At 37.9% G+C, this 72,089-nt stretch overlaps 1 protein-coding gene and 2 pseudogenes across 1 annotated transcript; 1 reads left to right on the forward strand and 2 right to left on the reverse strand.

Moving 5' to 3' along the window:
• Positions 1–4,376: 4,376 nt before the first annotated feature.
• On the reverse strand, positions 4,377–7,022 carry LOC149243646 (subtilisin-like protease SBT1.7 pseudogene; annotated as a pseudogene).
• A 27,324-nt stretch (positions 7,023–34,346) lies between these two features.
• LOC149243647 (uncharacterized) lies at positions 34,347–34,928 on the forward strand. The gene has a single exon (XM_089371268.1). It carries the CDS (start codon positions 34,347–34,349, stop codon positions 34,926–34,928), a length of 582 nt encoding a protein of 193 aa, XP_089227394.1.
• Positions 34,929–43,343: 8,415 nt separating this feature from the next.
• LOC149243648 (subtilisin-like protease SBT1.7 pseudogene) lies at positions 43,344–45,831 on the reverse strand (annotated as a pseudogene).
• Positions 45,832–72,089: the final 26,258 nt, after the last annotated feature.

Consider the following 72,089-nt stretch of genomic DNA (forward strand, 5'->3'; position numbering starts at 1 on the left):
TTTAATCCATTGGGTTTTTAGTATTAATCCCTTGGGTTTTTAGTATTAATCCCTTGGGTTTATAATATCAATCCCTTTAGGTTTTATATACATTGAATTTATGATATTAATCCCTTGGGTTTATAATACCTTCAAGTTCAATCATGGTCAACCGTGTTTAACCATGGTCACATTGTGAGAAAGAATATATCTCGATCCAACGTCACATTATCACAACTATGGTCATCCACGGTCCAACATCGCATTGTGAAAAAGATTGTATCAATATGGAGATCAACCATGGTCAACGATGATCACCCATTGTCCAACGCCACATTGTGAAAAATGTTGTCTCAATATGAAAAACAATCACAATCAACCATATTCCAATGTCACATTGTGGAAAATATTCATCTTTGGGTTTATAATATTGATCGTAGGGTTTATATTCCTTGAGTTTACAATATTTATCCCTTGGGTTTAATAGTGTTCCCTTGGGTTTATAATCCCTTGGTTTTATTATTTCCTTGGGTTTATAATACCTTTGCTTTTTAAAATTAATCCCTTAGGTTTATTATTCCCTTCGGTTTATATTATCAATCCCTTGGGTTTATTTCATTCATATTCCTAGGATATAATAGTATTCATAGGGTTTATAATATAAATTATAGGGTTTAATATCAATCTCTTCGGTTTACGGTTATGGTTATCCATGGTCAACGATGGTGCAATGTTATAATGTGCCAAAGATTGTCTCAATATGGAAATCAACCATGGTCAACCATGGGCCAACATCGCATCATGAAACACATCGTATCAATATGAAAATCAATGATTGTAAATCATGGTCAAGCATGTTTATTTTACGGTTTATAATATTTATCTTAGGGTTTTTATACCCTGGGTTTATAATATTTATCCTTTGGGTTTAATATTATTCCCCTGCAACAAGCCGCTATAGATATTGGAGAGAGAGAGGGAGAGGTAGGGTTTGATTTTTACAGCTATATCAAGAATGAAATCAATAGTTGGTTTACATATTTCACCACCTTTTTCTTTTCAATGCTATGAAAAAATTCAAGACAATAAGATAATGGATATTGGCCTATCAACTTCATCAACCACATTTATTAACGTGGTTGTGCTAGTTTAAATTATGATGAGAAGTAACTAATGAGTATGAGCTATTTTCAAGTATTTATTGCAACCATATCCATAAATTATGGCATAAATATGAGAGGAAGTTATCCATATGGAATTTTATTATGCAAATGCTACAATAAAACCTTCAAGTAATTCTCTAATCAAATATTTGAAAATAAGTTTTTTTAATAATATTGAAAAAATATATTTATTTTTCAAAGTTAACAATTATAAGCTGCTTTGGTTAATGCTAAACAAATAGTGTTCAATTGAATTCTTAGGGACTAGTAACATCTTGGAAAGGCTCATCTCAATATCAATAATATAATTAAGTTCAATTGAGTATTTCCATATTTTAAGAGTTTACAATCATCAAGTGGATCACACAACTATAAATGCTATATTTTAGAGGTCGGAAGACTTAATATATAAGAGGTGATTAATTTTTCAAGTATTTTTTTAATTATTATGGAGTAGTTTAACTTATAGATGAAATAATGATCCGGATTTAAATAGGAACACGACAAATTACATATAATCATAAATACACAGATGCGACAGAAATAACACTTCATTTCATTGATATCAAATACTAAAATATGCTTACATTTCTATGAAGATACACATTTCTATTTTAGAATAGGGCATCCAAATTTTTATCAAATACTAAAATATGATTACATTTCTATGAAGATAGACATTTCTATTTTAGAATAGGGCATCCAAATTTTTTATCTAATTATGAATAATTACGATATGCATGTCTTTTTGGAACAAATTTTCGAGAATTTTAATTTAATTATTGATAATTATTAGGTGAATGGTAAAGATTTAACCTTCATACAACATTCTAAAATACTCTTAGTATACACAAATTAAAATTCTCTTAGTATACACAAATTAGTCTCGTCCTTTTTACTCTTTTATTTAAATTGATTAAACAATAAAAGGACATACAAATAGATGTCATATAAATTGAGTTATGTTTTTTTGGGCGTGTGGTATTGATAAGCTATGGTATTGGCCCATGGTATTGTAACAAATCCTATTAACAAATTAAGAATCTCCATATTAATGTGTGGTTATATCTCCATGGTTAGGAATCTTATTACATGTTATTTTAAATTCTCGAAATAAAGTTATAATTTATTTAATTTTTATGACTTTTTTAATTTTAGAGAAATGATATGTAACATGGAGGTGTGGATACTTATAGTGGATTTTGGTGGATGATAGAGATTTAAGCTTCATGGAATATTCTAGAATAGTTTTAACTGATTTTCAAAGTAGTTATGTTCTTTTTTTTTTCCATTTTAATTTAATTAATTAATTAAAAAAATATCATATGAACAAATATCATATGAAGTGAGTTTCGGGTTTTTGGCCATGTGGTATTGATAAGCCATGGTATTCGCTATAACAAAGCCTATTTACAAATTAAGAATCTCCATGGTAAATTCGAGATAAATGTCTATGGTTAAAATTCTTGTTCCATGTTTTTTAAATATACAAGTTTGACTTATATATTGATTCTTTTTATAATTATTTTTTGCTCATGTCTCCATATTCTTGTTCCCTAATTTTTTTTTAATATATATATATATATATATATATTTAACTTATCATAGAAATAAATTATGAAACAAAGACATTCTCAAAGGCAAGTGCCCTTATGGAACCGGGTTATTGGAAGATAGGTAATGAAATCATTCAATTTCCTCTTAAAACTTCCTTTCCAGCACAACGAGATGCTCAACAAAAACATTTACAAGAGATCTACACTATTTTTGATGTTTTTTTAATAAACAATAGCTTTTATTTGCAACTATAATTTCTCCTTTTATAAAACCATGATGGATAAATTATCTAGCTTTTTATTCTAGCTTTTGTTTAGAATTATCCGGTGTAAACTATAAAAAGAAATTTTGTATAAAATAAAATTTGTGCGATTTTGATAAACTTAATAATAAAGTTATAATTTACACAATTTTTTTATTTTTAAATTTTAGCAATATGTGAGGTAGCATTAAGCATTTTGATTGGTGTGATTATTAGAGTGTTAATGCATAAGATTTTATGAGATCCTCGTATCTCTCTTTTAACTAGAGTACTTAGATGGGTGACTTTCTAAGAGGTCATAGTGTTGCACTATTTCCTTTTTGTCAATTAAGATTATATTAGATGGTTGGGAAGAATGGTTGTATTATGGATTGATGTTATATTAACAATGAACCATATAACATGATTCAATCATGTTGTATTCATTACCAAATAACCTTTCACATGCAAAAACAAGAATGAGTTTTAATGCGTTATTAGTTTTATGTCACATATTGGTAATATGTCACATTTTAGTGGCATTTTGATGGTTGTTGTGTGGTTTCCTTCCTTGTCAATTAAAATTATGCTCGGAGATGAATCAATTTTTTTAAAGATATTGTTGTAATAATAAGGAATTAGTTCTCTTAATTCTCGAGAAAAATTGTTTTCCACCTTGTTTTTAGGATTTGGTGCACCCAATGCCAATAAACTTTTGAAGTGTGGAAATTTATTAAATCTTGTATCGGCTCTAAATTTATTAAAGGTTTATGTGTTTATAGTGATCATAGGCATCTTGTGTATTGTCTTTTTTATAAAGTGTTGGATGTTAGCAGGGTTTTGAAGAGATGACAGATTCTTCTATCTAATAATTAAATTTTCACTTTCTTAATAACTTTTAAAGTACTCTCCCAAAAAATCATTTTCATAATAACTTTTAAAATACTCTCTCAAAAAGAAATAATCAATTGTAATGTGTTAAAATTATATACACTGTGAGTAAATGTTAAATTGAAAGGATTAAGACATGATACAAATTATTACACCAAATAATATGTCTAACTAAAGAGTTTTTCATTAAAAATGCAGCAAATTTCTCAACAAAGTTACATGAATAAGTATGTGGGGTGAATTTAAAAAAGAAAACAAAAAACTAAACCTCTAGTAAAAAAAATTGAAATACACATTTATTATTATTTTTTGCCATTTATATTAAAAACATGATAAAATTTATATCAAAAATTGTGTTTTTTTTTTTTAATTTTTAATTTTCCTATTTTAATAATATTATATTAATAATTACAAGTAAAAGAAAATAATATCACTTTGTTGACCTTACAAATCACTTTTACTATTCTGGTACTTTGGTTTCTAATTTGCTTATATATAATGGAAGAGAGTGAAATGTAAAAGTTCAAGCCAATTACCACATAGCCAAAAGACTCCATTATGGGTAGTCCAATTTGTTGAAGTCCCAACAAAGTCATTGACCCTCTGTAGCACTGTCCGGTAGAGTCTAAAAGCGTAGAGTCTAAAAAACATTACGAGGAAAAAAAAAGATGACTTAAAAACCCTTATAAACTAATGGCAAGGACTAGGCACAAGAAGAAAACTTGCAGGCCAGAAGTACATGACATAATCAGCAGAATATGGCTACCAGTGGACTGTTCACCTCATGGCCCCTTCCATCGACCCAATTCAAGTACCCTGAACTTGAGCATCAAGAAGAAAACTTGCAGGCCAGAAGTACATGACATAATCAGCAGAATATGGCTACCAGTGGACTGTTCACCTCATGGCCCCTTCCATCGACCCAACTCAAGTACCCTGAACTTGAGCATCCTTTCTTCACATTTACAGGTGTGATACTGACAGAGAATTCCATCTTTTCATTCTTTTCTTTGAACACCAAAAGGTCGGGTTCCACCTGCACTGAAATTTCTGGAGGAGTCTTAACTATTGCTGTGTACACAGATGACGTCTTATTTTCATTTTCGGCCACATTGGTGACAATTCTCTTGAATTTCTGTGAGACTGACCTCGTGTCGTTCCTGAAATCTGCGAAGAAGGAAGGATAGTTGAGGTCACCAATGGCCCCATGGGCGGCACAGGAGTAATTCTTCCGGCTCAGTAACCTAATTTCTTGGTTCGTATAATTGAGAGCACAGAGATAATCCAGATATTCATTCACCCCAGCATCATAAAGCAGCCCAGGATCTGCTGCTTTATTGGCATTCAGGTGCCCGGAACCGAAATCCATGGGATTTGCGGGACCAAAACGAGGGTCGGCCTGATCTGTTATAGCCCGGCCGGTATTATCCACTCTGTAGGCCGTGGTCATGAGAGCTGACCTAATAGCAGCGGGGCTCCAATCCGGGTGCACGGCTTTCACCAGTGCCGCCACAGCCGCAGCATGAGGACACGACATAGAGGTGCCGGAAAGCAAAGAGTAGTTGGCCTTTAATGGAACAGATCCGACGAATGTTGCATTTTCATAAGGCAATACGGCCGCCACAATGTCGACGCCCGGCGCAATCACGTCCGGTTTCACAATTCCCGGGGTGAGAAAATAGGGCCCTCGCGATGAGAAACGTGCCACGACAGGCGCAGGCTTAAATCCCAGCCGGGTTACCACGAATCTCAATGCTACAGTGGTGTTTGCATAATCTGCTATTAGACGACCTTGACCGGAAGAAACCGACACGGCGGGCATCGAGTAACCGGAAGGCGGCATCGAGTAAGTGTGGTCGTCGTAGGCCATTATAATACCGGCAGCTCCGGTTCGGTCGGCTTCTTTAATCTGGAAGTCGAGATCCTCAGAACTGTTACTCATGCACAGCAAAATTTTACTGGCAAGAGATTTTGGATCAAGCGACCGGAAGTGGCATGTTGGAGAACTCTCGTTGAAAACCAGGATGCCGGAAACAACTTTTTTCTCGACAAGGTAAGAAGTTCCCTCCATGAATTTCCCGTTACCGAGATTTATTTCGGCTGCGAATGCCCGATCAATGGTGCTAGCTCCTACCGTCAAAATCCACGGCGCGCCGTTTGCGACGGTTGATCCCTTCGGCCCGTCGTTGCCGGCGGAACAAGAAACGAGCACGCCTTTCTCCGTGGCTGCAAAGGCTCCCACAGCTACGGGGTTCTGGATGAGATCCCGGGCCGAGATGTGAAATGACAGCGACAAGACGTCGACCCCATCGGCTATAGCTGTCTCTATCGCGGCAAGAACGTCAGAACCCACGATGGCATCTTCGGAGTACCAGCCAACCTTGTACATGGCTACCCGTGCCCGAGGGGCCATGCCTCTGGCCGTGCCCGTTGCGTAGCCAAAATAATCAACATCCGGCACAAAGTTTCCTGCGGCCGTGGACGAGGTGTGGGAACCGTGGCCATAATAATCTCGGGCGGAATTGTAATCGTGGATCGGATCTATGTGCCCACCACTTGCCAGGAATCCTTTGTTGAAGTAACGAGCTCCGATGAGTTTTCTGTTGCAGAGCGAGCTATTAAAGGCAGTTCCCTCCTGGCATTGGCCTTTCCAACGGGCCGGTACCTCGCCCATTCCGGTGTCTCTGAAGCTTTGGCTCTCGGCCCAGATGCCACTGTCTAGAAGTCCGATGATAACATCTGAGCTGTTGCCGAAGTGTGATTGGGGCCATATGCCAGATTTTTCGTTGAGGCCCAAGATGTTGTAAGAATATGTGGTAAGCAACTTTCCCGTGGTGTCCGGGTAGCTTGCTAGGTGACCTTGCGTTTTTGTCAGAGCGTCCAGCTCCGATTGGGTTAGCTTGGCGCTGAACCCGTGCATGACTGTGTCATAGATATACAGTAAGGCTTCTTGTTTCTTGTTTGTTGTGAGAGATGTAACGATGGAATTATACCAGTGCTCGTGAGAGGAAAACACAGTGGGCATCTGAGATTTATCCATGTGGACTATGTGAATCTTCCCATCATCCCCTGCTGCATCAGCAATGACCGCTGATATGAAACATATGAACATTAATACAGCTTTCATTGTGCAGGATTTTAAGCTGTCACACAAATAATTGATACTTGCGGATTCGCAAGGACACCACCAAGTCACCCTGACAATCCTGCACAGTATTCGTCGTTATTTCCTGATAAGAAGACGAAGCAGACTATTAATAAACGTGGGGATTGAAGAATGAAATCTGTTGTTGCTGTCGCACAACAAATAATGCTAACCCTAACTGGATACTGACACCTTCACATTAATTTTATTTGCTCACTTCTGCCTCATCTAACCTTCCACCCTTACGACACTTCTACCTTACCCCACTTCTACCTCAGCTTTTATATTTCACATTTTCAACTCATTCCTATCCACCACAACTTTTTATAACTTTTTATATTGAAGAACGAAATCTGTATCGTTGAACAACGAATAATGCTAACCCTTTAAAGTGCATGCTCACATTCATATTTATTTTATTTGCTCACTTCTGCCTGTTCTAAACTTCCACCGTTACCCTCACTTCTACCTGGGTTTTTATTTTTCACATTTTCAATTCGCTACCCACTTTAACTTTTTATAACATTGTTAACTTTTATCCCACTTCCACCTCAATTTTCATATTTTACATTTTCAATGGTCTCTATCTTATTAACATTTTGTGGCATTTATACAATAATCATGCACTTTCACCCTAGAGTCTTTTCAGCTGCATCCACTTTAAAATGCACATTTTCAGTTGAGATTCTATTCCACTTCACTTACATACACTACAAAATGCATTTGAATCGTTTCCTCTTTACCTAAATTCTTTTTAAAATATATATTTTCATTCTCCAACCTGGTTCCTCTTTACCTACATTCATTTTAAAATATAATTTTCACTCTCCAATCTAATTCCTCATTAAAATACATTATTATTAAATTCAAGTTAGAAATTTTCATTTACATCCACTTCCGAATGCACTTCATCTCATACCTTTTTACTTATATCCATTTTAAAATGCATAATGTCACTCTCTAACCTAATTTCTAGTTTTTTTAAAACATATACTTTATTATTAATTCAAGTTACAAATTTGAATTTACATCCACTTCCCAATGCACCTCATCCCATTCCTTTTTACTTGTATCCATTTTAAAATGCTTAATGTCACTCTCCAACCTCATTTCTCGTTTTTTTAAAACATATACTTTATTATTAAATTCAAGTTACAAATTTGAATTTACATCCACTTCTCAATGCACCTCATCCAGTTCCTCTTTACTTATATCCATTATAAAATGCATATTTTCATTCTCCAACCTAATTTCTGGTTTTTTTTAAAACATATACATTATTATTAAATTCAAGTTACAAATTTGTATTTACATCCACTTCAAAACTTACTTGATCTAGTTACTTTTCACTTGTATCTATTTTAAAATGCATTATTTCACCCTCCAAACTAATTCCTCATTCTTTTAAAATAGATATTTTATGATTAAATCAAGGTACAAATTGGAATTTATATCGACTTCAAAATATACCTCATCTAGTGCCTCTTTACCTATACCCATTTTAAAATGTATACTTTTGCTCTCCAACCTAATTCCTCATTCTTTAAAAACACATGCTTTATGATTAAATTCAAGTTAAATTTTTCAAGAATTCAAGTGAGGATGGTGCATACGTTAACTAACAATAATCAACAAATATTTATCTCAACCTTTAAGATGTACATTTTCAATGTAGAAATGAAAATGAATATGTGCATACTTCACTTTGGGGTGAAGGTGAAAGTGCTTCTAAAATAGAACTCACATTTTCACTTTTACTTTAGTTACACTTTATTTATATATTAATGTTTAACAAATTTTTTCATTAATAAACTTGGTTATTGCTCGAATGGAGCTATAGTGAGAGTGGTCATGTCCTAGCTGTTTGAAGCAAATTCTACAATATAACATACCTATGAAATATTCCATGCATTGAGATCCACATATATCCTTGTGAGCAATTAAATTGATGGTTCACTATGCACTCTTCAATCTCTTCCTTAATCAAACTTACTTTTCAAGCCATAATTGTAACACACCCTCCTTCCAAGTCCACCCAAGAAACCAACCAACTAGGCAAACATGTGATGAGAGAGGTTACTAAGGAATTGAACCTCCTAGGTGATGTTAAGGAAATGGAATCGACATAACTCATCGAAAAAATCCATCCACATCAGTAATTACACCCTCAGGAGACAAGTCAACCACTTAGACAGCCTGTTCCTGAGTCCCACTCATGATTTAAGCCTATTAACCTGGAGTTGCTCCCACGCTAAGGGCATGACAATGATCAACAACTCAAATTTTCTCTAATAGGCCTTTATGCCAGTGACTATGGACTTTTCTCAACATATCTGTGCCAGCAACCCTAAGATTTGAACCACTTTTCTAGCCTAGAATCTCGACTTCTTCCCATAATTGGATACAACCTTCAAAATCAAACAAAGACATGATAACAATACTAAATACTCAAAAATCAACCTCAAGACTAGGCTTGAGCAGCCCCAACCGGGACTGACATTATGTAAAACACTTGGCATAAATGAAACATACTGGTCTAAGATACAAGATAGAGCATAAATGACTGATAGGACTTACGAAACATAACCAGAAGGATCACCTCCTTCTCAATTGAACTAGTACATCGTCAATTAGGTATTCATCCATTCATTTAACAGTTACAAGTTAACACGTGAAATACCCATGACATAAACTAGTCATTCAACCATGCTTATAACAAACATAAAACAATATAAATATCATAGATATAAAAACCATTAAATCCACATATAAACTAGTGGAAATGTAAGGGAACTTAAATTTTTTTATTCATCGAAAAATATGATGAGGTTTGAGACTTCCACCTATCACCTAACCATAGACGTGGCTGAACCAAATATCTCTTTCATCCAGTAACCCCCATGCCATATTCCAAGCATGAATATGGGATATCATATAACAACCAGTCCAATAACAAGCAAGGGAATCTAACTGTCTGCTTAACTTTGTAGATCCATCTCGAACCCACCACTGATTTCCCTTCCGGTCTTAGGACAATATCCCATGCATTGTTTCTGACAATCGAATCATACTCTTCCACCATGGCATCTACCTATGCGGGATCCTCCACAGCTTCCTCGAAAGAGGATGGCTCAGTCACAACACATTTGCTCACAAGAGCCATGTATCCAGTGTACCGATCAGGTGACTGTCTCTCCCTGCGTTGAGCTGTAGGTGGTCCTACAACATTCTCTGCATCTTGAGTCAGTCGTTCAGCTTTTGTCATGCGCTTTCACCCTCTAATGGTTGGCGGTGCATGAGTGATCTCTTCCACTCCATGAACTTCGTCCTGTGGCTAATCCACGTCCTGAAGCTCATCCTTAGGAACTAATAGCTCCTCATCTGCATGCAAGTGTGGCTCCCTCTCAAGCAAACACTTCATGGCTTTCTCCTCCTGAAATTTTATATCCCATCATACAACAGTCTTGCCACTGTCTAGAAAATACACACAATAGTTGTGGGGCATATCAGTGTACCCCACAAATATCCCAACCTCTGCGGTCGACTCCAGCTTCTTCCTGGCATCCTTCGTCACATTCATGTAAACGTTAGAACCAAAAATCCTCAAATGAGAAATATCAGGTCTCTTACCAGAATAAACCTCCTCGGGTGTACTCATGCCAAGTATCCTGTGACGACAACGGTTCTGCACATAAACTGCAGTATTGCATGCTTCCGCCCACAAGTGAAGGGGTAGGCTGTGATCATGCAACATCGTCCATGCAGCACCCATGATCGTTCTGTTCTTTTGCTCAGCAACCCCGTTCTGCTGTGGGTTATGGGGAGCTATGAGCTCTCTTCGAATCCCTTCTATGCTGTAGAAATCCTTGAACTCGCCAGAGATGTATTCACCACCATTGTCGCTCCTAAGAGCCTTCACCTTCTTGCCCGAGTCCTTCTCGACTAGTGCTTTGAACTCACAGAACTTTGAGTATGTCTCGCTCTTCTTCTGCATGAAGAAGATCCATCACTTTCGAGAGATATCATCAACAAAGATCACATAATACCTATGCTTTGTTGTCGAAGCTACTGAGAAAGGTCCACACAAGTCTGTGTGAATTCTTTCAAGGATCGCCGTGGCGTGACTATCCTTCTCATGAAAGGTGGCTTTCACAAATTTTCCCAAAGTACACCCCTTGCACTGATCTGACTATGCAAGAGTGCCTTTAGGAAGCCTTGTAGTAATCTACTGCAGTATCTTCAAGGCTCCATGGTGAAGGTGACCCAATCTCCTGTGCCACAGCTCGCCATCATCCCGACTCACCAATCCTTTTGCCTTGCATGCCATTGCTGCACAGCCATCTACATGCAACTGATAAAGGTTCCTGACTCAAACCCCTATCTTCCGGGTTTCTCCAGTTGTCTTACTGCGCAGGAAAGCCTTTCCTCGGCTGAAAACAACATCATATCCCTTGTCTTCTAACATCACCACAGAGATAAGATTCTTCTTCAATCTTGGAACATGCATCACTTCCTTCAATATGAAGGGTTTACTAGACTCCCTCTCAAAGGAAATGGTACCGATACCAGTCGCACTGTATCTACCATCATCACCCATCTCGATGTGCACTCCAAGATCTTTCTCCTCCAGATCAGAAAATAAATCTCGATCTCCTGTCATGTGAAAAGACGCACCACTGTCCAAGAACCATACTGATCCCATCACACTTGATACCAAGCATGTGATCAACAAAAAATCAAGCTCAAACTGTGAGGCTAAGGCCTCTCCCACTGCAGATCCAACAACTTGCTTATTTTTCTTCTTCTGCGGACATTTTGTGGCATAGTGTCTGTGCTGGTGACAGTGAAAGCACTTCACCTTGGACATGTCCTGCTTCTTGCCTTTTGCACCAGACTGAGAAGATTTCTTGTTCTTCCCCTTCTTTTCTTTGGTAGCCAAAGCGAAATTTTCTTCATCAGTTCGCTTTGATGAAGATCTGTCCCTGGTTTTCCACCTGATCTCCTCCTGCACAAGATCTGACCAAAGTCTCTCCCATCCTGGCAATTTCTCCCGACCATTGACAGAGTCCTGATAAGAATGCCAACTCTTCGGAAGACCAAGGAGAGCCAAGCTCACCAAGTCCTCATCATCGACAGTCACCCCCACACTTCCCAGCTCATCCCGGCACTAGGTGAACTTCATGAGATACTTGGGCATATTGTCTCCATTCTCACACTTAATGTTTCTAAGTTTAACCTTTAGCACCAACTTCCTCTGGTCGTTCTTGCTTTGGAATAGATCTATCAACGCTTTCCACATCAAGTATGGAGAAGCCTTTCCATGCAGGCTGAACACAATGTGATCCTTCACGCCCTCCAATAGAATCCTTCGACACTTTGCTGTCTTCTTTTGCCAAACCATAGCTTCAGTAGCATTAGTAGGTTTTGGGACCTGAGCCTCTATGAAATCCTTCAACCCATTATCATCTAACACCACCTCCATCCTGTCTTTCCATGCAATATAGTTCAAGCTGCCTTCAGGAGCATACTCCAATCGCAATCCACTGAAAGACATTTCAACTTTGACACCAAGGAAACACTGCTGCAAATTCGAATTCCACCAGCTCAAAACTCAACTTCTTCTGATCTAAATGTTAGGATATTCCGACACATAGGATATAGTTAAGTTCAACTTGGTCTAGTATAGAGTTAGGTTAGAGTTAGGTAAAGTGTGTTTCTTTACCGTTGTACATTTTGTAACTTATAATCCGACGGCCACGATATGTAGTGATCCGACGGTTCACTCTCACCTCGGTATTACCGACACTTGATCCGTGGCTTGACACCCGATTGGTCCATGAGTTCTATTTAAAGCGCATGGAGGGTCATTGTTCGGGTAATCCGTGCATGAGAGAAGCTTATGTAAATTTTCATTCTTTGATTAATAAATTGCCTGTAGTACCCACGTTGGGACAGGTCGTGGACTGTTTCCCTCCTTGCACTTTGAGGGTTTTAACCACGTCAAAAATACTGGTGTATTGATTTGAGATCTGGTTGTGAGCGGTGTCCTTTTGGTGTTCTTTCTGAGGAACTTACCCTGTAAATTCCTACATGGTATCAGAGCCAGGTTGAGGGCCGCGTCCGTTGGTGATCCAAATCTGAAGCCGGTAGAACTGCATGTGGCTGTCGTTTCCTAGATCTGTTGTTTCTGACTGCTTTCGGGTCGAGAGGACTGCTCTGTTGCGTTCGGAGCATCTGTTCCAGTGAGGAACCCCTTTCGTTTCATGCGAAAAGGTTTCCGGTAGCCCTAGCTGCGTCATTTTTCAGATCAGGAGGTATACAATGTTTTTTTTTGCAGTTTACTGTTATTTTCTCTCTGCTTATTTCGGTCTCAATTTATTTAGCCTTTTTTTTAAACCGGATCTATACCTTTCATTTCTGCGTATGCTCTTTGCCCTGCGACTCTGTGCGATCTAGGCAAATCAGAAACAGAAAGGAAGGATTTTTCTCATGCGTATGCTCTTTTCCCTGCACCTTAGTGTGATCTCGGAAAATCAGAAACATTGAGAAAAATATTTAGTTTTTCGGCTAAAGCTAACTTTGAGATTTTTTTTAAATTTCTAGTTTTTTGGCTAAAGCTAACTTCGAGCTGCAAGGTTCGTTTTTCTTTGCATATTCGTGTTGGGTTTTGTGTTTTGTGTTTTGTAGGGAAAAAGAGCTTTCTCAAGGCAAGCACGCAAACCAAGGCCCCCCCCTCCCTCTCTCTCTCTCTCTCTCTCTTATCATCCTTGTTCTTTATGTTGATGATCTTATTCTTACTGGTAGTGATCCCAACCTTATAAACCATGTGAAGTCCAGCCTTAAAAAGAAATTTGAAATGACAGACTTAGGACACTTACACTATTTTCTCCGTCTTCAAGTCTTGCAATCCCAGGAGGATATTTTCCTTTCCCAGTCCAAGTATGCTTGTGATATTCTTCGTCATTTTCACATGGAAGACTGTAAGCCAGCCCCTTCTCTCTTTCAGTCTGGAGTCAAAGTTTCAGTCTCTTGTACTTCTCCTGAAGTTGATGCTACCTTATACCGTCAACTTGTCGGAAAACTCTTGTATTTAACCCATACTCGTCCTGATCTTTTCTTTGCTGTTGGCCTTGTTGCTCGTTTTATGCAAAACCCCCGTGAAAGTCATTGGAAAGCAGCTAAAAGAATACTTCATTATGTTCGAGGTACAATACAGTTTGGGATTCATTACAGTGCCAAAGCAGCTCCTCTGTTAGTTGGTTTCACTGATTCTGATTGGGCTGGTGACCATGATGATCGGAAGTCTACTGCCGGTTATGTCTTCACTCTTGGTTCAGGGCCTATTACATGGGCTTGTAAGAAACAGGCTGCCATTTCTCTTTCGTCAGCAGAAGCAGAGTATCGTGGTGCCGTGGAAGCTAGTAAGGAAGCCTTGTGGCTTCGTCAGATACTATCAGAGTTTGGCTTTGAGCAGCAGCATCCAACCACACTTTGGTGTGATAATAAAAGTGCCATTCAGCTATGCAAAGATCCAGTCCAGCATCAGCGCAACAAACACATTGAACTACACATGCACTTCATCAGAAAGCTCATTCATGACCATGTTCTTGAAGTGCAATATTGTCCAACAGATGATCAGGTTGCAGACATCTTCACAAAGGCTCTCATAGAGGCGAAGTTCACTAAACTTCGATATATGCTTGGAGTTCAGGAAGTTGTCACTAAGGGGGGATAGGCTCTAGTGCCTCCTTCCTTCTCCTATTGTGTCATATTTGTAAATCCTTCAATCCTATCCCAAGTTGTTCTTAAGGGGGGATGTTAGGATATTCCGACACATAGGATATAGTTAAGTTCAACTTGGTCTAGTATAGAGTTAGGTAAAGTGTGTTTCTTTACCGTTGTACATTTTGTAACTTACAATCCGACGGTCACGATATGTAGTGATCCGACGGTTCACTCTCACCTCGATATTACCGACACTTGATCCGTGGCTTGACACCCGATTGGTCCATGAGTTCTATTTAAAGCGCATGGAGGGTCATTGTTCGGGTAATCCGTGCATGAGAGAAGCTTATGTAAATTTTCATTCTTTGATTAATAAATTGCCTGTAGTACCCACGTTGGGACAGGCCGTGGACTGTTTCCCTCCTTGCACTTTGAGGGTTTTAACCACGTCAAAAATACTGGTGTATTGATTTGAGATCTGGTTGTGAGCGGTGTGCTTTTGGTGTTCTTTCTGAGGAACTTACCCTGTAAATTCCTACACTAAAATTTGTGAGAACAAAGTATTTCTCATATAGAGATTGACTGTATGGGCTTTTACTGGATATCTCACCTTCCAAAGGAAGGATGAATCCAGAGGCTACCTGGACCGATTACAGACTTTGCTTGAAGAAATAAAATGTAATCACTTTCTGAATAATAGATCTGATGATCAACTCTGCTCTGATACCATGTAGAAATTTTGAATAATGTGACACTTATTCACAAAGATTATTCTGATTATACACTATTTCGGAATACATGCATAATACATAACCTCCTCTACGTTGATCATCAATTTTGCATCATTAAAAACAATGAAACATCAATCGCATGCACACATTAACACAATATGTAACCCAGGGAAAGCATACAGTTGAAAACCCCACACTATCTGTATATTATAATGATTGAGAACATGTAACAATACATAGTACAATACTCCTCACAAGTACTCAGTACTATCTCCACCTGTTACACACAATCTAGCTCAGATCTGATGGCTCAAATCTCCTCCACTATTTGCCTGCCTCCACTGCGCAATCCTGCATGAGAATAATGATGAATGGCTGAAGCAAACTAGTATTTCCTTGGCTCAACCAAGAAATCCTCATTGTCAATACTCAATCCCACTGATTGTGCAAGATCTCATGCACAACTATAGTCACCACTGATAGCAATCTCAACCTCTAACACCTGTCTCCACTGAGCTGTCCATGCACCGAGTTAACTGATGTATTCTTTAGTTGCTTTATGAGTTAATAATAAGTGAATTAATTAATAATTAATTCACATCACTCATCACTAGTGTATTCTGCAGTTAGACTAAATACAACTAGTTTAACTAAGTCAAACTGAACACAACTCCATCAACTCCACAATCAACTCCACCAAACTCAACCACATGAGTTCTAACTGAAGTCCTGCATGCAATAGCTCAATTGACTCACAAGAAAAGCTTATTTCCTTCTGACAGCTGCATGTGCCACATCTGTAGCTCTAACTGAAGTGCTCCAAGAGGATAAGATAATGTTTATAGTCCAAATATTATTATGAGCTAATAATATTCGACTGTTCTATTTTTAGCCTGACAGTCTAAAAATAGAAACCGCCCATATGTCTAAAAATAGAAGTCCATCTATTTTTACCAACATGACCAATCGTCCACAAATAACATCCTGCAACTCATAGACCATGATCCAGATGTCTAGAAATAGATATAGTCTAAAAATAGACTTTGCGCCAAAAATAGCCTGCGGGCCCACTTAGTGAAGGCGACTTCTTTCCACTAAGATCCATCACCTTTTTGCATTCTCAACACACGTTGCGGCAGGGGAGAGACCAAGACGTGCTAGAGTTTACAATGTGTTTCATACCCTTTGCACGAAATTGGATATCAAGGATTTTGAGTGAAATTTGGTACTACAATATCATGGCTGCCTACACAGGTACATCCAGGATGAGATGCAGTTCCTAGACATCTCCTCGCTCAACACGACACACCGATACGTTGTCAAGATTGAGAAGAAGTTAAAAAAAATAAACGATACTTTGGATCTGTGAATCCGAAGCAAGGGAAAGGTTCCCCCAAATCAGAGAACGAAGGACAAAGCCAAGTTGGTGTTACCCAAGAAAACTAGTCAAAGTCAAAAGAAAAGAAAAACACCACGAAGTCAAAGAAGGACATAGGAAAGTGGTGTGAGTTCCATAAGATCCCCACTCACAACACAAATCAGTGTTGGTTAAAGTAGTCATTGGTGGTTGAGTTTGAGGCTTCAAAATCATATGCATGTTCTGACTCTAATTTCAAACCCAACAAGAGGAATGAAAAAGGGAAGGAGATTATTGATGCAGATCTCAGCACCATTATTTCCCCCAACAAGATCCAGAAGAATGTGCCTGAAGACCTAGAGGGGGGCAGCGTCTCTTCCACTCATAGATGTAGGTGAAGGGTTCACCGCTGCAATTCATTGTCAATGGTGGGAGCCAAAAGAGCCTCATTTCAGTAGAGATCATGAAGTGGTTTGGCCTACCAACCACACCATAGCCGCATCTATACAACATTGGGTGGCTTCACCAATGACGATATCTCCAAGTGAGCCAGCAATGTCGCCTTCCCTAAAAGATGAAGCCCTTCATGAATGAGGTACTATGTGATGTTTCTCCTCTTGAAATTTTTCATGTATTATTAGGAATCCCATACTTGTGGAAGCGACATGTTGTATATGAGTCTAGACCTTGCCCTGTTATTATTTCTTTGGGTAATATGTTATATAGGATACGAGAGGTAGCCCTGCCTACTACCATCTCTTTGATATATTCTAAGAAAAGAAGTAAGATCATCACCCAGACTCGAATTTTTTTTTCTTTCTGAATCACTCCCAAAGTAAGGGGAAGGTCCCAACCACATCCATGGCCCTTGAGAAGGGTTCCTCCATGCAACAGAAGCAAGTGAATATAGTCATGGAAGAATACAGGAACATCTTCTCCTCATACCCTTGCACTATTAGTTCAAGCATCCATGAACCTGGGATGAGATTATTCCCTATGTGCAACACAGTTATAATAAAGCTCTTTATAACTCGACTAGTCACAGTCCCTTTCAAGTGGGTATAGGATTCCAACCATTGTGTTCGATTGATGTTTCCATGCATCATGCAACTACACAGACAAAATCCACACATGTATTTTCTGAGGCTGATCAAGTGACCACATTTATTGAACGCATCAAACACATCTGCTAGTACGTTCATAACATCCTAGAGAAGTCAAATTCCAAGTACAAGTAATGACATGATCAACATTGGGTGCCACACAAGTTTCAGGTGGGTGACAAAGTTTGGTTTCATTTGCAGAAAGAATGCCTTACCAAAGCCCATCTAAAGCTTATAACACTCTGATATGGTCATTACACCATTACCAAGGCTATCGAAAATAATTCCTTGAGCTCAACATTCCCCCATTCCTTGCCCTTCACCTAGTGTTTAATGTGGACCGCCTTCGACCATACTTCCCACCATTAGTAGACACAAGAGACATTGCAGAAGAACTCACACCAACAAAGTTAAACCCGACTACATGGAATAGGTCATAACCGATCAGATTATGGACACATAGATCAAGAACACTTGCCAGCAAAAGATCCAACTACATAAGGTTGTCAAAGCTGGCCAATTTCTGCACCAAGGGAAGTGGCTCACTAGGGACCAAGTTTAGTAGAATTTTCCCCATCTCATGGAGGCACTCAATGCAATGGGAACCATTACTTCCTAAGGGGGAGGAATAATCGAGGTGGATTTTGGTGGACCCCCACCACTGTCTCTTTCATTTTTTTAGTTTCCTTAATTCTAGCATAGTTTACTATTTTTGGCAGTTTTTTGGGTCCTGTACTTCCAGAGCCGTTTTGAGGCCCTAAACGATGTTTTTGGGAAATATGGGGCAAACATTAGTCATTAACTGAAGGTGGCCACTCAAAAGTTGTATTCCTTGAATATATCTTTGTAGCGAGGTATTGTTCTTGTCAAATGAAGATCATATGCAAAATTTAGGACCTCGATAAGTTGATGTGCCAATTTCTAAATTGGGGCCCATAGTTTTGGCGCTTCATCTCCTAGGGTCAGCTTTTTAGATGTTTAGGGTTTTTCATTGTTTCTCAATAATAAATAGGCCTTCGGGCCTCATTGTAACACAGTTTGGAGGCATGTATTTGCCACGTCTTTGCTCGTAGATAAGTTACCATCACCCGAGGTAGACTTATTTCCATTCTGTTTGTAAGCATATTTCAGTATTTGGTATTAATGAAATGAAGTTTTATTTCTACTACATCTTTGTATTTATAGTTATATCTATAATTTTTCGTGTTCTTGTTTAATTTTGGATCAGTGGTATCAAAGCAGTCTTCTCTTTCTCTGTTTTTCTTTACATGTTGCCAACAAGGTCTGGATATAAGGAGCTAGGGCTCAAACTGGTTGAACCTTTGCATGACCAGACTCACAAATCTGACAGCCTCCCATGATCGAAGAGAAGAAAGTTGAGGGGAAGAAGATCATTTCAAAATCTTGCTCGAAGAATCGCTCGAGCGACAAAATAACATGATGGTGGACAACATTTCCCAGACCCTTCAGTGGCTACCCAAAGGTAACACATTTACTTCTGATAGCCACTCTAGAAGCACCACACCCTTTAAGGTACAAGTTAACTTTGAAATCCCATATTTGAAAGTAAAATAGATGCGGACGTCATAGATAAATGGTTAAATCTGCTAGAAGAATATTTTTCTCTTCGTGATTTTTCCAGTTGGGAAAAGATTACTTCTTCACTTCTCAAAGTGACCCCCCAAGTCAAGGACTGGTGGGAAACCTACTATGAGAAGAAAGAATAAAGTACACCCTCACTATTTTCAACCACCATTAAGGAGAAGTACTACCGAGTCAAGAGCTATGAGGATAAATAGACAAAGTGGACCACACTGTGGTAGGGAAGAGACCACGACATGCCAAAGTTTACCAATGTGTTTCATACCCTTCGTACAAAGTTGGGTATCAAGGAGTCTGAGAATAATTTCGTACTCAAATACCGCGGCTGTCTACACAGGTACATCTACAATGAGATCGAGTTCCAAGAAATCTCCTTGCTTGGCACAACTTACCCATACATTTTCCAAATCGAGTAGAAGTTTAAACAAAATAACCGAGACTTTGGATCTGTGAATTTGAAGCAAGGGAAAGGTGCCCCCAAATTGGAGAAAAAAGGAAAAATCCAAGGCGGGTGACCTAAGACAACCCGTCAAAGCCACAAGAAAACAACAATACCACCAAGTCAAAGAAGGACATAGGAAAGTGGTGTGAGTTCCATAAGCACCCCACTCACGACGCAAGTGAATGTTAGGTAAAGCAGTCACTGGTGGTCGAGATGAAGGCTTCAAAATCATATGCATGTTCCTACTTTGAGTTGGAACCCAACAAGAGGAATGAGAAAGGTAGGCAGATTATTAATGCGGAGCATAGTGCCACTATTTCCACCACTAAGATCTGGAAGAATGAGCCAGAAGATCTAGAGGAGGGGGATCGTCTCTTCCACTCACTGATTTGGGTGAAGGGTTCACCATTACAATTCATTGTTGATAGTGGGATCCAAAAGAACCCCTTTTCAGAAGAGGTCGTGAAGCAGTTGGGCCTACTGACCACACCACACTTGCATCTATACAACGTTGGGTGGCTTCACCAAGGATGATATCTCTGAGTCAGCCAACAATGCCACCTTACCTACAACATCAAGCCCTCCACAGAGGAGGTATTTTGTGATGCTTCTCCTCTTGAATTTTTTGATGTATTATAAGGACAACCATACTTGTGGAAGTGACATGTTGTATATGAGTCTAGACCTATCTCTGTTATTATTTCTTTAGGTAATATGTTATACAACATACCGGAGGTAGCCCCACCTGCCACCATCTCTTTGATTTCTGCTAAGAAAAGTAGGAATATCATCTCCCAGACTCAAAAATTTGTTTTCTTTCTGATTTTATCTCAATGTAAGGGGAAGGTCGCAACCACACCCATGGCCACTGGGAAGGGTTCCTCCATGCAGCTGAAGCAAGTGGATACGGTCGTGGAAGAATATAGGCATGTCTTCTCCTCATGCACAGGGGTACCCTTGCACTGTCAGGTCAAGCATCCATGTACTTAGGATGAGAGTCTTGCCTATGTGCAACACAATTATAACAAATCTCTCCATAAATTGACTAGTTGTAGTCCATTTCAAGTGGGTATAGGATTTCAACCATTGTGTCTAATTGATGTTGCCGTGCCTCATGCCACTACACATACAAAATCCACAGATGTATTGCCCGAGGATGATAAAGTGATAAATTTTATTTAACGCATCCAACACATCTTCCAATAGGTTCATGGCATCCTGGAGAAGTGAAATCCTAAGTACAAGCGCTGACATGATCAACATCGGGTGCCACACAAGTTTCAGGTGGGCAAGAAAGTTTGGTTGCATTTGCAAAAGGAACGCCTTATCAGAGCCCACTGGAAGCTCATACCACCATGATATGGTCCTTACACCATTACCAAGGCTAAGGGAAACAATTCATTTGAGCCCAACATTCCCCCATTCCTTAGCCTACACCTAGTGCTCAATGTGGACCGCCTTCGACCATACTTCCCACCATTACTATACATAACAGACATTGCAGAACAATGCACACCAACAAAATTAAACCTAGATTGCATGGAACAAGCCACACTTGATTATATTATGGACATATAGATCAATAACAATCACCAGTAGAAGATCCCACTATATCGTGTTGTCAAAGCTAGCCAACTTTTGCACCAAGGCAAGTGGCTCACCAGGGACCAAGTTTAGTAGAAGTATCCCCATCTCATGGAGGCACTCAATGCAATGGGGGCCATTGCTTCCTAAGTGGGGAGGACTGATCTAGGTTGATATTGGTGGCTAGCCACCTATTCCACTTGGACAACCACCATTGTCTCTTTAAGTTTTCCAGTTTCCTTAATTGCAGCACACTTTACTATTTTTGGAAGCTTTTCAGGTCTTGAACTTCCAGAGCTATTTTGAGGCACTAAATGACATTTTTTTGGGAACACTGAGGCCAACATGGGTCGTTAACCGATTTTGGACACTAAAAAGCAAATTTTCCTTGGATAAATCTTTTTAACAAGGTATTGTGTGCGTCAAACGAAGATCGTATGCAAAAGTTACGACCTCGGGAAGTTAATATATCAATTTACTCAAATGGGGCCCATATTTTTGGCGCTTCATCTCCTAGGGTTAAGTTCTTGGATGCTTAGGGTTTTTCATTGTTACTCAATAATAAATAGGCCTTCGAGCCTCATTGTAACATAGTTCAGAGGCATGTAACCACATATATGCTCAGAGATAAGCTACCATTGCCCAAGCTAGTCTTATTTCTATTCTGTCTATAAACATATTTCAGTATTTGATATTAATGAAATGAAGTGTTATTTCTGTTGCATATTTGTATTTATGGTTATAGCTATCATTTGTTTTATTCCTATTTTAAGTTCGGATCAAGATATGTACAACAATTTTATACTCTGTTTTGACCAATGATATGTGCCATATTAGAGATTCGAGTAGCTAAGATGATAGAGTTATTATCATTTTTGTTAACTAAACTCTCAAATTATGTGAATATGGAGTAATTATTGCTAACATACTCTAAGGATCTTATCTCTATTGTATTTTCCTATATATTACATGAAAAATATGGAGAAAGGGTTGGTTTTTTGAAGAAGGAATAGTCATTGTATGTGTGTTTTGAATACTTTATTCATTTTAGTTTGCCAAGATCAGTATATTCTAACCAGTATATAAAGACTCATGCGATAGTAATTCTTATTATGTATTCTCTATGTGTTTTATAATTTCTTCTTTTACAATCTCATACAAATGTATGTCTTATGAGTATTTGAATAAGGTTAATTGATTCAGAATTCATCTATGTTTTGATGCTTTGAGTCGAGATTTTTAAATGTTCTCATTTAGATATTCTAAAGTTACTATAGGATTCATTGTGCATGCCATGTTGTAGTGGAATGTCTTCCTACTTTCTCCCTCCATCTACAAGAAATGACAAATTTATAAGATTTGTTATCCACTTTGCCTTTATCAATACCAATTAGACAACCAATTATCTTGGTAAATTAATATAAACCCTAACTATTTGAATCCATGACCCAATGAAGTATTTATTTTAGGACCAACCAAATCCTACAACACACAACATATCTAAAGATATAGCCATTGTATTAAGTACACTCAGTTGCAGATTTCAGTAATTAGACTGTCAGAGAGAGAGCCCTCTCTAGGTTGAAGGAACTAGCCTTCAATCTGCAAGTTGGAGTTAAAAGGTTATCTTGGAAGCTTATCTCCGACATCCAAGAGGAATTTCTAAACCATAACACTCCTCATCATGGAGGCTTCACTGGTAGAGCAATACCATACCACGTGGGTTCATATTGGGGGATATAATTGAGAAAAATATGACATAATATATTGGGGGATCTATAGGGGGTAAACAATTTTTATATTGCTATGTATAAAAATGGAGCTCAAAGTTAATGAAAAAATATAAAGGGGTATAAAAAATGTTAATGAAAAAATAGATACCTACAATATCTTGTGAAAGTATCATTTTTTTAAATTGGAAACGTTTATTTGGTTTGTATTGGTAGGGGGTTAAATAATGTGATTTTTAGAGGTATTTTCTAATATGTAGTAAAACTAGTGGTATTGTTTAGTATACCACAAACACACATCATATGTCAGGGGTTCATTTAGTGAATCTCCCATGCTTCTCATCAGCTCATAGGAAAATCAAACTTTGGATTAGAAGAAAAACTAAGTTACAGGCCCATTTTCCACAATAACACACACCCGAAACATACATACAACATACTAACATAGCTGATGTCCCAAAAAATATGTAAACCTAATAATTAACACTTTGTTTCGTTTAAATGGATGTGTTACTATATCTCTATGAGTTCCTGAACGTCAAAATGCGAGTTGACTCATAGAAACTTCATCTTACATTCAATGTCAACTCAAAAAAGTTGGAAGCATTTGACTCATACCTGTTAAAGGAAATTTCCAATCCTAAATAAGAAAATGAAGAAGGAAAGAGAAATAAAGTAGAGTCAAAATCTAGCTTTTTCCAAAATTAAACTTATGAATAAATTGGCAAGGATTGAGCCTCCCGTCACCTATAAATTAGAGGCTTGGCCACAGTAATTGGGATCAAAATTAGTGCACTATTATGCTGTCGAGAAGCTGTTGAGAGAGAGAGAGAGGAGCTAGGATCTAAGGGAAGATTTGATACAATAATCATGTCTATAATCATTCTTCTCACATATGATAATATATATTTCTTCCTATTTTATCTATGTGATGATATTGATACCTTCTTTTTGTATATGTTGGTTCAATGGAGAGACTGATGTTTGTCATTGATGCATGGAAACTCTATTTGTTGTTATATGTTGATGTATTTGATAGTTAAATTTTCATATTTTGTGAAGGTCACTTTGTGTCTTTCCTATGTGCAGGTCCTAGTCTCGGAGCTGACTGAGGATCATTTCTCTATCACACTGAAACTCTAGTACATTTGTGCGAAATACTAGCAGGTAATCCTTCTATTTTTTTTGTTAATCCCTATATTAAAATGATGTCTTTGCATGCATATATGAACAATTGTAGGTCCTTTGATTCCGTTTGGCATAGGTTCTGTGAAATATGAGAGGTTTTTTTGTCTAATAGACATGCATTAATCCCTACAACAAAGAGCTATTGTTGGAATGTACATTAGTGTAAAGGAACTACAAGTCAAATGATGAGGTGTTTGTGAACATGGTAGCCTATTTGTGCTATGGAGATCTCGTGGAAGCCTCCAAGGATTGCTTGTAGTCTTAACCCATAGGGGAAACAAAGTTTCTAGTGTTTAGATTGCATTCAACATTCCATGGATCAACATATTAATAGTAAATTTGAATTGATTGTTGGGTTTGAGGTGAAATTTGTATTCTCCCTTACAAAATTTCATGCCATCATTGCGTTCATTATGTCTAGAGGATCACATAGGACAATGTTATGGGTTATATATGAAAGGTATAAATGTAAAAGCTCAACATTGGACTTTCTCTTGATTAGTACTAGGGTGTTGTGATTCATTTCATGTGTATCTATTGGGTTGGTGCCTTGAATTATTGGAATTCATGTTGGTCCAGGTACCTAGTTAGAGTTTAGAGTTTTTGGTGGATATTTAGCTATCAGGGTCATCACCTTGGATTAATCATCCATATTTAAAATTTATGGGTGTTGTGGGAGTTAACATTGTACAGTGGTTAGTGGTAGAATTGGGTCTCGAGTGATGGACTGAGTAGCGATGAGGAGTTGGTTTAGAGGTATTCTCGTTTGGAACTAGAGGGGTTTTCCGAGGGATCTTTAGATAAGGGAAATTGGAGTATCCAAACTCTATAGGTTACATCTCACTAATGTGGTAGAATTGTTAGTGCAAGTTTCAACAAGGTGTGGCAAGTTCGAGAAACACATTTGTCGCATGGTTCGTGACATAGAGGAATTGAAGTGAGGGAGGAGCTTGGTTGTCTATAACCATAAGAACAAAGCCAAGGTGAGACAATTGCCTTGTTAATGCCATTGACATCTCACTTTGAGGGGACAACCTTCTCCCCAGAAGGGGTTAGTAGGATTTTGCGCCAATTATGTTATTTGATTGAACAATTAGATCGAGCTTAGTAGGATGAGCACCAAGAGTTACTAGATGTTATGATTCATTTTCAAAGGAAGGTTTGGGCAAAGCACAAAAGAATAATCAACTTGTGAGGGGAGCAGAGATGCACCCAAGAGTAGTTAGAGTGGTTGGATTCCCATATGCCTAACATGGAAGTTCATGTGTAGTATGAATTCAAGTTTCCTTGCTTGGATTTGGAGCATCATGTCTAGGTAAATCATGATGAAGTTTATTGTTAGTTGGCTTTCTACTAGTTTTATTAGTGTTTTGGCATTTTTTGTTGGTTGATGTATGTAAAACGTTGTCTTTTAGCAAGTTTGTGATGTACCTAGGTATGCATGGGTTAGACAATAAATCTAGTAAGAATGAGGCTAATTGATTTTTGGACTCCTAACTATAAATATAAACCTTTGATTTACAGAAAAAACAAAAGGGATTTTAAAAATGAAATATTATAATTTAAACTTTTAATCCAATTTTAAATAACGTGCTTGTAAAATATTTAAAAATGTATTATTATAATTTAAACTTTTAATCAAATTTTAAATAATGTACTTGTAAAATAGTAAAATATCACATGGTTAAATAAATCAATATTTTATTTACAATTAACTTTTAAATTATTAAATTTCTCCCATAATTAAAAATAAATTTTATATTACAAATATTATAATTGTAAAAATAAAATGATAATCAATTTAATGTGTTATTTACATATTTTTCTTAAATTATTAAAAATATTTAATAATAAAATATAATTTATTTTACTGAAGATAAATTTCATAATAATTATGTGAAATTTATAATAATATTTATTAAGAAAACTACTCGAGGTTATTATAATAATATTTCTTAAGATATTTAAGTTCAACATAATATTTCTTAATATTTCTTAAGGTATTAAGTTCGACATGTCATTGGGATTTAAATGTGGATGGATGGTGGACATTTAACTTCCATGGAATATGCTAACATATTTTTAATGGGTTTAAGATATATCTTTAAACTAGTTATGCTCTTTTAATTAATTTATCTCAAATTAGTTAATTAATCAAACAAAAGGTCATATCAATGTGTGATGTTGGATATGTGGTATTCATAACTCATGTTATTGGCCACATATTATAACTAAATCTATTTAAAAGTTAAGAATTTCTATGGTAAAGTGGTGGTGAATCTCCATGATTAAAAATCTTGTTTAACTTGTATATTCTTTTATTAAAAATAATAAAAATAGTTTAAAATAAAATTACAATGTACTTAATTTTTATGTTTTTTTTTTTTTTTTTAAATCAAGCAATGTAAGATTTCTCTTGGTGTAAATGTTTTTAAGCTTATCATAGATTAATACCTATCAAAACTTGCCATCCATTTAATTCATACAGTAGTAGTAGTAGTACTAGTAAATTGGTATGTGAAGTGGATAAATTAATTGTTTGCTAAAGTACAAAGAATTGAATAAATTTTGGAGGGTAGTAACCACTAGTAAGTCTACACATTTACGGTTTATTCCTACATAAGTGCTGAGGAAAAATACATAAGTGGGAAGTAACACCCAATAAGTATATTTATTTACATCTTATTATTATCCATTTTTTATGTAGGGTTGTTCGCAGCTGTGTTTGTTAGGTTGCAATGACTTTTAATAAATTTAAAAAATTAGATTCGAGCCACTTGGCTCCCCACCCACCAATTTCCTATAGATTTGGGATTATTCCAATTCTAATAAGCCTCTCAATATTATTTATAAAACTGATTTATATATAAGAAAATTTTATTTAGAAAAATGGTCCATTAATTTTAATAAATTAAAAAAATTACATTGGTGTCACGTGGCTCCCCACCCACCAATTTCCTAGGGATTTGAGATTATCCCAATTCTAATAAGTTCCTCCACATTGATATTATTCCAATTCTAATAATTTCTTCATTATTAGTTATAAAATTCATTTATATACAAGAAAATTTTATTTAGCAAAATGGTCCATTAGTTTTAAAAGTTATAAAATTAGATTCATACCAAGTGGCTCCCTACCCACCAATTTCCCGAAGATTTGAGATTATTCCAATTCCAATAAGTTCCTCCCAATTTTAATGAGTTCCTAATTATTATTTATAACATTCATTTATTTATAAGAAAATTTTATTTATAAAAATGGTCCATTACTTTTAATAAATTTAAAAAATTATATTCATGCCACATGGCTCCCCGCCCACCAATTTCCTAGGGATTTGAGATTATTCCAATTCTAATAAATTCCTCCATGTTGAGATTATTCCAATTAATAAATTCGTCAATGTTATTTATAACATTCATTTATATATAAGAATATTTTATTTAGCAAAATGGTCCATTACTTTTAATAATTTTAAAAATTAGATTCATGTCACGTGGCTTCCCACCAACCAATTTCCAAGGGATTTGAGATTATTCCAATTATAATAAGTTCCTCCATGTTGAGATTATTCGAATTCTAATAGGTTTCTCATTATTATTTATAAAATTCATTTATATATAAGAAAATTTTATTTAGAAAAATTGTCCATTACTTTTAATAAATTTTAAAAAACAAATTCGTGCCACATGGTGTTGGAAATTGGATAAGCCAACACTCCCCATGTGTTTCACGACATGGAGTAACCACCTCTCATGGATCCTTATCTCTAGCGATGTGATTGTTGACTAAGGCCTACAATTTTTGGTCTAATGAAAATCGAGATTCCCAACAAGTGGTATCAGAGCGTAGGTCATGAGTTCGATACACACCCAGCTTGCATTGGGGGGGGGGAGATCGTTGGAAATTGGATAAGCAATTGATTTCTGTGTGTTTCATGACATGTAGTAACCGCCTCTCATGGATCCTTGTCTCCGGTAATGCGATTGTTGATAAACACCTATGGGTTTTGGTCTAATGGAAATCGTGATTCCCAACACATGGTTCCCCACCCACCAATTTCCTATTGATTTGAGATTATTCCAATTCTAATAAGTTCCTCCATGATAAGATCCTCATTATTATTTATAACATTCATTTATATATAAGAAAACATATAACAACATATTTTCCTATGTCTTCGCTATGTTGCAAATAAATTCCATCCATTTTGAAGTTAAGATGTCTCTTAATGTGTTCGAAGATCATATTGTCTACTCCAATCTTCTGCTTACACTAGAAGAATGTGGCCTACAAGTTCTAAATGCTACGTCTTCTTCAGTTAATAAAAAATACTTATATACCATATATAACAATGTATTTTCCTATAATTGTGGCAACAACTTACTTCCCTGTCTGCTTTACTGGTATCTGAACATACATATATTTGTACATTGCCACAGGTTTCTGCTAGTGTCAAATTTAACATAGACAAAGTATATGAGAAGTTTGGAAATTTGATATTGGATCACGAGGCTCACTTATGAGACCTTGATACTCGAGAGGAATATGTGTCACCTTATAGATGAGGAGTACAGGGTTTGACCATCTTATGCCACAAATATCCACGAGATCAATTATGTGTCTGCCATAAATTTATTAATTGAGGGTGGTTTAGATGTTAATGATTTGAAGGAGTGTTCTATGAGAGATTGCTTTAGATTTCAAATACAAATGCATAAAATTAGCTCAGATATGAGTTTGGTGTGTCTTAGGTTTTCAGTGTAGGATTAGCATAGAATTAGGTAAAGTAGCATGAATGAATTTGTGCTCTAAAATTAATTAACAATCATTCAATAACAAATTTTCAAATTGCAAGCTGATCTTATTAGTCATTTTTTTAAGGACCAGTATTAATCTATTTTAATCACAAATCTAAGAAGAGTTTAGAGTAATATATATTTTTTCTTATGTAAACTTTTTTGAAAATGCAAAATTTCAAAAAACAAGTTTGTATCTCAAAAGATAAAATTGACAAAAAAAAGTATACCCCAAACATAAAATAGTAACATTACTTGAAATGATTAAAATTGTTTAACCGTGAAAATTTATTTCTTTTCATTGTAGATATTAGTTGGCATTGAAATATTTTACTTAATATGACATTTAAATATTTTACTTATGAAGTACATTATTTATATTAATAAGTTGCATGATAAGTTCCTCCATGATTAATAAATTGTGGAATTTAGAAATTATGGTTGATGTTTTGAAATGTAATTTTATTTTTAAAATTTGAAATGTCTTATATTGTAAATTGATTATAGGAAAAATAGATGAAGTAAAAATATAAAATTTGTTTTTTGTTTTTTTTTTTTTTTTTTTTTTTTTTTTTTTTAATTTAATTATCATTTTTTGAAATATATCATACATTAAAAAATTGTAAATTTATAGGTTTAAAATTCCATCAATATTGTTTTACATTATACTTTTTTTTAAAATTTAACATATTCAAATGAGATTATGGTAAATGAATTTATAAATTTACAAATTCTTATTTGATTTCATTTTATATTATATGAATTTATTTTTGAAAAAATCATTATCCATTATTCATTTGTTTTTAAGATTTTGGACAATATTTTGAATTATCTTTTTTCATTAAAAATGCCTATAGGGTATAATATTTATCTTTAGGTTTAATATAAATCCATTGAGTTTATAATCATGGTCGACTATGGTCCAACAGCACATTGCGATAAATATTTTCTCAATATGAAAATCAACAAATGTCGCATTGTGACAAAGGTTGTCTCAACCATGGTCAACCACGGTCAATCATGGTTAACAATGGTCAATACCCATGGTCACATTATGACAAAGTCTGTCTCTTGGTCCAATGTCACATTGTCACAGTCATGGTCATGCATGGTCGAGCATGGTCCAACATTGTGTTGTGACACCAATTGTCTCAATATGGAGATCAACCATGGTCAACGATGGTCAACCATTTCCAACGTCCCATTGCGACAAATGTTGTATCAATATGAAAATCAATCATGGTCAACCATATTCCAATGTTGCATTGTGACAAATATTTATCTTAGGGTTTATATTCCTTGGGTTTATAATATTTATCTTAGGGTTTATATACCTTGGGTTTATAATACTAATCCCTTGGGTTTAATACTACTCCCTTGGGTTTATATTATCAATCTATTGGGTTTTTAATCCATTTGGTTTTTAGTATTAATCGCCTGGGTTTATAATATCAATCCCTTTAGGGTTTATATACCTTTCATTTATAATATTAATCCCTTGGGTTTAATATTATTCTCTTGGGTTTATAATTCCTTTGGGTTCAATCATGGTCAACCATATTCCAACGTCGAATTGTGATAAATATTTATCTTAGGGTTTATATTTGTTGAGTTTATAATATTTATCCCTTGGGTTTAATATTATTTCCTTGCTTTTATTATTACCTTGGGTTTATAATATTAATCCCTTGGGTTCAATATTATTTAGTTGTGTTTATATTATCAATCCATTGGGTTTTTAATCCCTTAGATTTTTAGTATTAATCCGTTGGGTTTATAGTATCAATCGCTTTAGAGTTTATATATCTTGAAATTATAATATTAATCCCTTGGGTTTAATATTATTCCCTTGGGTTTATAATACCTTTTGTTTTTATAATTAATCCCTTGGGTTTATTATTCCCTTCGGTTTATAATATCAATCCCTTGGGTTTATTTGGTTCATATTCCTAGGGTATAATATTATTCATAGGGTTTATAATATTAATCCTAGGATTTAATATAAATCCATTGGGTTTATAATCATGTTCATCCATGGTCAACGATGGACCAATGTCACAATGTGCTAGAGATTGTCTCAATATGAAAATCAACCATGATCAACCATGGTCAAACATCAAATTGTGACAAACATTGTCTCAATATGAAGATTAATGATGGTAAATCATGGTCAACCATGTTTATTTTAGGGTTATCTGTCTCAATATGAAAATCAATCATGGTCAACCATATTCCAATGTTGAATTGTGACAAATATTTTTATGTTAGGCTTTATAATACTTATCTTAGAGTTTAAATTCCTTGTGTTTAATATTAGGTTTGTAATCCCTTGGGTTTATTATTTCCCTGGGATTATAATATTTATCTTATAGTTTATATACCTTGTGTTTATAATATTAATCCTTTGGGTTTAATATTATTCCCTTGTGTTTATATTATCAATCTGTTGGGTTTTAGTATTAATCCCTTGGGTTTTTAGTATTAATCCCTTGGGTTTATAATACCTTCGGGTTCAATCATGGTCAATCGTGTTTAACCATGGTTACATTGTGAGAAAGAATATATCTCGATCCAATGTCACATTGTCACAACTATGGTCATCCATGGTCCAATGTCGCATTGTGAAATATATTGTATCAATATGGAGATCAACCATGGTCAATGATGGTCACCCATTTTCCAATGCTGCATTGTGAAAAATGTTGTCTCAATATGAAAAGCAATCATAATCAACCATATTCCAATGTCACATTGTGGAAAATATTCGTCTTTGGGTTTATAATATTGATCTTAGGGTTTATATTCCTTGAGTTTATAATATTTATCCCTTGGGTTTAATAGTGTTCCACTGGGTTTACAATCCCTTGGTTTTATTATTTCCTTGGGTTTATAATACCTTTGTTTTTTAGAATTAATCCCTTAGGTTTATTATTCCTTTCGGTTTATATTATCAATCCCTTGGGTTTATTTCATTCATATTCCTAGGATATAATAGTATTCATAGGGTTCATAATATAACTTATATGTTTTAATATAAATCACTTCGGTTTACGGTTATGGTTATCCATGGTCAATGATGGTCCAACATCGCATCATGAAAAACATCGTCTCAATATGAAAATCAATGATTGTAAATCATGGTCAGACATGCTTATTTTATGGTTTATAATATTTATCTTAGGGTTTTTATACCTTGGGTTTATAATATTTATCCTTTGGGTTTAATATTATTCCCCTGCAACGAGCCACTATAGATATTGGAGAGAGAGAGAGAGAGGTAGGCTTTTATTTTTACAGCTATATGAAGAGTGAAATCAATAGTTGGTTTACATATTTAGCCACATTTTTCTTTTCAATGCTATGAAAAAATTCAAGACAATAAGATAATGATATTGGCCTATCAACTTTATCAACCACATTTATTAACGTGGTTGTGCTAGTTTAAATTATGATGAGAAGTAACTAATGAGTATGAGCTATTTTCAAGTATTTATTGCAACCATATCCATAAATTATGGCATAAATATGAGAGGAAGTTATCCATATGGTATTTTATTATGAAAATGCTACAATAAAACCTTCAAGTAATTCTCTAATCAAATATTTGAAAATAAGTTTTTTTAATAATATTGAAAAAAAATATTTATTTTTCAAAGTTATCAATTATAAGCTGCTTTGGTTAATGCTAAACAACTAGTGTTCAATTGAATTCTTAGGGACTAGTAACATCTTGGAAAGGCTCATCTCAATATCAATAATATAATTAAGTTCAGTTGAGTATTTCCATATTTTAAGAGTTTACAATCATCAAGTGGATCACACAACTATAAATGCTATATTTTAGAGGTCGGAAGACTTAATATATAAGAGGTGATTAATTTTTCAAGTATTTTTTTAATTATTATGGAGTAGTTTAACTTATAGATGAAATAATGATCTAGATTTAAATAGGAACACGACAAATTACATATAATCATAAATACAAAGATGTGATAGAAATAACACTTCATTTCATTGATATAAAATACTAAAATATGCTTACATTTCTATGAACATAGACATTTCTATTTTAGAATAGGGCATCCAAATTTTTTATTTAATAATGAATAATTACGATATGCATGTCTTTTTGGAATAAATTTTCGATAATTTTAATTTAATTATTGATAATTATTAGGTGAATGGTAAGGATTTAACCTTCATAAAACATTCTAAAATACTCTTAGTATACACAAATTAAAATGCTCTTAGTATACACAAATTAGTCTTGTCCTTTTTGCTCTTTTATTTAGATTGATTAAACAAAAAAAGGACATACAAATAGATGTCATATAAATTGAGTTATGTTTTTTTGGGCATGTGGTTTGATAAGCTATGGTATTGGCCCATGGTATTGTAACAAATCTTATTAACAAATTAAGAATCTCCATATTAATGTGTGGTTATATCTCCATGGTTAGGAATATTATTACATGTTATTTTTAAATTCTCGAAATAAAGTTATAATTTATTTAATTTTTATGACTTTTTTAATTTTAGAGAAATGATATGTAACATGGAGGTGTGGATACTTATAGTGGATTTTGGTGGATGATAGAGATTTAAGCTTCACGGAATATTCTAGAATAGTTTTAACTGATTTTCAAAGTAGTTATGTTCTTTTTTTTTCCATTTTAATTTAATTTATTAATTAGAAAATATCATATGAAAAAATATCATATGAAGTGAAAAGAGCTTAACACGGCTTCGCTCAGTCTAGGGTTTCTGCAAACCCTGCTACGGCAGTCTACCCCTGACAAAGTTCAGCCTTGATAGACCTTGGGCAGATCTACGACCTTTCGTTTCTTGCAAGCGATCGGAGGAATCATGCAGCCCCCTTAATGGGAGGGCGATGCGCCTCCCCCAAGGACGATGGCAAAAAGCAACAAGTTGGAGCTAACGACAAAGAAGAGAGGCAGAACGAGGACAACACGGACAACAACGAGCATCAGGACAATGATCAAGCTCAGAAGGACAAACCCAAAGTGAGCTCATCCACATGCAGGCCAGTGGCCACTCACAGGCCAAAAGTGGAATTTCCTAGTCACCGAATCAATGCCAGAATGTAGTTCATGAGGGATCACGCATTGATAGGCAAGTTTATTGGACTTTGGCTGACTGAGAAAGCACTAAGGGGCTGGATAAACTCCAAATGGAATCCAAAGGGTCACATCACTCTGCAACTAGGGCCAAAGGGTTTTTTCACAGCCGTATTTAATTGCCTGGAAGATCGTAACAGGGTTCTGGACGGAGGTCCATACTTATTCAACTCCGCGGGCCTATATCTCAAAGGGTGGGTTGAACACTTCAATCCTGATAAGGAAGATCTTAGTTGTGCTCCTGTTTTGATAAGGCTATATTCGCTTCCATGGGAATACTGGGAGGAAAATTCTCTACAAGAAATTGGAAATGCTCTGGGCGAATTCATCAAAGTAGCAGAGGAAACAAAACTATGCAGATACACATCATATGCCCAGATCTGTGTCTACATGGACCTCAAGCAAGCCCTGCCAGATATGGTAAGTCTTTTCCATGATGATATTGAATGGATTCAGCTGATAGATTATGAGAATGTACCATTTAGATGCAGAAAATGCCATGATCTCGGCCATCTCTTCAGAGATTGTCCTCTAAATAGAAAACCCCCATCTTAAATGGACTCAGACAATCCTTCTCCTGATGGGTTTACCAAAGTGGTAAATTGCAGAAGAGGTCATAAGAAATCGAGAGCCAATACCAGGACCACTCCAGCTAACTCGTCAAAACCCTCAACTAGCAATAGTTTTGTTGCTCTGGCTAGTAACGATGTTCAAGAACCTAAAAATATACCTCTAAACGACAAGGAATTCAGTAAAGAAAAGCAAACCGGGGTCTCACCGCAGCCAGGGGAGAGCCAGTTCAACAAATCGATCCCTCATACCCAAATCAAACTCGAGTCTTGAGTTTCCAAGGAATGGAAGTTGATAATCCAGCACCCAGCTCAAATGCTATAGAGGAAACAACTGAAGACTACCAAGAGCCCCAACTCATGGAGGAAGACCCTGAGAATATAGATATTGGCGAACTGGTCATTCTAGGACTAGAGCAGGCATGCAAAACGAGAAAATTTGATAAAATCCCAGATTGGCAAGTTGACAACCTGGTGGAGGTCCTCACTCGCGTTAAAAAAAAATACTCTCTGGGGGTCCAGATTGGTAGTCAATGGGATGGAAAGTTCATTACCAAAGACAGCAAAAAGCGAGGGAGGAAAACCACTCTCGAAAGAACTATCAGAATAGGAGAAGTGCTAGTTGAGTCCGGTAGATATGCTAAGCTGACCAAGTACTTCAACATCAACCCCAACCCTTCTCAATGAAGCTGATCTCATGTAACATTAGAGGGCTTCATAGCCCAAGGAAAGGCAGGCTTCTAAAAAATATGCTTATGCAGGAAAAACCTAGTATTCTCTTTCTGCAAGAAACAAAATGTAACTCGACAGTTTTGGAAAAAATGGCAGCAAAAGCTTGGCTAGGAGGGATGGTAACGGCTGTTGATGCTCAAGGGGCGTTGGGAGGACTTGCAGTTCTTTGGGATGCGCGAGTGATTCAACTTGACAACATACACGCAAACCAGAACTTCATCCAAGCTATATTTCACATAATCGGCACTAACATCCATGGTCACATGACTAATGTGTATTTCCCTCAGAAAACTATACACAAAGCTGAAATCCTGGACACCTTATCGGAGCTCAAATCAAACAGGTTGCACCCGCTATGGATATCTGGAGGTGACTTTAACATGATCGCAAGACTGGAAGAAAAACAGGGAGGCAGGAACAGAAGCAATAGAGATGGGAACATTCTAAAAGACTTCATACAGAATAATTGGCTGATAGATATACCTTCAAATAATGGCATATTCACATGGAACAACAAAAGAGAAGGTTCACAATAGATAGCTTCACGTCTTGATAGATTTTTACTATCAGATAATGCAATTCATTTGGGGGGAGAATTCATTTCTTCCATCCTACCGATATCAGGCTCTGATCACTGGCCAATAGAATTGCAGTGGAATCGACCCGGCAACAACATTCAGCGTCCTTTCTGGTTTGAAGCTTTTTGGTTAACCCATCCGGATTTCAATGAATTAGTCAGATCAACATGGCTCAACTTTAGTCCCTCTAATGGCTCTAAGATGACTAAATTCCAGTAGAAACTAAAGCACCTTAAAGGTGAAATCAAACACTGGAATCATACATCCTTCGGCAACATTTTTCAAGCGCAGAAAACCCTTAATCAAGACATGAAGAATGTGCAGCAGAGGATCATACACGAAGGACGCTTTGAGGACCTAGCAAAACAGGAACAAACTCTCGAAGCCCAAATCCTAGCCAGAGCTAAACATGAGGAAACACTATGGCGATAGAAATCAAGAGTAAAGTGGCTGAAGGACGGGGAAAAAAATACAAAGTTCTTTCACAGAACCACAGTGCAACGCAAAATGAACAACAACATATCCCACATCAAAGATGAGCAGGGAGCAAGGATTGAGACTCACGAAGGCATTGAAAATGAATTTCTCAGGTATTTAAAACAAGCCCACCAAGAGCCCAACATAGACAGAACTCATGCTATTGAAAAAGTTCTGAGAAACATTCCCAAATTAATCACAGAGGAGCATAATCTTCTCCTTCTTCGTCCCACAAGCCTTCAGGAAATCGAGAATGTCGTGCGTCAGTTGAAAGCAGGGAAAGCACCGGGTCCGGATGAATTCACCTCCAACTTTTTTCACAACTTTTGGGGTCTAATAAAAACGGAGGTTTGGCAAGTGGTGGAAGAATTGCGCACTTTAAGATGGATGTACCCAGGGCTGAATGCTACCTTCATTGCTTTAATCCCCAAGGAAGAGGAATCCAGCACTCCAGATAAGTACAGACCGATTGCTCTCTACAACATTATTTATAAGATTGTCTCAAAAGTTATAGCTACCAGATTGAAATCATTGCTCCCTCTCATTATTTCGCCATAGCAATCTGGTTATGTAGAAGGCTAGCAGATTACGGATGGTATTATTTTAACCATGAAATGATCCATTCTCTGAAGCAATCAAAGAAACCAGGTATGCTGCTTAAAATTGATTTATCCAAAGCTTTTGATAGCTTAAGCTGGGTTTACATTCAAAAAATTTTAAATGCCTTTGGCTTTGCACCTTCTTGGGTTAGATGGGTTTTGAGTTTGTTATCTTCCTCGTTCTTCTCTGTGCTTATCAATGGTATACCTTCGCCCACTTTCCGTCCCTCCAGGGGTATCAGGTAGGGAGATCCCCTCTCCCCATTCCTATTTGTCATTATGGTAGAGGGGTTCGGAAGAAGCACCAAATCAGCTCTGCACTCCTAGCGGCTCAAGGGCTTATCCTTTCTCAATTCCCCCACTTACTCTCATCAGCAATTTGTAGACGATAACATGCTCTTTGGCCATCCTTCTGTTCAGGAAGCACGCCTTCTCAAAGCTCTCCTATCGGACTTCTCTGAAGCTTCAGGAGCCAATATTAATCGAATCAAGTCTCAAATATTTTTCTTCAATACTCCTGTCCCTACCCAAAATGCCATAGCCCGCATTCTTGGTTTTACTATTGCCTCTCTTCCTTCTAAATACCTTGGAGTGCCCTTAATGGCCTCGGCTCTAAAGCATTCCTCATGGAAAATCCTGTTAGAAAAGCTAGAGGCGCGTCTCTTCCTTTGGACTCACAGGGCTCTTAACATGGCCAGCAGACTAGTTCTCATTAAAGCTGTTCTTCACTCCATGCCTCTGTATCTTTTTTCAATTTTAGCAGCTCCCAAATGGGTGCTCAAGGAAATAAAGAAGCTCCAACGTAATTTCTTATGGGGCAACTCTGGTCCCAATCGAAAGTGGGCTTTAGTTAAATGGGATAAAGTCTGTCTTCCGAAGAAGGCTGGAGGTATTGGTCTAAGGGATCCGGGGCATAGCAATAAAGTCATGGGAGCCAAAATTTGGTGGAGATGGCTTTCAAAACCCAACACTCCCTGGGCCTCCCTATGGACAGCCAAATATGCAAACAATAGCCCTATCAAAGAAAGAATCTGAATGTCATAAGTAAGTACGGGCTCAGTGATATGGAATTCGACCATTCAACATAGGAAACGAATACAACAGCATAGCTTATAGGAAATTAAGAGTGGCAATATAGCTAGGTTCTGGGAGGATTCCTGGCAATAGCTCCCAAAGATCAAGGACATCCTCTCTAACCTTCACTTACCAGAGCAAGATTTGCATGAGCTAGACAAGGTTAATCAATTCTGGAATCCTTCTTCCTCACAGGGGTACAGATGTTGGATTGAGGTTAAACAGATATTACGGCATGGCTCTGAGCAAGCTCAGACCTTTCTTTCCTCAGAATTACAAAAGAGGCAAATCCTCTCCTCATAAGGAATGGACATTCTAAGGTGGGGATATGAAGAGAAGGGCACTTTTACCACAAGGGGAGCATACAATGTAATCATCAAGGAACAGATAATCAAAGATGTTCTATGGAATAAAATCTGGGATTCCTCCAACTGGCTGAAATTATCCACTTTTCTTTGGCTCCTATGTCAAAATAAAATTCTCACTTGGGATAACCTCAGAAAAAGGAATTTTTATGGCCCATCTATATGTCTCAACTGCAAGAAAGCAGAGGAATCAGCTTTACATCTTAAGCAAACTTGTCAAATAGGACGAAAGCTGTAAGAAAAGGTTAGCTTCCGTTGCCAAAAAGAAGGCAGAGTTCATGGGGACATTAAAGCTATTGTTTGTAACTGGAGTTAAGCGCCTTACCAAAGAAAACTCCTCAACACTCTTTGGCAGCTTATTCCTGGTCTACTGATGTGGAACATCTGGAAGGAGCGGAATCGCAGGGTATTCAAGGACCAATCCATGTCTACAGAGCAGATCTAGACTAGGCTATGCCAGAACATTAAAGAATCCCTATCCATTAAGCCCTGGTCCCAAGAAGACTTTCCAATGCTGCCGCAGGAACAATCCATCTGGGCCAACTGGAATATTCATCTGAATCAAGAGCCTACATTCAAAGGCAGTCCTTCTTTGAGTGATCAAATCCCGACAAGATGGATTCCACCGCCCAGTAACATGATTCAGCTCAATTTCAACGGAGCCTCAAAAGGCAATCCAGGAAAAGCAGGATTCGTGGGGGTATTTAGAGATCATCACGGAACTCCTTTGCTGCTCTTTCTTGGATCAAAAGGGTGGGATTCTAACAACTCAGCAGAACTAGAAGGATTATGGCGAGGTCTCATTCTAGCTCAGGACAGAGGACTTTTCCCACTCATCATAGAAGGGGATTCTCAAATTATCATAAACTTGGTTACAAAAATCATGCAGGGTACTCCCACACACAAGGTCAGCAGCAGTTGGAGAATGGCTCAAAGACTTGAGCTAATTGACAAATGGCTTTCTCAACACAGGGCAATTTCATTCAAACACACGAGGCGAGAAGGAAACAAGCTGGTTGATTTTCTAGCTAATATAGTAGTGGAATGTGGGTTGGATTTCTTTGCAGGTTCACTCTCCAGCATTGCCTCAAAGGATCAGCTCTCAAATTACCATAACATTGTAAAGAATGATATGAACCAGGAAGTAGATACACGCCCGGATGCGAGTGTCCTTGAGGTGCATTTAACGCCGGTTAACTCTCCGCCGGCAGCTGTCCTTGCATCTGGTGATCCGGCACAGCTCCCACAAACTCACCGCAATTGATATCAATGCAATGGGGTATAGGATTATGGTTAAGCATTCGACAATGAATGCGTGCCCTATTCGAGATCCCGTGCAGGCTGTTTTATTCATGGCTCAGCTTCTGGTTCAGGCTATCGCTCTCATCGGCTCTTTCCATATCCATTTGCTTTTTTTCCCGCATCCCTGTTTCGCTCTGGCCGCTTGGGGGCTTATCCAGAATCTGTTCTCTACCTGGTCTTGCTTAATCCCCTTCTCAGGTCTCTCTGTTAGTTTGAAGATGGTGCGACGCCGTGGTGTTTCTCGCCATGGAGGCACCAGTGGTCGTGCTTCTCAGTCTGCCCCCCAGAATATCATTCCGCTGGCTTCAACATCCGCGCCTTCTCCACCCTTTGATCATGGCAAGCCCTTCGCGCACAACTCTTTCCAAACCACTCGTTTCAAATTTCACAGTCGGCTCAATAAACCCGTTTTGTCAGCCAGCATTATGGTTATCTTGGCTGAGGAGGAGGATAAACCCAGCAACTCTGTTCATACCACAACGTCTCAGTCTCAAGACGACAGTGTGCTTCAGGGAGACGTGGTTGGGACTGTGTTCAATTATGACAATGTGCAGGAAGAGGGGAATGTGCCTGAGGCACCTCAGCCTCCAGTTGATTCTACACAACGCAATTTGCCTGCGGTCGAACCGAAGCACCCTCCTGATGGCAATCTGAATCTGGAAGCTCCTACAGGTGGCGGCGACATGGGAGATGGGGACAACGCCGTCGACATGTGGATGGGCTCTCCTAGCCAGGTGGAAAAGGGCACTCCGGACTCTTTGAAACATGCTTGATTTCTTCGGTACAGTACGCAATGATGGAAGTCTCCCTTCTGGTCTTTTTATCATTTTGCTATGCTTCTCTGGATTATGTCAATTCTGTTTTGTTTCAGCTCCTGGTTAGGTATTGATACCAGCCATTATAGTCTAATGAGTTGTATCAGGTCATGGCTCAGAAAGCCATTGTTTTTGCTAAATTTTGTATATGGCTATCAGGGCAGAACGATTATCAGCAACGCCATAGTCCTCGATAGTTTTGCAGTGATGTTCATAACTTTGGTGCGCATTTTTGTCTGTAAGGGATCTAAAAAACATGTTTTAAGTCTTCTTAATCCCGAGATTGTTGTCACAGGGGTTTATGTCTATCAAGATATCTGGTTGAGGGATGGCTTCAGCCTCCTCTGAGGTCTTGACCTCTTTGTAAATATTTTTTCTCTTTTTTAATAGAATTAGCCTTTATGTAGAAAAATAAAAATTAAAAATAAAAATATATCATATGAAGTGAGTTACGGGTTTTTTGGCCATGTGGTATTGATAAGCCATGGTATTCACTATAACAAAGCCTATTTACAAATTAAGAATCTCCATGGTAAATTTGAGATAAATGTCTATGGTTAAAATTCTTGTTCCATGTTTTTTTAAAAGTATATAAGTTTGACTTATATATTGATTTTTTTTATAATTATTTTTTGCTATGTCTCCATATTCTTGTTCCCTAGTTTTTTTTAAAATATATATATTTGACTTATCTATTAATTCTTTTTTTAATTATTTTTTTCTCTGTCATTTTTACATGGAAATAAATTATGAAACAAAGACACTCTCAAAGGCAAGTGCCTTATGGAACCGGGTTATTGGAAGATAGGTAATGAAATCATTCAATTTCCTCTTAAAACTTCCTTTCCATCACAATGAGATGCTCAACAACAACATTCATAAGAGATCTACACCATTTTTGATGTTTTTTTTAATAAACAATAGTTTTTATTTTCAACTATAATTTCTCCGTTTTATAAAACCATGATGGACAAATTATCTAGCTTTTTATTCTAGCTTTTGTTTAGAATTATCCGATGTAAACTATAAAAATAATTTTTGTATAAAATAAAATTTGTGTGATTTTGATGAACTTAATAATAAAGTTATAATTAGACAAATTACTTAATAATAAAGTTATAATTAGACAAATTTTTTATTTTTAAATTTTAGCAATATGTGATGTAGCATTAAGCATTTTGATTGGTGTGATTATTAGAGTGTTAATGCATAAGATTTTATGAGATCCTTGTATCTCTCTTCTAACTAGAGTACTTAGATGGGTGACCTTCCAAGAGGTCATAGTGCTGCACTATCTCCTTTTTGTCAATTAAGATTATATTAGATGGTTGGGAAGATTTGTATTATGGATTGATGTTATATTAACAATGAACCATATAACATGATTCAATCATGTTGTATTCATTATCAAATAACCTTTCACATGCAAAAACAAGAATGAGTTTTAATGCATTATTAGTTTTATGTCATATATTGGTAATATGTCACATGTTAGTGGCATTTTGATGGTTGTTGTTTGGTTTCCTTCCTTCTCAATTAAAATTATGCTCAGAGATGAATCAATTTTTTTAAAGATTTTGTTGTAATAATAAGGGATTAGTTCTCTTAATTCTCTAGAAAAATTGTTTTCCACCTTGTTTTTAGGATTTGGTGCACCCAATGCCAATAAACTTTTGAAGTGTGGAAATTTATTAAATCTTGTATTGGCTCTAGATTAATTAAAGGTTTATGTGTTTATAAAAATCATAGCCATCTTGAGTATTGTCTTTTTTATAAAGTTTTGGATGTTAGTAGGGTTTTGAAGAGATGAGAGATTCTTCTATCTAATAATTAAATTTTCACTTTCTTAATAGCTTTTAAAGTACTCTCCCAAAAAATCATTTTCATAATAACTTTTAAAATACTCTCTCAAAAAGAAATAATCAATTGTAATGTGTTAAAATTATATACACTGTGATTCGTCGTAAATGTTAAATTGAAAGGATTAAGACATGATACAAATTATTACACCAAATAAGATGTCTAACTAAAAAGTTTTTCATTAAAAATGCAGCAAATTTCTCAACAAAGTTACATGAATAAGTATGTGGGGTGAATTAAAAACAAAAAACAAAAAACTAAACCTCGTGTAAAAAAAATTGAAATACACATTTATTATTTTTTTGCCATTTATATTAAAAACATGATAAAATTTATATCAATTTTTTTTTTTTTTTTTTTTTTCCTATTTTAATAATATTATATTAATAATTACAAGTAAAAGAAAATAATATCACTTTGTTGACATTACAAATCACTTTTACTATTCTGGTACTTTGGTTTCTAATTTGCTTATATATAATGGAAGAGAGTGAAATGTAAAAGTTCAAGCCAATTACCACAGCCAAAAGACTCCATTATGGGTAGTCCAATTTGTTGAAGTCCCAACAAAGTCATTGACCCTCTGTAGCACTGTCCGGTAGAGTCTAAAAGCGTAGAGTAGTCTAAAAAACATTACGAGGAAAAAAAAAATGACTTAAAAACCCTTATAAACTAATGGCAAGGACTAGACACAAGAAGAAAACTTGCAGGCCACAAGTACTGGACATGATCAGCAGAATATGGCTACCAGTGGACTGCTCACCTCATGGCCCCTTCCATCAACCCAACTCAAGTACCCTGAACTTGAGCATCCTTTCTTCACATTTACAGGTGTGATACTGACAGAGAATTCCAGCTTTTCATTCTTTTCTTTGAACACCAAAAGGTCAGGTTCCACCTGCACTGAAATTTCTGGAGGAGTCTTCACTATTGCTGTGTACACAGATGACGTCTTATTTTCATTTTCGGCCACATTGGTGACAATTCTCTTGAATTTCTGTGGGACTGACCTCGTCTCGTTCCTGAAATCTGCAACGAAGGAAGGATAGTTGAGGTCACCAATGGCCCCATGGGCGGCACAGGAGTAATTCTTCCGGCTCAGTAACCTAATTTCTTGGTTCGTATAATTGAGAGCACAGAGATAATCCAGATATTCATTCACCCCAGCATCATAAAGCAGCCCAGGATCTGCTGCTTTGTTGGCATTAAGGTGCCCGGAACCGAGAGCCATGGGATTTGCGGGACCAAAACGAGGGTCGGCCTGATCTGTTATAGCCCGGCCGGTATTATCCACTCTGTAGGCCGTGGTCATGAGAGCTGACCTAATGGCAGCGGGGCTCCAATCCGGGTGCACGGCTTTCACCAGTGCCGCCACAGCCGCAGCATGAGGACACGACATAGAGGTGCCGGAATCCAAAGAGTAGTTGGCCTTTAACGGAGCAGATCCGACGAATGTTGCATTTTCATAAGGCAATACGGCCGCCAGAATGTCGACGCCCGGCGCAATCACGTCCGGTTTCACAATTCCCGGGGTGAGAAAATAGGGCCCTCGCGATGAGAAACCTGCCACGACAGGCGCAGGCTTAAATCCCAGCCGGGTTACCACGAATCTCAATGCTACAGTGGTGTTTGCATAATCTGCTATTAGACGACCTTGACCCGAAGAAACCGACACGGCGGGCATCGAGTAACTGGAAGGCGACAGGACACGTGAAGTGTGGTCGTCGTAGGCCATTATAATACCGGCAGCTCCGGTTCGGTCGGCTTCTTTAATCTGGAAGTCGGGATCCTCAGAACTGTTACTCATGCACAGCAAAATTTTACTGGCCACAGATTTTGGATCAAGCGACCGGAAGCGGCATGTTGGAGAACTCTCGTTGAAAACCAGGATGCCGGAAACAACTTTTTTCTCGACAAAGTAAGAAGTTCCCTCCATGAATTTCCCGTTACCGAGATTTATTTCGGCTGCGAATGCCCGATCAATGGTGCTAGCTCCTACCGTCAAAATCCACGGCGCGCCGTTTAGGACTGTTGATCCATCCGGCCCGTTGTTGCCGGCGGAACAAGAAACGAGCACGCCTTTCTCCGTGGCTGCAAAGGCTCCGACAGCTATGGGGTTCTGGATGAGATCCTCGGTCGAGAGGCCAAATGACAGCGACAAGACGTCGACCCCATCGGCTATAGCTGTCTCTATCGCGGCAAGAACGTCAGAACCCACGATGTGCTCGGGGTACCAGCCGATCTTGTACATGGCCAGCCGTGCCCGAGGCGCCATGCCTCTGGCCGTGCCCGTTGCGTAGCCAAAATAATCAACATCCGGCACAAAGTTTCCTGCGGCCGTGGACGAGGTGTGGGAACCGTGGCTAAAATAATCTCGGGCGGAATTGTAATCGTGGATCGGATCTATGTGCCCACCACTTGCCAGGAATCCTTTGTTGAAGTAACGAGCTCCGATGAGTTTTCTGTTGCAGAGCGAGCTATTAAAGGCAGTTCCCGCCTGGCATTGGCCTTTCCAACGGGCCGGTACCTCGCCCATTCCGATGTCTCTGAAGCTTTGGCTGTCGGGCCAGATGCCACTGTCTAGAAGTCCGATGATAACATCTGAGCTGTTGCCGAAGTGTGATTGGGGCCATATGCCAGATTTTTCGTTGAGGCCCAAGATGTTGTAAGAATATGTGGTAAGCAACTTTCCCGTGGTGTCCGGGTAGCTTGCTAGGTGACCTTGCGCTTTTGTCAGAGCGTCCAGCTCCGATTGGGTTAGCTTGGCGCTGAACCCGTGCATGACTGTGTCATAGATATACAGTAAGGCTTCTTGTTTCTTGTTTGTTGTGAGAGATGTAACGATGGAATTATACCAGTGCTCGTGAGAGGAAAACACAGTGGGCATCTGAGATTTATCCATGTGGACTATGTGAATCTTCCCATCATCCCCTGCTGCATCAGCAATGACCGCTGATATGAAACATATGAACATTAATACAGCTTTCATTGTGCAGGATTTTAAGCTTTCACACAAATAATTGATACTTGCAGATTCGCAAGGACACCACCAAGTCACCCTGACAATCCTGCACAGTATTCGTTGTTTTTTCCTGATAAGAAGAAGAAGCAGACTATTAATAAACGTGGGGATTGAAGAATGAAATCTGTATTGTTGCTGTGGAACAACAAATAATGCTAACCCTAACTGGATACTGACACCCTCACAATAATTAATTTTATTTGCTCACTTCTGCCTCATCTAACCTTCCACCCTTGCACACTTCTACCTTACCCCACTTCTACCTCAGTTTTTATATTTCACATTTTCAACTCATTCCTACCTCACTCAACTTTTTATATTGAAGAATGAAATCTGTATTGTTGTAGTCGAAGAACGAATAATGCTAACCCTTTAAAGTGCATGCTGACACCCTCATGTTTATTTTACTTGCTCACTTCTGCCTCATCTAAACTTCCACCGTTACCCCCACTTCTACCTCGGCTTTTATATTTCACATTTTCAACTCATTCCTACCCACTTTAATTTTTATAACATCTTTAACGTTTACCCCACTTCCACCTCAATTTTCATATTCTACAATTTCAACTGTCTCTACCTTATTAACATTTTGTGGCATTTATACAATAATCATGCACTTTCACCCTAGAGTCTTTTCAGCTGCATCTACTTTAAAATGCACATTTTCAGTTGAGATCCTATTCCTCTTCACCTACATACACTACAAAATGCACCTGAATCGGTTCCTCTTTACCTACATTCGTTTTAAAATATATATTTTCATTCTCCAACCTGGTTCCTCTTTACCTACATTCATTTTAAAATATATGTTTTCACTGTCCAATCTAATTCCTCATTTAGAATACATTATTATTAAATTCAAGTTAGAAATTTTAATTTACATCCACTTCCCAATGCACTTCAGCTCATATCTTTTTACTTATATCTATTTTAAAATGCATAATGTCACTCTCTAACCTAATTTCTAGTTTTTTTAAAACATATACTTTATTATTAAATTCAAGTTACAAATTTGAATTTACATCCACTTCCCAAGGCACCTCATTCCATTCCTTTTTACTTGTATCCATTTTAAAATGCTTAATGTCACTTTCCAACCTCATTTCTCGTTTTTTTTTAAAACATATACTTTATTATTAAATTCAAGTTACAAATTTGAATTTACATCCACTTCCCAATGTACCTCATCCCATTCCTTTTTACTTATATCCATTTAAAATGCATAATGCCACTTTCCAACCTAATTTCTGGTTTTTTTAAAACATATACATTATTATTAAATTCAAGTTACAAACTTGTATTTACATCCACTTCAAAACTTACTTGATCTAGTTACTTTTTACTTGTATCTATTTTAAAATGCATACTTTCACGCTCCAAAACTAATTCCTCATTCTTTTAAAATAGATATTTTATGATTAAATCAAGATACAAATTTGAATTTATATCAACTTCAAAATATACCTCATCGAGTGCCTCTTTACCTATACCCATTTTAAAATGTATACTTTTACTCTCCAACCTAATTCCTCATTCTTTAAAAACACATGCTTTATGATTAAATTCAAGTTAAATTTTTTCAATAATTCAAGTGAGGATGATGCATAAGTTTTTTTTTTTTTTTTTCGAGGAAAAAAGCCGAACTTTTCTATTAATAAAAATAAAAAAGTTACAATCAGATGAATGAACATTCAGCAAAAAACTGCTTGAGGCAGAAAGATTAAACCATCCTTCTCCATGATGTCATCAAGCATGTCTTTTACAAAAAAACCAGTAAGTTCTTCTGAACTTCGGCCTGAATCAGCCATACCAAAAAAAATTGAGGCTGTCTAGAAAGTCTGGGTCTCCTTGTTAAAAGGAAAACAACCCGCATATTAACAAAAACAAAGGTTCTGTCGAGCTTCTCCGAATTAAAAAAGAGATGAAAAAGTGTAAGAAAAAGTTCAAATATCATATGCCGCCAGTATCAAATAATATGTCCATTTGATCCTGGAGCAATTACAGCATGTAACAAAAAAACATTAAGTGTAAGGGGCCATATCCGTCTCACGGATCTGGTCCTGGACCTGCTCTTTTATCCTCCACGAACCCACAGCCTGTTGTAAACCTGCTTTAGAATACCTGTCTGCTTCATCATTATTGTCCCTGTAAATATGGTCAAGAGAGAAAACAGTAAATGAAGATTTTAGATTCTGAATTTCTTCTAGCAGAGGCATCAACATATAATTCCGGCATCTAAATTTTCCATTGACCCAGTTTACAACATTTGAAGAATCTCCAAAAATCTGAACTGTGAGGACCTGTCTATGAATGAGCCAGCAAAGGAGAAGTTTTAAGGCTGATAGTTCGGAAAAATTATTTGTGCCCATCCCGAGACCCACTGAGGCTTTTAGCGAATGCGAGGGACTAAGATGAATAATAATTCCAGCACCAGTGGAGTTGTTTTGTGCTGCCCCGTCGAAGAATGCCCAAGGGATGCCTTCTTTAATATGGATTTCCTTCTGCTGGTTCGAGGATGTAGGGCCTTCCGGCTCAGGAATGCTAGCAAGGATGGCTGAGCCTTGGATTGCAATTACTTCCACCGGGATTGCTTTTTCATTGAATATGCTACAGTTCCGGGCAATCCAAATGCCCCAGTAGAGGATAGGAGGAAGGTTTCTCAGGTTCTTCTTGGGATAGTGAGACCACCAAGATTCCCAAGCTGCAGGGAGATGTTCCCCTTCCCATCTGGAGTTAATGTTCAGGAGTTTTTTTGTTTCATCCCAGACTTGTCTAGTGAAGGGGCATTCCACAAATAAGTGTGGGATGGATTCAGAAGCTGCCAGGCATAAGGGGCATCTACTCGGCCCCTGCTTGAAGCATGCTTGAAGGATTTCCCAAGAAGGGATCTTTCTTTTAAGCGCACACCAGAGAAAAATTCTGGCTTTTTTGGGGCATTTCAGTTTGAACAGAGGCTTTACCCACCAAACAGGAGGATCCCATCCCTTTCTCTTCATCAGGAAATTATAGCCAGCCTTTGGGGAGTAGAGTCCTGTCTCAGCATGAGCCCACACTAGGGAGTCTGGATGGTCCTTTATTCTGACATTTGACCGCTTAAGTTCATGAATGAAGGCCTGCCACTCGATTCTCCAGGTGAGATCAATGCCCAATTCCTCTACAGATTTCCATTCCTGACCCCAAATGGAATATAACTCCATGTTTGCTATCTGACTTAACCTGTGGATTCCCTTTGTATCTAGATGAGCAAGAAGACCAGGGGATAATGCAAAAAGATCGTTGCACCCTACCCACGGATCCCTGCCAATCCGTAGATTTTCTCCATTCCCCACCTGCCAAGCAAGTCCTTGTTCTATAATTTTGAATGCCTCTGAAGTGGCCTTCCAGATTACCGAGCAATTCCTACCTTTTTTGTTTGGGCTCCGAATCCAATCCTCTAGCGGAACTGGGTCAATATACTTTCTTTTGACCACTCTAGTCCAAAGGTTCTCCGCTTTTATAATTCGCCATCCTGATTTTGCTGCCAGAGATTGACTAAAATCAACGAGATGCTTGATGCCCCATCCCCCCCATTCCTTTGGTCTAGCAATCTTATCCCAAGCTACCCAGGGAAGGACTGAATCTTCTTTGGCTCCCGACCACAGAAATCTGCTACATATTTGCTTGATTTTATGAAGAACTCCTTTTGGGATCCAGGTCAGAGCAGCCCAAAAGACCGGGATGGCCTGAAGAACAGAGTTTATCAGAGTTAGCCTGCCAGCCCTAGATAGCCATTTGAAACTCCAGTGGGAAATCCTTTGTTCAATTTTTGCCACCAGCCAATTCCAATCCTGCTTTCGGTATGAAGACGGTTTTAACCAAAACCCCAGGTACTTGAAAGGCTGATCCATACTGCAGATTTCAAAGGGCAAGTATGATGTGATCAAAATCTCCTCTTGCCTGGTGAAAGCTTCCATAATAAAGTGCGACTTTCTGGGATTTATTTGAAGCCCTGTAGCTTTCAGAAATAGATCAAGTATGTCTTTAAGCTCTTTTAGTTCATTTATATTCCCATTTGTAAACAATAAAATATCATCAACAAATAGGAGATGAGTTATGAAAAGATTTACAGCTACTTCCAAACCTGTAATCAAACCTGATCTCTTAGCTTTTGAAATCAATCTGCTGAGGCCTTCAGCAGCCAGAAGAAAGAGCAAAGGAGAGAGAGGGCATCCTTGTCTCAAGCCTCGCTGACTTTTGAAGAATTGGGATGCAGCCCCATTTATCAAAACAACAAAACATACATTTGAAATGCATCCCATTATCCAATTTATAAACTCCACCTTAAAGCCAAGGTGAGTCAATAAAAGTCTGAGGTACGACCAGCTAATCCTGTCGTAGGCTTTGGAAAGATCTAATTTAAGCACCGCCCCTTTTTTCTTTGCTTGTCTGATGCTGTGGATGGTTTCCTGGGCCACCCCAATGGCTTCATGAATTTGTCGACCATCCAGGAATCCAAATTGCTCGTTGGAAATACAAACTGAAAGAATGGGCTTCAGGCGGACCGCAATGATTTTTGCTATGATCTTGTAGATAGCATTGCAGAGAGAGATAGGTCTGAAATCTTCAAAGGATTCCGGATCCTCTTTTTTCGGGATGAGGGCAATGAAGGTTGCATTAAAAGGACCATATATTTCTCCTTTTTTCCTTGACTCCTCCACAACATCTGTAAGCTCTTCACCAATATGATCAAAGAAGTGAATAAACAGCTCTATGGTCCAACCATCCGAACCCAGACTTTTGTCTTTTGGCATTGATTTTATGACACTTTCTACTTCCTCCTTAGTCACTTCTCTGAATAGATTTTCTGCTTCCTCCTCCTCCACAAAACAAGGGAAAGCTTCGGCAGTCCGAATGATTTCGGCTATAGAAATTCCCCCTGGGTCAGCAAAAAGGGATTGAAAGTGATTCTTGCCCAGATTAGCTATAGCCTCAAAAGTGGAATTCTCCATTCCTTCAGAGTCCTTTAATTTCCAAATAGTATTTGCGTTTTTCTGCCCCTTTGCATAATTATGGAAGAATTTTGTATTTTCATCCCCCACTTTCAGCCAAATAGCCCTACTTTTCAGTCTCCACTCCTCTTCTTTGTCCAGAAGGATCTTAGCTCTGTTCTTTTCTAACACCAGAATTCTTTCTTTCGCCTCTTGTGAAATGTAAGCATCAGCATCAAGATCTTCTAAAACACTTAGAGCCTCATCAATTCTGACCAATTCCTCATTTAGTTTCCTCCTTCTGTCTGCAGCCCATTCAATGGTTGCTCTCTTCAGCCTTTTTAGATTCTCCATAAAATGATCTCCTTTGTTTTCCGGAGGGGAAGGGCCCGGATGCCTCCATGTATTCCTGAACAGCTGAAGAAAAGACTCCTCCTGAAGCCAGGTAGCATTGAACTTAAACAGAGAAGCCGGCTTGGGAGGGGTCTTTGAGAACTCAAGGTAAATGGGAAAATGGTCCGAATTTCCCCCTTCACCCACCCATTGCCTGAAGAGAGGGATATAAGAAGCCAGTGACTCATTTATGAGAAACCGGTCCAATCTTTTAGCAATTCTCTCTTCTCCCGTTCTTCTGTTTCTCCAGGTCGGTTTAGCCTTTATTATGTTAACATCAATCAGATTATGAGTCTGAAAGGCTTTTAGGAAAAAATCGGCCAGAGGATCTTCCCTTGCATTGGGCCCCCAGGCTTCAGCCATCCCCAAAGAAAAATTTAGATCTCCCCCTATAAGCAACCTTTTGTTTTTTAACAGCTCTTTCGAGAGGAAATCATTCCAAAAGGAGGCCCGACCCTGACAGGGACCATACACATTGATGACCAGAAAAGGCAATTCAAAATCTGGTGAAAGGATCTCCAAACCAAGAGCATGGGGCAGACCCTAGGAATTTAATACCTTGAATCTTCCCTTTTTAAAACTAATAGCAAGACCGTCGGAATGGCCGGAAGCATCCAGGGCTGTGAAAACCCAACCCGGAAAGAGAGAGCAGAGGGAGGATTCAACATCAGCACTATTGCCCAGGGTTTCCTGGAGAAAGACCATATCCGGGTTGTGGCGGGAGATTAAATCTTTCAGAGCTAGTTTTTTGGGTTTACTAGCCAACCCCCTACAGTTCCATGAAAGACAGATCATTTGATAACTGTCTCAGGGGGTTTTGCTGCTCTAAGCGCCCCAGGGATCGACATTTGTTTACCATCCGCTACATCATATTTAGCCTTAACTTGTGCTTTAGATAAAAGAGATTTCCGCCCTCTACCTTTTTTTAAGTGACTCTTAGACGACTCAGGACAGAGACCACCAACCGTTTCCGGGAAAATCTGATGACATGCAGGTCTTTTACTGTGAGATCTGAGGTTATAGTGATGGACAGGGGACGAACTACCAGAGATCTGACTCATCTTAGAGAGGTCCTCACAGTTCAAATTTAAAGAAGGAATAGCTTCTGAGAGTGATTCAATGTTTTGCAGAGGATCTTCTAAATTTGAGGCCATATGAAAATCCAAAGAAAAACCACCGATAAAAGATTCGGAATTTGAAGAGAGATTAAGAGGAGAAGTCTGCATACCGGTTTGAACGTCCGCAGCAGGGCCGACTGGGACGTCCAAGGGGATTTCCTTGAGCGGCTGGTATTCATCATCACAAATCGGGATCACTTCCTCCCGCTGCATGTCCTCTTCCGCCTCGGGAGCTTGATTTGCTCTTTGGAGCTCTGCTTCAGTGCTGTTCTCCTCCACCGGCTCCTCGTTTTTCCTCAGGAAACCCTCCCATTCCTCTTCTTTGTTCTTCATCTTCCTTCTTCTTTTTCCCAAGGGACAGTCCCTGGCCAAGTGCCTGTATTCATGACAACGGTGGCACCTGAAGGGGAATAGTTCATAGTCCAAAATCTGCTCATACACATAGTCCTTATATTGCAAAGTAACCGATTTTGCAAGACCTTCCGATGGGTTTAGCCTTACAAGGATACTCGCCACTGCTCTTTCAAAGGTATGAAGAAAGGATCTATCTGCATCCAGAAAGGTGCCCAGATGGTTTCCAATAGACATAAAAACTGAGTCCACCCAGAGAAAGGGAGGTAAATTTGGAGCCCTAACCCATACGGGTAATTCGTCTACCTTCTCCTTAGAGGCATCAAACAGAGGAGACCATCTTTTAAAAAATACAGGTCGATTCCCAAACGCCCAGATTCGTTCCTCGACCCATTCCATAGCTTCTTTACTGTCAAATTTTACCATAAACCAGCCCTTTACCAGCGTAGCAGTCGTGAAGGAATTCGCCGGTGTCTTCAACCACTGACTCTCGGCCCACTGCTTAAGAAATTTGCCAGATACATACCTTCCTCTCACTCTGCCCACAAGAGTGCTCTCCGCCACATCCAGAGCATCCTCAACCTGAACGTCCATTCCTAGTACCAAATTTGTGACCCTCTTAGTTTTCCACGATTTAGCTTTCTTCCTTTTTTCCCCTACCTTCTCTGCATCTGGAGCTGATTCTCGTTCTCCTGAGATAGGGTTTGAATTACCTGCATCCCTGATTTGGCCGCTTCCATCTTCCATGTCTCTCAGATCCTTGTACTCGGGGGGGGGGGGGGTTTCAATCAGTCCTTCCATCAGACTCCCTACTTCGCCTGCATCCGAAGGAACGCCTGCCTCCGCCTTTCCTGAATCAGGAGGGTTTGCAAAAACCCCCAAATTTGAGGTTTTTTCCACCCCCACTAAACCCTCTTTCACCCTAGAAGATCTCTGCAAGGGTTCTTTTGGGAAAAGGGTTCTGTTTAGCGCCGGGTGACTATTTCTATCCCCCAATTCTTTCCCATAACTCTGTACACCCCCCACAGTCCTCCACACCCCTTTGATATTTGGAAAATTAATAATATCCTCAAGTCCACTCGACGAAGCAAAAAATTTTGATGGGGAAAGGGACTTACTGTTTGGCGAAACAAAATTCTTGCCTCTCGACGAACCTGACCATGCATGTGGGTTTGCTGCCTCCGACACCAAAGCCGCTTGAGAGCTCCAAGCTCTCGTCCAGTAACCCTTTAGCCGCATTTGAACGCCATATGCCTCCGCCCGAGAACAAAGCGGTCGCTTGGCTGACAGAATGCCCAAAATACTCGTCAATGTTTTCCTCCGTGGCCTCCTTTCCCCAGACGGAGAGAATATCTTCCGGGGATGGGTCAAGTTCAACTGATTCTCTTGGATTAACCATGGTAAAAAACAGCCCCGTAAAAACCTTATACCTCCCCTCAACCGCTACCCGATGTGCACAGCAGAAAACGCCTGATCTTCAAAACCTCCGGAGGGCACAAAAAATGGTAATATCGCCTAACGGGTTCCACCATAGGGAAAAGATAACCGCATAATACGAAAATGCAAAACGAACCCCGTTCCTCAGTAACCTCAACGCCGTTTGCAGGTTTCCAGCTGGCGCCTTCAGCGACTGTCCACCTCGAGCGTCTTTGTTGACCCTGCCAGCTGCGGTCCTAGCCCTGTACTGTCAAGGCCAACCCTGCGACACCTGCATCACCTAGGCCTAGGGCCTAGGGTTCCTGGATCGAACCCTATTCCCTCCATCACCTTCTGGATGATGCATAAGTTAACTAACAATAATCAGTAAATATTTATCTCAGCCTTTAAGATGTACATTTTCAATGTAGAAATGAAAATGAATATGTGCATACTTCACTTTGGGGTGGAGGTGAAAGTGCTTCCAAAATGGAACTCACATTTTCACTTTTACTTTAGTTACACTTTATTTATATATTAATGTTTAACAAATTTTGTCATTAATAAACTTGGTTATTGCTCGAATGGAGCTATAGTGAGAGTGGTCATGTCCTAGCTGTTTGAAGCAAATTCTACAATATAACATACCTATGAAATATTCCATGCATTGAGATCCACATATATCCTTGTGAGAAATTAAATTGATGGTTCACTATGCACTCTTCAATCTCTTCCTTAATCAAACTTACTTTTCAAGCCATAATTGTAACACCCCCTCCTTCCAAGTCCACCCAAGAAACCAACCAACCAGACGAACATGTGATGAGAGAGGTTACTAAGGAATTGAACCTCCTCGGTGACGTTAAGGAAATGGAATCGACATAACTCATCAAAAAAACCCGTCCACATCAGTAATTACACCCTCAGGAGACAAGTCAACCACTTAGACAGCCTGTTCCTGAGTCCCACTCATGATTTAAGCCTATTAACCTGGAGTTTCTCCCATGCTAAGGGCATGACAACGACCAACAACTCAAATTTTCTCTAATAGACCTTTATGCCAGTGACCGTGGACTTTTCTCAACAGGCTTGTGCCAGCAACCCTAAGATTTGAGCCACTTTTCTAGCCTAGAATCTCGACCTCTTCCCATAATTGGCTACAACCTTCAAAATCAAACAAAGACATGATAACAATACTAAATACTCAAAAATCAACCTCAAGACTAGCTTGAGCACCCCCAACCGGGACTGACATTATGTCAAACACTTGGCATAAATGAAACATACTGGTCTAAGATACAAGATAGAGCATAAATGACTGATAGGACTTACGAAACATAACCAGAAGGATCACCTCCTTCTCAACTGAACTAGTACATCGTCAATTAGGTATTCATCCATTCATTTAACAGTTACAAGTTAATACGTGAAATACCCATGACATAAACCAGTCATTCAACCATGCTTATAACAAACATAAAACAATATAAATATCAGAGATATAAAAACCATTAAATCCGCATATAAACTAGTGGAAATGTAAGGGAACTTAAATTTTTTTATTCATCGGAAAATATGATGAGTTTTGAGACTTCCGCCTATCACCTAACCATAGACATGGTTGAACCAAATATCCCTTTCAGTCAGTAACCCCCGTGCAATATTCCAAGCATGAATATGGGATATCATATAACAACCAATCCAAGAACAAGCAAGGGAATCCAAAGGTTAAACCACCTCCAGCCTCATCAAACCATGATCACACCAAAACCGGTGCTCCAATCACAACTGAACCAAATTTGTAATGACATTTGGAATACACCAATATCCTTGAGGAATTTTTAGTCTCCTTGTCTATGAGGCTTTACCACAATCCAAACTGGATGACTAGGCCCTAAATTGAGACCAGTCTCTCATTCTTTACCATGTATCCTGCTAAAATCGGTCAAGGGATTCCTAGGCCTTTGGGATTGGAACTTGAGACCACCTCTACCCTGGATTTTGAAATCCATCTGACAAAACAAAGCTCAAAAACCAATATAAACATCCCAACACCATGGCATCTAGAAAAAGGCAAGGCTAGGCTGAAAACCACTATCATAACCTAGCAAAACCATGCCACCGACGGCAAGAGAACCATAAACCAACATGCAACACCATGCATGTCCAAACAAGCTAGGGAATCACACATTCAAAAAGGTTACCTACAAGTATTACTGCCGAAGCTGCTTGATCTTGATTTCCCTTCCTTGATCCTTGCTTGCCTTCCTTTCCCTTTGCTTTCTTTTCCTTCTTTGATCCAAAGCTAGAGTGGACCAGGTAAACTCTAAGTGACCAAGAGTGAGAGAGAGAGAAAATCGTGAGAGATCTCAAAAGTTGAACTCACAAAAGGTTACCAATTGATCCTTAAAATCTTTTTTATGGATGAGGCCTCTAATTTCTTCATTTTCCATTATTTTCCTTCAATTTCCTCCTCACATGCAACCTGTGACCTTTCACCTTATTTTTTTACTAATTTCCTTTATTTTCATAAACAATGTGCCAAAATGCCTTTTTTCCTTTTAATGCCTTTACCTTAGCCTTTGCTACTTTTCCTTAGCCAAAACACACATCCTTTGATGCCCACTAGGATATATTTTCCCAAATTCATCTTAAAATAAGTGTCCCTTAACCCTGGTCTTATTTTTCCTTTATTAACTTTATTACATGAACTTTCACCAAGATTGTTACAATAACAATCCATGACACTAGTAAATTGTTATATCTTGACTAAACTATAAGGTCACCATCTCCCATCCTTGATTAGTGCTATGGCATGTCCAAATCTCTCCTCGTTGGGTAAATTATGGAGATGGGGTAAACAAAATTTCCTCTTTTAATAATCAACCCAAAGCTCATTTCTAACATCACTATAATATTTTGCTCATTGAGACTTTTCCAATGATATAAATTTCATCTCAAGCTACGCTCTGAGCACAAAGTTATGCATACTTGAAGACTTTCCTCCAAAGCTACATCAATATCTATACCTTTCCATGTGGTAGACACATGGCCCCACCTTTCCCATATACCATTATTGTGCATTTCTTTGTCAACTGCTGCATTGGCTTATCCATGCCACTAATTGTTCTATTATATTTTGGCCTCCTATCATTACTTCTCTAATATAACTTATGATATAAGGTTCCTACTCGTTTTAACAATTGGTAATTGATTAACAAAGGTTGACTATTTATTTAGATTCTATCTTTATTTATCAAGTCACCATGCCCTGAGGCCCTAGTGGAATTAGTGAATTCACTTACCATCTGAACCCATTCTTAACACCCTCCATCGTAAAAGCCAATAGGCCTACCTATTTCTCATTGGGATGATGGCTCAATATTTCCTTGTATCTGGAGAACCTTCTTAAACTTGCAACAAAGGATGGCTTATCAAGTTTTGTTATGGTTAAGGCCTTACTTTGGTAGTGACTTCGTATAACTCCTAAAACCTAATAGCCATGCCATTGTTGCCACGACTGCCACCTAGAAACCACCTTGACACCACGTCCATGCCATATCAATTTTCCACATCAACCCACTTCATCTCCACATGAACTCCATATTAACACCACATCATCTCCACGTCAACACCATGTTAGTCACCAACTCAACATCTACCACATCAGTGCCCTTTTTATGGGTCAACAATATCAAGAGAAAATTCCCCATAGAAGCATCCAATTGCCCCAATTGCCCAATACCTAACACCCCAACAACCCCATATATATCATTTGACAAACCTTGCCATCTATAGTCATTAACGCATCAAAAATGTAAATTTCTATTAGTATCGGGGAGTTGCATTGATCATCACCTCGAGAATTCGAGACATCTAATGTCCTAATAGCTTGATTATTCACATGACAAATTCCAAACTCTTCTTGTCTCCATTAATTTTTCGATAGTGTCACTTGTTAGTATCAAGGGGTTTCCACTAAATAGACTCCAAGGCACTCTAAAGAGTTAGAGGGAAAATAAAATTAAAATATTATAAGGAAGTGATAAACCCTAATATAGATAAAAGGTCGAAGCAACTCTTTATTTTGACTAGTGTTAGGAAGAAAATCATCATTATTAAAATAAGAACAAATTTTAACGACCTCGATATTGAAACTAGGAATTAGACTAATCTATAAACAACTATGGATAATATAGCTAAACAATGTGTCATAATAGATATCATAAAATAATTAAAATGTATAGTATGAAGCTATTTTTTATTTTTTGATCTTAAATACTTTAATAATTAATTTTTCGCTTGAATGAATGAAATATAAGAAATGTTAAAAATAAAGAATAGAGATAATTACACACAAAAACCATTGACAACATGTGCATGTTTTACCCTAGAAAACCCTTTAAGGGAGAAGACCAAGCTAGAGGGTGAGGTTTCTTTTTTTTCTTTACTTTTGTATGGAAATATGCAAGTACGAATGAAGAGGTACTATCTGTGGAGTTACCAGAGACCCGTGACGTGTAAGGATAGTACAATAGGTTAATCCCCTATTTTCTTCTCTCTAAATTCCCACCTCTAGTTTGTATACTGAACAAATGGAACAAAATGCAATAACACAAAGTAAAAAACATAGTCCTTCTAGTGGCCACTTATTTAACATAGCTGAAGAGAAAAATAGGAGTAAGGTTTGACTCCCTCAACCCTCAACTAGAGTTTTGGTTTTGTACCTTACATAATCTTCTTGAAATTAAAAAAATGACTTTTTCATTAGTAATGGGGCTTGACATGGCATCCTTTCATACCATAGTATTTAACACAATAGGACAACTTCTGGGAAGTATAACATTTTCATATAAAATTCAATTAATGTGATTCTTGCATCACTACTACATATACAACTAAATTGTGACAAAATAGTCTAATGGAATGGCCCATATTATCGCAAAGGTCCAGAAAAAAGTTATTTTTTTAGTTTTGGTACCCGTGTTCATTGCAACTACGAGGACATATTTTTTGTTGTTGCGAGTGAGATGGAATACACTCAAAAGAACCACAACCATCATAGATTGATTAATCTCCATTTCCATATATATATATATATATATATATATATATATATATATGTTAACATCTAAAATTATAAAAATTAAGTTTTAAGTTTATATAAAATTCAAGTTTATATAAGTTTTAACATTATATATAAAAAATTAAAAGTAAGTATGTTTAATAATCATTACATGTGTCGAGCATTGAGTCAAATAACAAGTGGGTTAATTAATAATCATTCTATCAATCGTGCCATTTCACAACCCCTCACTCACGCCACTTGGAGATCCAAATCCCACTGCTTAGAGATCCTACCTTGCTACTCTGCCACTTGGATATCCTACCACTTGGAGCTTTCTCCTACCTTTCTACTATTGTGGTTTGGGTAGAATAATTCTATTTCTTGTCTGGGAAAGAGAGAGAGAACCCCGTGTTACCGGGAAATCTAGTGTCTATGCAGAGCTACTAGTCCCACTAAGACGGGTAGGTTTCTTAGAAACAAACAGATTAAAGTCACTTGTTTTTCCTTTATGAGAGAGAGATGAGAAAGAAGCAGAGAGTACCAACCTCAGTCTTCCGCTTGGCTCCTTGCTTGTTTCCTTTCCCCTTTGACAGAATCTCGCCACTAGTTCCTTACTTGTCCCGCTTCAAAGAGCACCTGTAGATTCAAAGCAGCATAATACCATCAAAGCATAGAGATCAGATACATATTGACCATACAAAAGCATATATCAACACAATATTCGAAGATTACACAAGAATATGGAGGAAAAATCAAATAGCTTTATTAGTAAAAGTAGTAGAAGAGAGGATTACAACCACTTGGTCTGACCTAGCGCCATCCTCCCAGCTTGAAAGCCCTCTTCACCTCACACAAAGCAAGATCACCCAAAAATGTCTTCAAAGAGAAACCAACAACACCTCTTTGCAAATTACCCAATTCCAACCTCTCGATCTCTGGGATGAGAGATCCATTTATAGATATTTGCAGGGGGGTGATTCAGCTTCTGGGATTTTGATTAGTGTCATCTCTCTGATAGTTCTTGGTTCCACTTGGGGATTTCATGATCTATTAATCATCCTTGGGCAAACTCAGGGAGGCAAGTGTCAAATGAGCATCTTCTAGAAGATTCTCAAGTTCTCCACTTAGCAAACTACTTGTGCCATTTTTCTGCTCTAACTCATCGCACCCTATATAAGGGCTTTCCAGTATGCATCGCACTTTTTGCATGTGGCAGGTGAGTTGCATCGTACCTTTTGCATTGCGCAATCTGTATGGTCCTGCTTTGACCAGTTCTAAGTGGTTTTTCATGGAAAACTTCTGGGAGATGATGTAATCAGTTGACCTTGCTCCTTTAGGGTATGAAACAACACTTTTAGGGACTTAGAAACCTTTGTTTTATGGACATATGTGATTGGGGTTGCAGTGCCCAAATATATCTATAACAGTTGCCCCCTAAAGCATGAGTTCGTAAATCTTTTGATGTCGGGTGAAATGCTTTATAGTGAGGATCCGAGGTTTTTCGTACTGGAAGGTGACCTGTAATAAGATACAATACAATACATTATCTTCATAATATTTCCATGATCTAGCTGAGGCAGGCATTCCCATGCTCAGCTTTGATAAATTCATTTTCATGTACATAGGACAGACAACTGTCTGTGTGCAGATTGATGATTCTAGTAGAGCCATCATCCCTTAGTTTGGATGATTATCTGTGCAACAATGATGTACATTTGATGTCTTTATTTTCCTGAATATATCGCAGCTTGGATGGATGAAACTAGATCCAAGGTCTTCAAAACTCATTCAATCTTCGCCCGAAGTACAAGTTGATCCATGTGAATGGATGTTCTGATGTCGAACATGGAAAGACATTGCCTGATTACCAGCCAATGATGTAAGCTATTAACAGACGCGAGAGGAATCAACGATAATGATAATGACCCTCAAGGTACGGCAATACAATTCACGTGGTGTGAATACATGAGTTAATGTCGAACACCACGCAAATTATTTTGGTCGAAGGCCATTAGTGTAAACCTGTCGCTGGAAGTGAGAAACTTGCCATTGAGGCATGCAAGCTTTAAAGTATTGGAAGGGTTGTCCCTAGGTCAACTTCTTGGATAATGAGCTGATGTCGACAAGAAGTTATCCGTCGTAGGAGGGCATTAATGGATCCCACATCTACGACATGGAACGGAGCAAATGATTTTGTAGAGGTGAAAACGATCTGATGATACAAGGTTCAAGGTGGCGGTCATGAAAGAATGAAGCATGAAGGTATTGTAGCGGATGAGACACAAGCTGGGTAGGTGAATTCTCTGAGCGACTTCTCTTGAACATATCGACGACACTAAAATGGATTGGTAGCGTTAACCCCAAACATGGATTGTACGGTGGACCAATGGTGATATGACCAGTGAATGGAATAACCCAACCCGACTCAATCATGGTGATGGAGTGAAAGTGTCATGTTCAAGAGCGACCTGCTACCAATAAAGTTTCTTCAAGTTTTCTTCCCAATTTTCCCCAGTCATTTCTGACCAGTACCTCTTTATTTTTGTCAAGCTTGAGGAGGATAACATATGCTTGTTCTATAATTTTCCCTTCAGGCAAACCCGTTGCTATGTTTTAGCGAGCCTAGCAAGAGTGAAACTCGCTCTTGTCTGAATGGACAAGTTTGTCGTTATTGTTTTAACAAGTTTAACGACAAGGATAACTCGGTTCTTTTCAATTTTAGAGAGTCTGAAAAGAGACGGAAAGAAGACTCCAACATTCCTTTTTCATAATATAATCGACCTTATGTCCGAAAAAGTATAAAACAATGCGAAAGGGATGATTTTTCGATAGTTTTAACGAGTCGAACAAGACAAACGCTTGATCTCTTTGTGTAATAATCCCTTAGGTCCAAAAAGATTAAAATCTAGAGGAGGGATAGCACTTATGATCACTTTAATGAGATGGAGAGGCCAATTTCTCAGCAATCTTTATGAAAAGAGCTTAAAGGAGACTCGTCTTTTAAGGAAGGAGTGATGTTTTCAGATAGCAGCTGGTTCAAGGTAAGGTTTGGAACTTTCCAATCACGGCAGTGTAAAGAAGGTGGCTAATAGGATCACTTGTCGCAGCTGTTCCTCAAAAAGGGATAAACAATCAAATGGAGGCGAATGATCGGCTAAAACAGAGTCGAGGTGATGGTAAGAACACGACCAAGGCTCAAAGGCTGATGATAATCATTCACAATGGTTATTTACCGGAGGTGGGTTCATTTTTTAATGAGCTTAAACTCTGGTGGAACACATGCTCATTGTTAGGTTTAATTTTTAACGAGCTTGAAGTTTGCATAAAACTACTCGTGCCAGTCATATAATAAGGATGTCTCATCGATAGGTTCCTTTTTAGGGAGCTTACACCATTCGAAATTATGCTCCGATTCCTTTTATTATGTAAGCTAGGAACGACCAATCCTATGAGTTTAAAGGGTTAAGAACCTACACACTAAGAAAAATAAATGGTCGTTTTTCACTTTCACGCAAAAAGGTTTGCATGCCCCCAGGTATAGTGAAGTAGAGTTCCCCAGGTTACCCCTCAATTTGTAGACAAAACATTTGTTCTATCGGGAAAGGCCTACCTTCTCCAGGTTACCCCTCAATTTGCAAACAAAACTTTTTTTCTATCGAGAAAGGCCTACCTTCTAACAGAGGTATCTTATTCTGGTCTAATCCCATTTTCCTAAATGCACGGGTGTGTCAGACTAGTCATATATCCTCTGTGGAAACCTACCCTATACCTGAAGTTTTCCTGCCGAAGTAGACCAGGGTGCATGCCCCCTGGGTTTTAATCACGACCACCAAATCACTCGTGCTCATCATGTGGACGGACTGGAGATTGAAGAGACATTCCTTACACAAAAAGACCTGTTAGGGATGGCATTTGACTATTAGCTATGTGTGAACCGGGGAATGAAAGCTGGTCTACGAGCTGGACCATTCTGCCTTCATGCGGAAAACACATTACTCGAAAGAGAGACGAGACGATGGCTCGATGCTATAAATGTAGTCACGCCCAAGGAGTAGATTGTAATCTAAAGGTACTTGGACTACCATTACGTTAAGATAAATGGTTTTCCTTCTCAAAGTTATAGGTAAACTTGTAAGGATCCCTAACGGTCGACTGGTTCCTTTATCAAAGCCTATCAGATTTAACATCTCAGGCAAAAGCGATGGTGAACCAAGTTCTTTCCAAGCAGTCGAGGAAAGGATACTCACAGAATCCCCTTCATCTATGATGGTACCAACCATGACCATTTTGTAAGTTTGCACTATGATTCAAAATGGTACATTAGATGGTAAACGGGGTCTGCCTAGTAGATTCCAGTCGAAGGAAATGACTAGGTTGCTTGGAGGTGGGACCGAATAAATGGCCGGATATAACTCTGATGAATTTCCTTCCTGCGGCAAAGGAATGAGTAGATTGCCTCCATGTTCATCAGAGTCTGTGTTTATGAAAAGAATTTGAACAGTGTCGTTCTCATTCTCTTCGGTGACTGTATCATCTGAAGGTAAATCTTCTGAAGTCAAGATGGGGTCAACTGCCATCTCGACCTGTTGACTTTGTTCTGATGTGGACTTAGAGGGTTTATCTTCAATGATAGGTGCTTCGACCGATTCCAAAGGTGGGTCAGTCAGATTTTCAACTAGCAATGGACTCGGCAAGAGTTTCTTGTACCCAGGAGGGAGTCGCTACGGTGATGCAGGACGATTATCCAAGACTCTTTTAGCTTCATCCAGGAAGGGACAACAGTGGAGGGCATGATCGCCTTCGCACAGTCTGTAGGGAAATTTAGATTTTCTGTTTTGTCCGATGACTTCGTTTTCACTATTTGACGGTGTACTTTCGACATGATCGTCAGAGGTTGACGACACCGGGTTGTGCAAGTGGGGAGACCAGTCCCTTAGGATCCGTGGGATACAAGGACAATCATGGTGATAGTGGTCTCCTTTACAGATGACACATGGAGATTTAGGTTTGGATGGTGCAGTGTGTGGATTTTTGCTAGATGATGCATGGTTGCCCCTTTTTTCCGTTGGTTCCTTCTTCTTCTTCTCAGTTACTTGGTTTTTAGTTTTACTATCTTCACCAAGTGAAGAGGAAGAAGGAGAGGGAGAGACAAACGAAGTAGAAGGTTGGGGGGGAACCCTGGTATCATCTAGTTGCTGATTTGATTGCTTAGGAATCACGGTGCTTTGAACGACGGAGGTCGAGAAAATCCATACCGGCAGGCCAATTATCAGTCCTGGAAGGGACAATGTGGCCATATGAGGTGCACCAACATCTCCCCAAGAGGAGAAAGGACTAGGATTTCCCCCAAGGGGAAATCCTTGGTTGGTGGACTCCATTTTTCTCAACCCAAGACCAATGAGGGAATAGTGACGTTATTCTGATTAAAATAAATTTTAGACGCTTTGACACAACTCGCTTTTTCAATTTTTAAGAGTCGAGAAAAAGCTAAAGATGACTCTAGTTGCCTTCGATCTTTAATGAGCCTGAAGTGACAAGTGCTCAAATGGACCTTTTATTTTAAGGAGTCTGAAAAGGAATGAAAGAGACTACTCTGGAAATCTAGACAGAGGGATGACCAAACCAATCGCAAAACTACAGAATAATTTTTACGGTACGACAATCAATCTTCTTAAATGCTGTGTTCAGTGCATTGCGATCGATAGGGCGGCAGACACAGCTTCCTAAGGATAAAGGATATAGCCTATTTTGGTCTCCCAATATATACTCAACAGTACGTGGGAGCACAAGTCCGTATTGGCAGTTGTCGTCTCAAAGAGGAGGAATCACCCAACCTACGATGAAAGTAACAGTTACCAGGCTTTACGACGTCGGAATACATCTCTAGCCTAGACTTCTAGATGTTGTGCATTAGGTTCCAAAGCATTTTTATGTTCATTGAATTTATTTTATAGTTGATCTTTCTTAAGAAATTTTCCTTTCAGGTTCACCGCGTGATGTAGATATACAATTCCTAAAGTGCAATCTAAGATGATAAATAGTCGTTTAATCTTCTTTTTTCAATGAAAATCCTAGCTACTAAGGAAAGAGAAATGAAATCTTTTCAACATAGAGTAGAGAGCACACACTAGATGCACTGTCCTAAATCACAATCAACAAGCAGTCTAAATGCAAATGCACATGCAATATATTTGTTTTCGCTTTTTTAATGTGTGAATGACAAAAGGAATGCTAAGTATAAATCTGAACTATTCCTTCTTTCAAAGTGACAGTACTAATGATTTTCTTTTCATAAAACAAAAAGGAGACAAGACGACACTTTACGATTTTGAATTGAAAACATCTTTTGACACTTGAATAACTAGTAATTCGGATCAAATACAAGAGTAACAGTATAATTGACTATCAAGAACAATGGGATTCTTTTCTTTGACTGAAAACGACACTTGCAACACTTCCAAATCAAAAGACGACAGTTCAATTAAGCTACTTCTTTGTAAAAGAGAACTGTAAATGGCGCACAATACATAAAAACATTCATAATTATTTGTACAATGGAGGTTGAATGATGCAAAGAAAGGGGTTTTTGACAGTGGTCTACTGATCATAGACAACAAAACTCCTGAATAAAACTGAAGACAATGAAGAAAAAACCAAAATCTGGAGGCAGATCTAATCTTGTCTAATCATCGCACCTGTAACACAGGGAAACAGGGATGCATCTCACCTACTGCACACGGGAGGTGCGATGCATCCATATTTCTAAGAAGACAGGGTGCAATGGTCCAGGGACGAGACTTTAACTTGGTTTTTGCTCACAATTTGTAGTTTAGTTTAGGGATTTAGGCCGAGAAAATGATAGTCAGTAACTACAAAGTACAGGGGCTGATATAATGAGGTTACTGAAGCTACCTCTAGGGCACTTAGGATTTTTCCAAGTCAATTGTTCAGTTCATAAACAAACCCAGAGATTGACTGAAGCAACGTTGATCTACTTTGCACTTGCATAGCAAATGCAGTTCGAAGGCTAGCTGGCTTAACTTCAGGCTACGTCTGTGGTTTATGAATCAAACAAATAGAGATAAGAAATCAAACTAATCGGTCCCCAGTGGAGTCACCATTTTTGTTACCAGGAAATATAGTGTCTATGCAAAGCTGCTAGTCCCACTAAGACGGGTAGCTTTCTTAGAAACAAACAGATTAAAGTCACTTGTTTTTCCTTTACGAGAGAGAGATGAGAAAGAAGCAGAGAGTACCAACCTCAGTCTTCCTCTTGGCTCCTTGCTTGTTTCCTTTCCCCTTTGACAGAATCTCGCCACTGCTTCCTTACTTGTCCCATTTCAAGGAGCACATGTAGATTCACAACAACATAATACCATCAAAGCATAGAGATCTTTGACTGTAAACAATATAGGATCAGATATATATTGACCATACAAATGCATATATCAACACAATATTCAGAGATTACACAAGAATATGGAGGAAAACTCAAATAGCTTTATTAGTAAAAGTAGTAGAAGAGAGGATTACAACCACTTGGTCTAACCCAACGCCATCCTCCCAGCTTGAAAGCCCTCTTCACCTCACACAAAGAAATATCACCCAACAATGTCTTCAAAGAGAAACGAGCAACACCTCTTTGCAAATTACCCAATTCCAACTTCTGGATCTCTGGGATGAGAGATCCATTTATAAATATTTGCAAGGGGGTGAGTCAGCTTCTGGGATTTTGATTAGTGTCATCTCTCTCATAGTTATTGGTTCCACTTGGAGATTTCATGATCTCTTACTCATCCTTGGGTGAACTCAGGGAGGAAAGTGTCAAATGAGCAGCTTCTAGAAGATTCTCAGGTTCTCCACTTAGCAAACTGCTTGTGCCATTTGTCTGCTCTCGCTCATCGCACCCTATAGAAGGGCTTTCCAGTATGCATCACACTTTTTGCATGTGGCAGGTGAGATGCATCGCACCTTTTGCACTAGGCAATCTGTATGATCCTGCTTTAACCAGTTCTAAGTGGTTTTTCATGAAAAACTTCTGGGAGATGATGTAATCAGTTGACCTTGCTCCTTTAGGGTATGAAACAACACTTTTAGGGACTTAGAAGCCCTTGGTTTATGGACATATGTAATTCGGTTTGCAGTGCCCAAATATGTCTATAACACCCCGAGACTTTCTCTCATGGTAAGGATGCTTTTTGTGGTTGAGTCAAGATATTGTAGCACCATTTACGTGTGTTGGGAGCTTGAGAATTCCAGGATTGATGGAGAGAGAGCCAACATATACATATTGTTGGAAGGAACTGTTAAGAATGTTAATTAATTTAAAGAAATTGAGGTGTTCCAAAGACCACCACTTGGAGATCCTACTACTTGGAGATTCTTCCTTCCTTGCTACTATTGTGGGTTGAGGAGGAAAAACTTATTCCTTCTCGAGGAAAGAAAGAGAGAACCCCAGGTTGTAGTTGTTTTTTTAATTGCTTGGATGGAGCATAGTTTGAGTTATACCACAGAGGCTAAAAAAATGGTAAGACTAGGGTTTTTATTCATTTGCTTTTCTTCTTAATTTAGTCTTGTCCTTTGGAATGTCACTAATCTTATTGAATATTTGTAAGCAGGTTGCCTTCAAACTAAAATTTTGTTCGAAAAATTGCTCACTTGTAGCATCCCTCAAGTCTTCTCTTTATATCTCGAAGATTCATTTTAGAGTTTTGTAATAAAAAATGTCTTGAATAATTTAGATATATAGTGCCACAATCATATAGAAGGGTTTGGATACAAAGTGCTCGAATTTGTCATAGGAGGACATGTTATGGTGAAAACTACAATGCCTCTAAATGGTCGTTCATTTGAGGTCTCAACCACTAGAGATTTGTAGGCCCTCTTCTTTGACATGTACATTATTTCCATGCATATCCAATAAAACAAAAGACATCCATTATAAAAATTAGATCATAATATCATAATTTATGTGGTTTAACTAAGCTAGAGCTAAAAGGTTCTAGAGGTAAAAAGGAAAAAATAAGTTTAGTAGATAGTGGAAATAACATTATAATTCTGTAAATCATAATATTGATGAAGATGGATCAATATCCCATCACATGAATGGTTATTATGTTGCAAATACTAACAAAAGGGTTTTTGAGTGAGAAACAGTTGTATTTGTGCCCCCAATGCTAGGGATTGAATCAATGGTTCAGATTTAACTTAAAAATTGGAGATCAGACATAGAAAGGCATCTTAGAAAGTGAAACCCTAGTTACCTTGTTGAGGTTCACCCTAGAAGGCTAGGAGAGAGAGAGAGATAAACATTGGTGGCCATACAAAAACAAAATACCAATGGTTTTTCTTTTGTAGTGAGTCGACCTAGAGGCTAAAAGGATAACTTGTGGTTGGTAGGAACTCTTTTGTGGTTGAATTTTTGGAAAGTTGTGAAAGATTAGTTGGGTGGGGTTTTGAGGACCTTTCTCTCATGCTAAGGATGATATTTGTGGGTGAGTCAAGATATTGTAGTGCCATTTGAGTGCGTTTGGATCTTGAGAATTCTATGATTGATGGAGATAATGCCAACATAACCATATTATTGGAAGAGACTGCTAAAAATGTTCAGTAGATAAAATAAAATGAGGTGAGGATTGTTTTAAATAAACAATATGTAGGAATAAGCAAACAACCATTCATAAAATAATATAACAAGACAATCCTAGAGTTCAGTGGGCGTGATTTGGCACATACTTAAGTTTGATATTTATGATTGGCAATTACTGAGAGGGGTGGGTGAATCAGTAATTTAAATTCTTTATTTTTTCTCAAATTAATCTTCTTCTTATGTAGTTAATGATTTATGTTTGTGCTCAATAGCTATTGAATTCCTTTTGCAGGTTTCAAGGAGAGAGGTTTGTATATTTATTTATCAAGAATTCAAAACATTCACACAACATGGAAGAATAAAAACATGAAGACATAAGATATAAGTGGAAACCCTGAAGGGAGAAAACCATGAACTTTAGGTTGAAAGTGATGTGAAGGCAAGGTGCTACTCCTTATTACAACATATTTTTATACGCTCCAACCTACAAGAGGCTCCTACCTCAAAGGAAGCTCTAACTCCCACACGTTTTCTACATGATACAATCCACAGAAGGCTCCTACCTCAACGTGTTAGAACCTGTTCCTTTTCAAGCTACAACATAGTAAGGGAAAAAATATCTCAATCACAACATCATGTTACGAATGCAGGTTACCTCATTTACAGTTCTGCTATCAAGTGTACAGCTGCACTGCTTCTCCTTTCCACATTGCATATCTTTCCTTGCTACTCATCGTCTTTCTCATGTAGATTGTTTTTCTTCAAAAAAAAATTCTTTTCCATTCTCCATTGTATATTTTATAACCAAGCCAACTTGGTGGTTTGTATTCTTTGCAATAATATGAAATGAAACATTGTCTCTTAAACTTCCAAAAATTGCTCACAATATTGTCTTTTCACTTTTAGTTCTGAAAATTATTTGTAATACAAAATAGAGCTGAATTAACGGCTCATTCAGTAATAATTGCAAGAGACAAATTAGATTTTTATTATCTACATTTTTTGTTGAAAGAAATATATGTATTTCAACTTTTGTCTTAATTTTTAGCCTTCACATTGATCAGCATAGCCTTTGCACTTCTCATCATTTTTAGCCTTTTATATTCAACATTCAATATTTATGTACACTTTCCATTCAACATTCAACATTTATGTACACTTTCCATTCAACATAAATTATCACCAATGTGCTTAGTGACATCAATAACATTCGTTGACATTAATCAATCAACTTAACTTGACATCAATGGAAATATTGCCAACAATCTCCCCCTTTGGCATTGATGGCAACTAATTCATCCCCCCCTTTTGTCTTGAGAGATATCTCTCATTGCTGCCCATAACCTCTTCCTCCCCCTTTGACATCAATGGCAAGGGGTTATAGATGCCTTGTATCCCTTCAACCCACAATTATCCATTTTCATTTTTCAGCTCACTATATCAAAGCATTTCAAAATATTATTGTGCGAACACTCTATAAACAGTTTCAAGAATAATATTGAGAGAACACTTTGTAAGGAGAGCATGATATGTATGAGAATTCCATTATCTTGAGAAATGTCCCCATGTAGAAGTGAAAAGAATATAAGAATAAGGCAATAATTTGCATCTTTTGATGGAAAACTCATTGTTATAAATATATAGGAGGGTTGTTAATAATTCATTTTGAGGGAATAAGCATGTTAGGGCACAAAACCATAATTCATAAAACTATGCTTGAGAATGTATTAAAAAAGAAATTGCCAATGCATCAATTTTCAATGTTGCTTAATGTATTAATCTCTGAGGCTTCCCATATTTGTAGCATTGCATAGTGTTTAAAGTAGTGAGTGTTTAAAGAGGTAATCGAACGCATTATATTAATACCATTGAACTAGATTTTATTAATACCATTGAACTGTATTTTTTTTTTCACTTTTCCTTCTATTGACAGGGAGGAATCTAGCACACTTCGACAATACTAAGAAAGCTTCTTCTCCATGTGATGATTTTCAAAGATTTGATAGGGAAACAAAAATCCTGAGCTTCCCGTAGATTCAAAACATATATTGTGATTTCCAACCATATGTATTCAGCAAGTATTGGGTCTGCTCCAACAAATGTGACGGTGCTTTTGTAATCTGTTGAATTCAGGATGAAAGTGAATTGAAGCTAGGAACTGAAGGTGCTCTTGATATCATATAAGTAGAATCGTTGAGCTCTTCCAAAAGGAGCCAAGTGAAAGTTATTGTCGGGAGTGATTGTATCGTCGAACACTGTGGGGTGTCCAAAGTCGTGGTCTTTTCCAATGAGATGTGTGAGGTTAGTCCCATGGGGAGCACACACAAGTATATATGTTACGTCCTTAACATTGGTGCCATCATATATCTCATCATGGAAATACAACACCAGATTGTTACTAGGCCTTGGAAATGGGTACTTATTCCAGCTATGCCCATCACTAGTTTGCATCAATACAGTGTACACTATTGGTTTTGGCAGAAAATCCATATATCTTTGTGGATCAATGTCCATCCACCAGTCCCATTATATTGTAGAGGTGTCGATGTGGAATTCCTAGTGGCTAGGACAACCTCTACAGATTTGATTGTAATGTGCATAGGTTTATGTATTGCTTACTATACGTATGTGGCAATGTTATGATCCTCATATGATTAGAACCAGTTTTTTAACCTAAATAATGACAATGCATACTCTACAATGAGTAATATGAACTGGAGAAGATTACCCAAACAATAGAATTTTGAATTTAGACCTTTCCCAAAGCTTATGAAAAAGAGTTGTATCTTGATGCACAATGTAAACTAAAACTCATCATAACCCGATGACGTTGAATAATATTCATATATCACAATTTCAATGAAGCTACATGACTTTCTATTGAATCTATACTACTACCTTTAACCACTGCCTTATCCTTTATTCTTTACATATCGGAACAATAAACACTCTCTCACCTTTCGATTTGGATGAAGTAGCATGCTAAACACTCTCTCAGTATCACATCACAATTTATCCCTCTCAAAATAAGAAATGTATTGAATTTGAAATTTGATGCGTTGAGCATTGACTTTGGATGATGTGTTGAGGTAAATTTTGTAGGTAATGCAGTGAGGTAAATGCTAAAGGCAGTGTCTGTTATGGTTCATTTCCAAGGCTGCAAGGTAAGATTAAAACATCATGTTTGAAATGTAGGCTGTTTTAAGAAAACTGAGCGCCTATGGCTCAAAACCCTAATTCATATTCTTAATATAATAATGAATAAACAACCATATCTCCAATAACACTTCAATAATGAAGGAAGAAATTGTAGGTTTTAATCCCATACAAAAATTACCTACACACGAATTCTAAAAACATAAAATAAACAATGGTGAGAGCATAAAACATAAATCAGATATACACAAATATTTTCCCCTCG

This window comes from Pinus tabuliformis, chromosome 8, assembly GCF_031772625.1.
Source record: "Pinus tabuliformis cultivar Carrire ecotype Pingquan chromosome 8, CPIR1, whole genome shotgun sequence".
NCBI classification, from domain to species: Eukaryota; Viridiplantae; Streptophyta; class Pinopsida; order Pinales; family Pinaceae; genus Pinus; species Pinus tabuliformis.

Excerpts from the sequence above, each read along its gene's own strand:
- LOC149243647 (XM_089371268.1), top strand. The coding sequence starts at position 34,347 with ATGAGGGATCACGCATTGATAGGCAAGTTTATTGGACTTTGGCTGACT.